Source organism: Eurosta solidaginis, chromosome 1 (assembly GCF_040869045.1).
Source record: "Eurosta solidaginis isolate ZX-2024a chromosome 1, ASM4086904v1, whole genome shotgun sequence".
In the NCBI taxonomy this organism is placed as follows: Eukaryota; Metazoa; Arthropoda; class Insecta; order Diptera; family Tephritidae; genus Eurosta; species Eurosta solidaginis.
In genome coordinates this window covers 186,112,978-186,185,066 of record NC_090319.1, presented here as the reverse complement: position 1 = coordinate 186,185,066, position 72,089 = coordinate 186,112,978, and the positions used below count along the sequence as shown (strand labels likewise).

Below are 72,089 nucleotides of genomic sequence, written 5' to 3'. Positions count from 1 at the left end.
GCATATGTTTTCTCGGAAGCATCACAGAAGCCGTGGATTTCTATGTCGTCTTCTGGGGAAAAGTTTACCCACCGCGGTATCCGTATGTTACCTATTTCGCCATAGAGTTGGGTGAAGTTTTTCCACCGTTCTAATGTAAATGGTGAGACAGGCTCTGTAATGAATGCTTTGGAGAGTTGAGGTAGTTTGAAATTAAATGTTCTTTTACGCTTCGTGGTTTGTATTGAACCTACCTTATACAGAAAGCGTAAATAGAATCTACTACAATTTTCCAATTGGTACACACTAACGGCCCTATTCTGTGCATTTGACAAATTTTCAATAAGTTGACAAATAATCAAGATTTTTATCAACTTGATAAATTTTGTTATTCTGTGCGTAAGTTGACAACTCTAAAAAGCTCTTATGCGTATGCTTTTCCCCACACAGTGGTGAACTAAGTATTGTAAACACAAAACAGCTGTTTAGCGCGAACAATTGTTAAATGGAGTCTGCAGAAACGTAAGTATTTTATTACTTTTCATTATATTTTAGTTATATTGTATTTCTTTTATAGAAAATCAAAGTGCGATCTTGCTACGCGCGAATAATTGGAGCACTACGTGTTTTTTATAGTGCTAACCCTGAAATGGGGTCAGGAAAAAATAACCCCAGGTCACCGCAACAAATGCGCTCTCTATGGGCTCAACTGGCAGAGGAGCTAAACGCCTTAAGAGGACCAACACGTTCTGCAGAAAAATGGAAGGAAGTAAGTTGTAGTGCAAAATTAGTGGTACCATTTTACAAGACGGTTCAATGCTTATAATACGAGAGCGGAAATTAAAAAATATATTTGTGTGAAGAGATATTTACAAGCATACATAAAAAGTATGGCTAATTTTAATTCGTTCAAAAGATATTATCGAAAAACCGAAAACAGACCCGATGGTACCTCCGAAACCGGGGATAGGATCCATATTATTTTTGCGCATAAAACCTTTCTGCGTTGGCGGCCTTCGGCCGCGCTTATAAAAAATAGTGATAGTCTAGTTGCGGGGTTGACTGCTAATACGCGTCAAAAAATATCGAGAGAAGTGTCAAAAGATGCGTATTCATCTCGAGAACAATAATCCGAAGGCGAAAAAGAAACATTTTATCTCTGTCCGGAGATATTTGCAGTTGAATTTGGTGATTTTCATGTGGCTGTTATTGTGTTGTACCCACAAAAAAAAAATAAAAAATAGTGATAGTCTAGTTGCAGGGTTGACTGCTAATACGCGTCAAAAAATATCGAGAGAAGTGTCAAAAGACGCGTATTAATCTCGAGAAGAATAATCCGTGGGTATAAATTGTGGGTACAACACAATAACAACCACATGAAAATCACCAAATTCAACTGCAAATATCTCCGGACAGAGATAATTTTTTTCTTTTCCGCCTTCGGATTATTGTTCTCGAGATTAATACGCGTCTTTTGACACTTCTTTCGATATTTTTTGACGCGTATTAGCAGTCGACCCCTCAACTAGACTTTTACCAAAGTATGGATTACACCCCGGTTTTAGACCGACCTTTTCTAATTTTTGGATTTTTTGGCAATAACTTATATGTAAAATATATATGTATAATATTTTCAATTTCCACTTTCGGATTATTGATACTGGAGTCAAAGCGCGTCTTTTGGTACCAACATCATTTTTGATCAATAATAAGCATTGAACCGTCTTGTAAAATGTAACCAAATTAGTTAATGGCTTTGCGTATAATTTTTTTACATACAGACGCTTGGAGTATGGAAGAGCCAGTTACGTACACGTGCACGACGTATAAAAATGAGCCAAAGGGTTACTGGTGGTGGTCCACAATGCAAATCACTTAATGAGTTCGAAGATCGCGCTTTGGCTACTTTTGGCTTATTAGCGGTTGATGGTGCCGGTTTAGGAATTAGTGGACTGAACTCGCCACCACAAGAACTACCAGCAAGAACATCGTCCATATTCCAGAGTCCGTCACCAGCTGAGAGTCATACACAATCTCCACGCCGTATCCTTGCGATGAGTCCTTTGAATCCGCCAACGGTTTTGCCGCAGCAAAACCATGCATCAGACTTATTTGTAGCAATGTGGAGCCCATCATCGCCGGAGACTAATGCTGAATCAGCAAGTTTCGAACCATCGATGCCTGGTGTGACGCCTCTTGAGCTAGAGACTGAAGTAAGTAATTCATATATGTTAGGGTGGGGCAAAAATATGGTTTTCCTTTTCTTGGATTGGTTTATACATACATATATTTTCTCGAAATTGAACGCTCGACAAAATTTGTTGTAGAGCGTTATACTTTCTGCAATTTTTGAGTAGAAATTTGTTGAATGATCTATCAGTAGTAAGTGTTTGAGCGACTGTCGTAGTCGCCAACAGCCAACCCTTCTATTTAATAGAACTTAGGCTTAAGAAAACCTAAACATGAATTTAAATGAATTTAGCTGAATTTTATATTGAAGTTTTTTACATATGTACCTTTTACGTATAAGTACGCATTCTGAATTATTTGCACGTACAAATACGTAATATCATATATTACGTACATATTTATTAAATTTAAGAATTTGAAATGTTTGTATTTTTACGCTTACACGCGAGCGTATTTCACCTCTCTGGCAACCCCAACAATGGGTTGACAGATGTGACTATGTACGTACATACATACATTTATATTATTGTTTTGACACTTCTTTTTATTTTTACTAATTCGACATCTTTTAACCATCCCGGTTGTGAATTTCCGTTGGCAAAGAAATTTATATTGTAAAAACCCCCTGTGAAATTGAAAGGAATCTGTTTCCACAAGTTAATAAATTATTATTGAACTCGAAAGTGTGTACCCCTTTTTAGAAGGTTACGTGAAGTGCAGAACGAAGAAATTTACTAAAATAAGCTTGCTTATTGAAGCAAGTCAGCCAATATAAGCAGTAAAGTTTAAAGCCATCATTCCGGATCCCTATAAATATAAGCGTTATTGCCGCCGCTTCCGCCACCATATTACTACAGCCGCCGCCACCACATCATACCGTTCCCAACCATCGCTATCATCGAGGCGCCACATCAACAACCCATCACCGGCGCATCCCACTAGGTAAAGCGTTCCTCCCCTAAACAGTGGTCCTTCGACGCCACTAAGGAACCAGCGACAATAAATACCCATTTGCCAAAAAACCGTGAGTATTAAATAACATTTGAATACACCCTAATCACGGAAAAAATACATATAAACAAAGAAAATTAAGGCAAATTTCATTTTCGAGGATTATTATTTCCCGCCAATAATCCTCATTTCCCGCCAAATTTTCTCAAGTTCCCACCAAATTGGCACATACCATTTCGTATATATATATATATATATATATATATACATATAGCAATAACCCCATATTGCAAAACTCAGTACGGTATATGTGCAAAGCAAAATAAGAAAAACTCAGTAGTTAGCTACAGTGGGCACACTTGCTAAAAGCACCCCTTATATTTTAATGCGACAAATCTCTTAATAATTTTAAATTTCCTCATTTTAAATTAAAATATCTCTTGTCGTTAATTAAATATATTGCACAACCTCTGCTAACTTCTGATTTTTCCCAATTTAAATTAATACAAAACGCAAAAAATATTTTCAAATCTCCATACTTGCGTATACATACATACGGATATACAAAAGAAAGAAAACGACATAAGCGGTGAAATAAAATCTCGTGCACAGTGGTACAAGAGTGGTGCAGTGCGTGTAATAGCACGTTTCTCGTATTAAATTTGCACGCTATAAATTCTCAATCACCATTAAGAATTTCGATAAGCTACTAATTTCTCTCTCCTCAAAGCCTCTACAGTCCAACAAATCGAAGCTAAATAAGACTCCTCTAAGTCACACCGAAAACAAAAAAAAAAAAAACGACATTTTTAGATAATCTCATACGTATCAAAATTATAATAATTTACCCCCGAGATACTTTTTAATACGTATATATACATATATCTCACATAATTTTTCCCACGTATATTTAAACCACCCTCATATACATATATTAAATATAGTGCAAACGCAGCACAGTGGTAAAATTTTCTCAGTCTCACCCTCAAATAAATTTAGCTTAAAAACTTTTTTTTGGTTTTGAAAAGTACTCTCTCTTGCTATTTAACGTGAATATTTTAACGTAACTCCCTCACATAGTTAAAAGCAAATACTCTCTCTTCAAAAAAAAAAAAAAAAGTTTTCTCTCTGAAGTTAAATTTTTTGTTGATTCTCAACTCTAAGCGACATAAAACAAAGCTCAAAAATGAGTGACGATGAAACCAAAAAAGGTGGCTCCAAAACTCAAGGAGTTAAAAAATTTTAAATCTCGTCTGCCCACAAAAAATTTACATCCGAAACGGACAATTTTTTGGAATATTGTGCTCGGTTTAGGTCGACGTCGCTCCAAGACAACACGGAGTCCTCACTCAAAATAAAAAACGCCAATATAGACAAATTTTGGAATAGAGTCCAAACCGTCTTCGATAAGATTGTCGAAACCCCAGATCAGGACCTGTCCGAAGATTTTCCAACATCTGCTAATAGCATATACAGGTCCTGTCTCATAGCATACGAAGACACAAAAGCCCAGATCGAAGACCAGCTTCAGTTGCTTAAACAAGCAAATGCCCCCGCTCCCTCTACCGTCACAACAGGTCCACCCGATAACTCCGGTATTTCGCTAAAAATCCCTCCCTGCGATACCGAAATATTTTATGGTGGTTATGAAAAATGGCCCTCATTTCGTGACATGTTCACAGCCGTTTATATTAACCATCCCAAACTCTCCCAAGCGCAAAAATTGTATCACCTCAGATACAAAACCCAAGGAAAGGCAGCTCAAATAGTCAACCAATTTCCCTTGACTGACGACAACTTTGCCTTAGCGTGGGAAGCCCTAAAGGCCCGATACGAGAACAGACGAGTTCTCGTAGATAACCAAATACGGGCCCTGATGAACTTAAAAACTATCACTACCGAAAACAGTGAAGACATTCAAAGGTTGCAATCGTCGGTAAATAATTGCCTTCAAATTCTCGCCACGCAACAAGTCTCCACAGATAACTGGGAACCCATACTTATTTATCTCGTGACCTCTAAACTCCCAGAAAATACAGTCACGTTGTGGGAGCAATCTCTAACCTCAAGAAGAGAACTTCCCAACTGGTCCCAAATGGACCAGTTCCACACAACGCGATACGAAGTGGTAGAAAGAGTTGATCAATGGCGCCCAAGTAAAAGTAAATTCACTCCTCCTCAAACTAGGCCGCCATTTAAACCCCAACAGTCACATGCGTTTCCAAATAAACCGACCTCCCACACCCAGTCCCATATGACAGAGCAGCGAACAATGTACAAGTGCGCTTTGTGTAAAACCTCATCTCACCCCCTTATAAGTTGCTTCAAATTTAAGAAGCTGTCGACCTCTAATCGCAGAAGGTTGGTGAGAGAAAACAATATGTGTTTCAATTGTCTCTCTCAGTCACACATATTGAAAGACTGTTCCAGTACTCAAACTTGCAATCAATGTCAAGATCGGCACAACTCAGTTCTTCACGAAGACTCATCTCAAGTGCCGAAAAGACAACCCTCACGATTGCAAAGGACAGCCTCACAAGCCACCACCACGAATTCCACAGTCTCACCCGGCAATACTCCCGATCAAGCCAATGCTCTGGATGAAAGCCCTTCATGCTCGCAGAAAAGCCAAGTGCAATCGTTTTATTCCGAAAACGATTGTGAAATAATTTTACCCACGGCTATCGTTCCCGTAGAGCATAAAGGAGAAATTTTTAAACTACGAGCTCTTGTGGATCAGGGATCTGAACGAACCTTTATCTCTACCAGAGCCCAAGATAGACTCAAACTCCCATTCAAACCCTCTAGATTTGAAATATCAGGGATGGGCGGCAAGGTAGTTCAGACCTCAAACAAATTGTGCTCTCTGAATTTGGTATCCCCCGATTTCAAAACCAGAATAAGTGCAGAGGCAATAGTATTACCCCGGCTAACTAAAATGCTCCCCTCGCTTAAGCTCACTAGCGAGCTTCAAGCAAAATGGGCACACCTCAACTTCGCAGACTCGAACTGTCACTCCCCCTCGCAAATAGATCTCGTCCTAGGCAGTGATGTAATACCGCAAATCATCCAAAATGGCGTTGAGAAACTTTCCCCCCATCTTCTAGCGCAGAAAACCATTTTTGGATGGATTCTGAGCGGTAGAGCTCCTGTGTTGGTAAACGCTTTCTGCATGCAAGTGTCAGAAGTGTCCAACGAAGATCTTAACTCTTTATTGCGTAAATTCTGGGAATTGGAGGAAGTTCCCACCAAACCCCAAATAATCCCAGAAGACGAGTTTTGCGAAAATTTCTATGCAGGCACAACCTCACGCGATGATAACGGTCGTTATATCGTAAGGCTGCCGTTTAAACCCAGCTTCCCAGAGTCAATCTCATTATCCCACTCTCGGTCTTCAGCTCTAAGCCAGTTTCTTGGAATGGAGAGAAGTCTGCAGAAGAAAGGGGATTTAAAGACTCAATATGATAGTGTTCTAGAAGAATACCTCACCCTCGATCATATGGAGGAAACCGGCTCCTATGAAAAATTTGACGGAGGAAAATGCCTCTCATTTTATCTTCCTCATCACGCAGTTGTCAAACCCGAGAAAAAGACATCAAAGGTGCGGGTCGTGTTTAACGCCTCAAAGAAGTCAGCATCTGGACATGCGCTCAACGACGTTCTGTATACCGGCCCTACCCTCCAGCCCGATCTGATGCTTCTGATTCTCAAGTGGCGTACCTACCAATTTGTTTTTAACGGAGACGTAGAAAAAATGTATCGTCAAATCATAATGCATGAAGACGACAGAGACTATCAGAGAATAGTCTTTCGCTCATCTCCGAGCGACCCCATAAAAGACTATCGTCTGAAAACAGTCACATTTGGTGTGAACTGTGCCTCCTACCTCGCCATACGTACTCTTCACCAACTGGCCAAAGATGTAAAGGAAACTTTCCCCAAAGCCGTCCCTGTTTTGACGAAAGAAACATATGTAGATGACATTCTCTCTGGCAGCCATGAAATTCTCTCTGCTGAAACATCTCTCTCCCAAGTCATCCAAGTGTTAGCGTCAGCAGGATTTCCATTACGGAAAATAACGGCCAATCACCCCAGTATAATAAAAAACATCAAAGAAGAGGACTTGCTAGATACCAATCTTTTGGAATTCGAGAAAGCAAGCAACACCAAAACTCTCGGCATACAGTGGAACGCTCTGACCGACAGGTTTTCGTATACAGTGGACTCAATACCCCTCTCGTCCGCTAATACAAAACGTCAAATTCTCTCCTCGGTCGCAAAACTTTTTGACCCCGCAGGGTGGCTTACGCCGATTATGATTCAGGCCAAGATTTTACTCCAAGAGCTATGGATAGACGGAACTGGCTGGGATGAACCAGTGAAGCCCCTCCGCTTCATTAAATGGGCGCAGTTCGCAAAAAATTTACCCAACATCTCAGAGATAAAGATACCTCGATGGGTTGACTACATGCCGAACCAGCAGGTTGAACTGCATGGTTTCTGCGATGCGTCAGAAAAGGCATATTGCGCCACTATATATCTGCGAACAACCCACGGTGCCACCACTTCGTCCCACCTTCTGGTCGCTAAAGGCAAGGTTGCCCCTCTTCGCACTACCAGTCTTCCAAGACTAGAACTATGTGCAGCTCTACTCCTTGCCCGACTAATCGCCGTCGTACAATCCCATCTCGAGCTCTCTCTTACAAATCTTTACATGTGGTCTGACTCGGAAATTGTGTTAGCATGGCTCGAAAAGCCTCCCCACGCTTGGAAAACTTTCGTATCCAATCGAACAGCTGAAATTATGGATCTCGTCGGAAGCGCCTCCTGGAAGCATGTAGGCAGTCGCGACAATCCAGCAGACATGGGCACTAGAGGATGCAAACCCATGGACTTGGCAAATTCTTCGCTGTGGTGGAATGGCCCTGCGTGGCTGACCCAGCCCCCCGAAGCTTGGCCAAACCCATCTACCCGCAGCATCAACCCGCCTGAAATGCGCCGAGTCGAAGTACTATACTCAGCTGAAGATGACCCCGATGTATTGGATCGATTTTCCTCTTTTCCTCGCGCCCTCAGGGTCATGGCATATGCCTTCAGGTTCATTAATAATCTCAAGGACCGAATTCGAGGCATTAAACCCGCTTACACTCCCTCTCTGTCTCATGAAGATCTCCGCAAAGCGAAAAATAAACTTGTGACGTTAACACAAACCCGATATTTTCCTCGCGAAAGAGCATGCTTGGAAAATGCAAAACCCATTGATCAAAGAAGCTCTCTACTAACCCTCAACCCATACCTCGATGAAAACGGGCTCCTCAGGGTTCATGGTAGACTAGTTCATTCGACGTTGACTTACAATGAAAAACATCCCGTTTTTATCCCAGAAAAATCAAGATTCGCTGTCCTCTATATACAGTACCTCCATGAACTTCTTCTCCATGCCGAAATACGTCTCATGCAGCAATGCCTCAGACAGGATCTCTATATTCCACGACTTAAACCCCTCATAAAGAGATGCATACATCAGTGCAAAACTTGTACCCTTCACAAGCAGCAAATGCGATCGCAAATCATGGCGGCTTTGCCCCCGGAACGATGCACATATGCTCCGCCTTTCACCACTACCGGTGTCGACTTTGCGGGGCCTTTTCAAATAAAAGCCTCCTTGCTAAGGTCTCACACCTTACTGAAAGGCTACGTGGCCGTTTTTGTCTGTTTCGTGACAAAAGCTGTCCACCTTGAGCTGTGCTCGGACCTAACAACAAATGCCTTTCTCGCAGCATTCGCTCGCTTCGTCGGACGTCGTGGATATCCTGCCACAATGATGAGTGACAACGGCAAAACGTTTATTGGAGCTAAAAGAGCGACGGAAAAAGAGTTCGTTGACTTCATGAAAACTGCCTCTCAAGAAGTAATCGCAAAATACTCTCCCCAGGGCATTAATTGGAAATTCATTCCACCCGGAGCTCCCCACATGGGCGGCTTGTGGGAGTCTGCAGTGAAGAGTTTCAAACTGCACTTCAAGAGGACAGCAGGAGCCCACAAGTTCACATTTGAAGAATTTACCACCCTCTTGGTAAGAATTGAAGTCGTATTAAACTCTCGTCCTATCTCACCTTTATCCCAAGATCCCACAGAGTTTACCGCGCTGACCCTCGGCCACTTTCTCCGAGGTAGCCCCCTCCTCGCTATCCCTGAAGTGGATCACGCGGATTTATCTCTTATAAACCGATGGGACAGGGTAAAAAGCTTACATCATCAATTCAGCAAAAGGTGGAAGGAATACTACCTAAAGGATCTCCAGAAAAGGCAGAAGTGGAAAAATCCACAACCCCAACCCAAGGTCGGTGAGTGTGTCTGCATTCACGACGACTCACTTCCCCCGACTGAATGGCGCCTTGGACGTATTGAAAAAGTATATCCCGGACCTGACGGCCATATACGTGTTGTTGACGTTCGTACTCAAACCGGCACCCTCACACGACCACTTGTCAAGCTCTGTTTCCTCCCTCAGATTGAAAGCCCACCCTCTCGGGCATCCCCGGAGAATTCGTAGCTACTCTCAAACCACCTCTGACCACTCTTACCACATCACCGTCTCCAATAGTCGTATTTCGCAACATAATGCCAACTAAAACTCCCTGCCTTAACATTTCTCTCACCTAAAAGGCATTTACAACTATACTTTCAGATTGTCATGAATCGCGAGCAGCAACGGGCACCCCGAAACTCCTTGCGGTCAGCAGTGGTCGCGCGCAGCCCGCCGCTGCAAATCGACTACCGACGATGCCGCGTATGTATGCAAACCCACGCTCTTCGCAATTGCAGAGTCTTCAAGCAACTGAAGCCGCCACAACGATGGATTCTCGCATAAATTCTGCCTAAATTGCTTAGCGCTATCGCACGCCACAGATGAATGCAGCTCACATGATCGCTGCCGAACTTGCGGCTTACGACATCACTCTCTGCTACATCGACGGGATGCAACCCCGAGCATCCCACGTCATACCCAGGCACCCCGGCCTGGTCGCCAAGTAGTACCACCTCAGGTACCCTCGGCCCCCACCGTGCGACCCCGTTCTCGCCCAGCTATCTCTCGGTCTCGTCCAGCTACCGAAGCACAACCGCCAGCATCTACTGCCGCTCGACGCACCGTTCGGTGCACCGCTCAAGGGCTGCAAACTGCCACTTTCAGGGGAAAGGTGTCTGACCTCCTCGTACGAGATGCGCTACGGACTCTTCAAGAGCTGCAAGAGGCTCTAGCCGCTGAACGCGCCTAGGGCGGGGACGATGTTTGAGCGACTGTCGTAGTCGCCAACAGCCAACCCTTCTATTTAATAGAACTTAGGCTTAAGAAAACCTAAACATGAATTTAAATGAATTTAGCTGAATTTTATATTGAAATTTTTTACATATGTACCTTTTACGTATAAGTACGCATTCTGAATTATTTGCACGTACAAATACGTAATATCATATATTACGTACATATTTATTAAATTTAAGAATTTGAAATGTTTGTATTTTTACGCTAACACGCGAGCGTATTTCACCTCTCTGGCAACCCCAACAATGGGTTGACAGATGTGACTATGTACGTACATACATACATTTATATTATTGTTTTGACACTTCTTTATATTTTTACTAATTCGACATCTTTTAACCATCCCGGTTGTGAATTTGCGTTGGCAAAGAAATTTATATTGTAAAAACCCCCTGTGAAATTGAAAGGAATCTGTTTCCACAAGTTAATAAATTATTATTGAACTCGAAAGTGTGTACCCCTTTTTAGAAGGTTACGTGAAGTGCAGAACGACGAAATTTACTAAAATAAGCTTGCTTATTGAAGCAAGTCAGCCAATATAAGCAGTAAAGTTTAAAGCCATCATTCCGGATCCCTATAAATATAAGCGTTATTGCCGCCGCTTCCGCCACCATATTACTACAGCCGCCGCCACCACATCATACCGTTCCCAACCATCGCTATCATCGAGGCGCCACATCAACAACCCATCACCGGCGCATCCCACCAGGTAAAGCGTTCCTCCCCTAAACAGTAAGATATCGACGTGCCATACGAAAACTCACACTCAAAATTCTGTACGAAAACTAACATTTTCGACTTGTGACTGACGAAAACTAGCAATTTTTTTTTTTGTCAGACGAAAACTAACACTTTTAGGCAGTTAGTTTTCTTCAGACATAAAATGAAATTATTAGTTTTGTCAGACACAAAATTTCTTTTGTTAGTTTTCGTATGGCACGTCGATATAATGATGTTCATAGAAGTAAAGGAAAAACTGCTATGGGATTTTTGTCCCGTTAATATTAAAAACTTATATTGGATCAGTGTGCATACTTCCTTTTCCGTATACCAATAAAATAACGAAAATAATTTTTTTGGCCTCCCTAATATATAAATATGTACATACATCGGACACTTTTAAACTGAAATTTTTTCCTTCAAGAATGCTGGAGTTTTGAATGGAAGCTCAGACCGTATGTCTCGCGCAGAACGAAGCAAACTTATAAGTACTCTAATGAGCAATATAAGCAAACGGAATAGTTTTGAAGAACGACGGGAAAGAAGAGAAGAGGAACAGCGTCAGGAGCATCGTGAAACGATTCAAGCTATCACAACTTTAACCAGCTGCTTGACTGAACTAGTCAAAGTTTTAAAACCAAATTAAACTTAAGAATAGAGAAGTTTTACGGACTAGTAATTTTCTTTAATTATAATTGAACCAAAGACTGAATTCCTTATAAAAATATGCTAGTTAGTATAATAATAGTCCGTTGTTGTTGTTGTTGTTGTAGCGATTAGGTTACTCCCCGAAGGCTTTGGGGAGTGTTATCGATGTGATGGTCCTTTGTCGGATACAGATCCGATACGCTCCGGTAACACAGCACCATTAAGGTGCTGGCCCGACCATCTCGGGAACGATTTATATGGCCCCATTGAACCTTCAGGCCATCCCTCCCTCCCCACCCACAAGTTCCATGAGGAGCTTGGGGTCGCCAGAGCCTCGTCTGTTAGTGAAACGGGATTCGCCGCTCGAAGGTGAGGTTGACAATTGGGTTGGAGAAGCTATATGTTGCGCTACACAACCCCTTGAATCCCATAATAGTCCGTAAAACTTCTCTATACACATTTTAAAGTCAGGGACTGCTAATAATATTTTATTTTATTATACAAATTGTTAGTAATAACTAGTTATTTTTCGTTTATTTTATTTTAATTGGAAAACAAATTTCAATCGGAAAATAAAAGTTATGCATATATAACAAATACCCATATTTTAGTGCCTTTACAGTATTGTTTTACCAAGGACTTTTATTTTCCAATCAAAATTTAAAAATTGAAATCATAAAAAAATAGTATGGTAAAATAATGTAAAGTAAAATTAAATGAAATGAAATAAACAAGAAAAACTGTAATATGAAATAAAATAATAAAAATTGTAATCAAATAAGACAGAATAATGAAAAATGAAATAAAATAGTAAAAATTGTAATCAAATAAGATAGTATAATGAAAAAATGAAATAAAATAGTAAAAATTGTAATCAAATAAGATAGAATAATGAAAAATGAAATAAAATAAGAAAAATTATAATCAAATAAGATGGTTAGGTTAGGTTAGGTTGGGGTGGCTGCCCGAGGGCACACTTAGGCCAGTAGTACTAGGCCCGTTGTGATACCACGAAAAACACCGTTACCTCTCCTCTTCGAACCATTTTGAGGACCTGATGAAATCTACCAGGTCCTTGACGTCATGCTCCACAACCTGACTCATAATATCAAGAAATAGAGCTCCCAGAAAGCGCTGCCGTGCTCCGCTTAGCGCTGGGCAGTTGCAAATGAGGTGAACCACCGTTTCCTCCTCCTCATCTTCTTTACAACTCCTACAGCAACGACGATAAGGCGCTCCTAGCCTTTCTGCATGCCTACCTATGAGGCAATGACCCGTTAGTGCCCCTACAAGTGTGGAAATTGTATCCCTTCTTAGGTTGTAAACGTGACGGGACCTTTTACGATCCCATTTAGGCCAGGTTTCTTTCGACGTTCGACATCCCGGTGTTTGTAGCCATCTTTCGTCGGCTTGACGGTAGATGTGCTCTTTTAGCATTAGCTTGCATGTGGACAGGGGCATACCTAAGCGTTCTTGTCCAGGAAGAACCTGCTTGGTTGTACCCTGCCTAGCGAGTTCATCTGCAATACAGTTTCCCTCGATATCCCTATGTCCAGGGACCCATGTGAGGTGTACACGGTTCTGTTGAGCCATCTCTTGAAGAGATCGGCGACAGTTTAGTGCTAGTTCAGAATTGAACGAGTGGGAGCCCAGAGATTTTATGGCAGCTTGGCTGTCGCTGAAGATAAAAATTTCTTTGCCGACAATGTATGTCCCTATCCTAGCTGCGGCTTCCATTATGGCTGCAACTTCTGCCTGAAATACACTGAAGTGGTCGGGTAGTCTGAATGAGAGCTGGAGGTCAAGGTCCCTTGAGTATACTCCACCTCCAACTCTCCCGTTTAGCTTGGAGCCGCCCGTGTATATGGAAATGCTGTTGCCCATAGCAAGGCACTTGTCCGACTCCGTCCAGTCATCTATGCTGGGTATGTTTATCTTAAAGTTGGTTTCCGCAACTGTTGTGGTCGCACAGCGATCCGTGCTAGGAGGGAGAAAACTGTATTTGTTTAGTATACTTGAGTGTCCTGTGGTCCTGTTCTTCCAGCACGACAACCCCTTAGACGCAGGCTGACGTTGCCGCTGCTCGATGACCAGCCAGATCCAGTGGAAAGATGTCAAGAATGACCTGAAGAGCTTCGCTAGGCGTTGTTCTTAGAGCCCCGCTTATGCTTATCATGCTGGATCTGTGGACTTTACCCAACAAGTTTAGGTTTGACGCCTTGCTTAAGGCTGGCCACCATACGACTACCCCATACAGCAATATGGGTCTGATAATCGCGGTATAAATCCATCTGCATATGTTGGGGGTGAGTCCCCGTTTTTTGCCAATGGCTCTTTTACACGTATATAATGCAATGTACGCTTTCTTTTGTCGCTGGATAACGTTGTCCTTCCAGTTCAGCTTTTTGTCTAAAACTACGCCTAAAAATTTGGCTTTATCTGCCAGGCTTAGGCGCACCCTATTTAGTTCAGGTAGGTTCAACGATGGTATTTTGTATCGTTTGGTATATAAGACAAGCTCTACTTTATCGGAGTTGACGCTGAGTCCACATCGGGAAGCCCACAAGGAAACCTCTCGCAATGCTACCTGCATCAAGTCGCACAAAGGAAACTTGCCTCTGTAGATAATCGCTAGGTCATCAGCATATGCCACGACCTTCCCGCTCCCCCAACTAGTATCTCTTAATAGCGAGTTTACCGTTAGGTTCCATAGTAAGGGGAAAAGGACACCACCCTGGGGCGTGCCCCTTGCGACAAATCGTGTTACCTCAACCTTCCCCAGTGAGGAGAGCACTTTCCTTCCCCTGAGCAGTTGATCAATTAGTCCCACTAGGGGTCTATTTACGTCCAGATCAGTTAAAGCAATGTTAACGGCGTCTGGACTTATGTTGTTGAATGCTCCTTCAATGTCTAGGAAGGCCACAAGACAATAATCCTTTTCGAACAAGGATGTTTCTATAGTAGAGACTAGGCTGTGTAGCGCAGTCTCCGTAGATTTACCTTTGGTGTACGCGTGTTGATAGTCCGAAATGAGATTCCTATCAATGCTTGTAGTGAGAAAATCGCTAACTATTCTCTCTAGGGTCTTGAGTACGAAGGATGAAAGACTGATAGGTCTATAGTCCTTCGGCTCGTAATGAGAGGCTTTGCCTGCCTTAGGAATGAATATGACCGTGGCGCTCCTGCATGCACACGGAATATAGTTCATAGCCAAACAAGCGGTATATATGTGCCGCAGCCAGTTGGCTGATACCTCCAAAGAGTAGATAAGTTGAGCGGGTATAATCCCGTCTGGTCCAGCAGCCTTAAAAGGTTTAAAACTTTTGACTGCCCACCTCACTCTCTCCTCAGTGATGGGTGTATTCACAGCTTGGTTTGATGCAGGTACTTCCGGTGCGTTTGTCATATTTCCCGGGAAATGTGTGTCCAGGAGCAACTCTAGAGTTTCCCCTTCTGTGCTGGTCCAGGTACCATTCTCCGCAGAAAGCTAATAGCTGTTTGCGTCTTAGAAAGCACGCACCGTAGCCTGGATGTGTCCACGACACTTTCGACTCCAGTGCAGAAGTTTCTCCATGAAGTTCTCTTCGCTTGTCTCAGGACTTTTTGTAGGTTCTTAGTTTGTCCTTGTATTCTAGCCATTGTGACCCGTTATCAAAGAATTTGGCTTTGTTAAACTGTTCTCTACAGGATTTACGAAGTAGGTCCAGATCATGGGACCACCAGTGAGGTTTACGCTTACCGCGCGGTTTTGGCAATGGACAGGCCTGTTCTAAGGCTTTTGAGAAAGCCGATGTGAAGGTTTCTACCAGACCCTCTAGCTCCATCGTTGATGAGAGGCAGTTCTGGTAGTTCTCTTGCTAACAGCTCATTATGTAGTTCCCAGTTTGTATTACGTGGGTTACGTCTCGCAATGGGCTGATCGACGAAGAACTCTAACATTACTTCAATATAGCGGTGGTCTGAAAAGGAATGTTCCTCAAGAACACGCCATTTTTTAACCCACCCATAAACGCTTTCGCTACAAATAGTGAGGTCAATAACCTCTCTACGGTTTTTAGTAATAAAAGTTGGTTCATTACCTACATTGCAAACTACAAGGTTAGTTGTTAAAAGGTACTCAAAAAGTGACTAACCCCGAGTGTTTATGTCGGAACTACCCCACTGCACGTGGTGGGCGTTTGCGTCTGTCCCAATTAACAGATGGCCTTTGCTTGAGTCCCATCAAATAAGATAGTATAATGAAAAATGAAATAAAATAGTAAAAATTGTAATCAAATAAGACAGAATAATGAAAAATGAAATAAAATAAGAAAAATTGTAATCAAATAAGATAGTATAATGAAAAATGGTAAAAAATAATAAAAGTTGTAATCAAATAAGATAGTATAATGAAAAATGAAATAAAATAATAAAAATTGTAATCAAATAAGATAGAATAATGAAAAATGAAATAAAATAATAAAAGTTGTAATCAAATTTTAAAAAAAATTGTAAAAAATAAGATAAAGTAAATGAGAATTATAACAAAATAAATTTAATATTTTAAAATAAATTAAATAATATATAAAAACTCAAATACCATAAAATAAAATGAATTAAACGAAATAAAATAAAACATAATAAAAAGTTACTAAAGTCAAACTTTATATTCTACATTATTTCACTAAGCTACATATATAACTTTATTTTTATTTTTAGATTTTTAGTTTGTCTGTGAGAGCTATTGAAATTAATTATTTCTGATGTTACATATATGTAATTGTTTTCTTTTGTTTTTATAAATAAAATTTAATATAGAATACATACATATTTATGTACATATAAAAATCTTGTGTGTGTCTATATGATTAGGACTACGGATTGTGATAGGGTAGATATATGAATGAAGATAGAAAAAGGTTAAGATAAAAAGAGAAGGACGATATGAGAAGGTAAAAGGGAACGATTCAAGGTTCGATTCGAGCTCAATGCCAGAACAATAATTTTTTTCAATCATAATTATTCTTATTTTTTAATTTTTCTAAATTTGAAAAATTGTATTTTGTTTTTGGAATAGTAAGTAGAAAATTTTTCAGACAACCTGCCATAGCTGCGCAGATAGATCCATTTCGAAGGGTGCTAAGCCTTCATCATCAGTACGCTTTAGGCATGCTGTGCTAACTATTTAGCTATACAGCGGTGGTTTGTTTGACTGGCAAATTTGCTACTTCTATTCCTTTTTACCAACTTTATTTATTCAGTGTTGCGCCATCTGGTGCAAATCACTGATAATGCTGGATTTTTGTTTATTGTCAATTACTTTGTTTGACATTATTGACAAAAACAATTGGTAAAAGCGAACAAAAAGAAAAAAGGAGAGGTGAAGGGGCAAAATAATAAGGAGCTGAAATGATTAGGGAAGGGGTCAAATTCGATAGATACACGCAAGTAAATTTTTTAAATATAAACGTCCTTTAATGAAGGGCTATGCACGCCCATAAGTTTTTGTTTGTGTGTTATTTAGAGACGTCCAAATTTCTTCTACACTGGAGTAACATTTGCAAACCATGCACCTAAAGCTCTCGGTGATTGTATCCCTACTTTCAAAAATATAGAGTCGAAAAGGACATTTTTAGCTATGAGTAATATTATGCTTTTTATTTGGGAAATGAAATATTTACATGTGCAGTTTTTTAAAGAGTTGATATGTATCCAGACCGTGTTCTCTCTCCCTCGCGGGTGTACTGAGTAGAGTCGTTTGGATCTCTTTCGAATTCATGATCATCTTCAACGATATCTACGTCCTCTGCCATACCAGCTTTTGCCATGATGTTGTGCAATATGACGCAGCTCGTAATAATAGCAGCAGCTGTTTCGTGAGAATAATGTAGCACTCGATGTTTAAGCAACCACCTAAAACGCGACTTCACAACACCAAATCCTCTTTCTATACAATTTCTTCCAGATGCATGTATCTTATTAAACTTCCGTTCTTTCGTGGTACTTGGGTTTGCAACTGGTGTGAGAAGCCATGGTTTCAAAGGGTATCCTTGATCTCCAATGAGCCATGATTCCCTTTGGTTGGAAGTAGAACTGGCGTTATGCTTGCGTATCAAATACTCGCGTAGGTCAGACGTTGCCCATATGCCTGAGTCATGTGTCGCTCCTGGAAAGTTGGCATTTAGAAATGTAAAACGCAAGCGATGATCGCATACCTTAAAATAATTAAATTTAATAAATTGTAAATATTTTTAACAAAAGCATAAAATACCGCTTCAACATTAATGCTGTAGTAGCTTTTCGGTTTAGATATTGGCTTAACGGACGCTCCACATTGTTTGAAGGCGGAGCAACAATGGCAATGTGGGTGCAATCAATTGCACCTATTGTACTTTTTATGCCGAATTTCCGGAAAAACCTTAAATAGTACAAAGATTTTCGTTATAGATTTATCTGAAAAATTTCATTAGCACGCACACCCTGTTTTAACAATATTCTCTTCTTCGACTGTGCGGGGAAACTCGATTTCACTGCCCTTAACTCTCACAATTAGGTTTGCCACAGATTTCAAACTTCTGGAAAACGACGCCTGGCTCATAGGCATAGTGTAATTGTTGCCCACGCATGTTTGGTACGATCCATTAGCAATGAAGTTCAATACCGATAGAACACGGATCGTTATTGGCAAGGAGGTTTGTTGATCATCGTGCGGTTCCAAGTCATCAATAAGGCGACGGCACAAAGAACGGGTCAAACGGAAATGTTGAACGAACAAATTTTCACTTAAGGAAATGGATTGCTGGCATCTCTCAGGGATTTTAAGTACCTCGAGCGATCTCTATTTTCAGCAAATATATAATAACAGCAAAAGTAAAAAGTCTTCTTCCATTTTAATTCAGACACAAACACGCAATAACGTAATTTTTAGCGCAAATTTTAATTGTCAAGAGGGTTTAAGATATTGACAACTTGTCAACTAAAGAGCTTTTTATATTTGACACAGAATAGAAAATACTTGATAAATAATCAAACTTGACAAATAAGCAAGATTGTGAATTTGTCAAGTGCACAGAATAGGCCTGTAAATGTCACTACCATATGGCGGATATGTGTTTTAGACATGAATTAGATTGAGCTGTCAATCAGAATGTGCAGCCTCTTTCTTTTCCAATTGGACCAGCAAGGAGATAGGATGTGTGTTGAAAACGTATTAATTAACATAAAGTTAATGTAAATTTTTTAGTTTCAAATCGCGCTTCAGTATTGAAAAACCATCAATTATTTTAACAACTCAAAAGTTGTAGTGTAAAATAACAGGAAGAAACCATTCCAGTATTTTGCAACTTTACTAATTCAGTCGAAAATGTTTGGAAACAAATTTCAATTGTCTGATGAGATGGAACCACAACCGGCATTGCGGATTTTGCAGCCTCATCTTCAACACCTGCTATGAAAAGCTTGAAAACGACCAGGATAAGTTTTAGAAGGGTTCATATCTATTTTTTATTAAAATAAATCATCGGGTAATTGGAAAAACGTGATTCGATAATCAGATTTTCCTGGCCATGATATACACCTTTGCATACCATAAATTACTATTTCTGCTTAAATAGCATATAGAAGTATTGCGCTCGAGAAACTTATAATAAATGATTTTTATTTGGATAATCTTTCGATTAATACTTACCTTAACAATCAATACTTATCTTAATTAATTTAATATATACCTGAAATCACTGAGAAACATTTGTTTCATATGGATTGGATTAAAAATTAATTTGAGTTAACAAATCAACTCTTACAACAAAAAGTATGTATACCCATAAGTCTATTGCTTAGTTAAAATCGAATGTTAGTTATATACCTTCATACATATACCTTCATATAGACATGTTAAAACGTAAGACTGTGTTACAAACATATATGTATGGAAATCTTTGGTTCACCCAGTTGTTCCCCACTAAACTTCTCAATATTTTTGTTTTCATTTTTTTTGCGCTCTCTTCTGTAAATTCAATTCATAAAAACTTTCATGGTCAAGGTCATATTTAGTCATTTGCAAAGAGATGTGATCTCATTATTTGTCTTTAGGTAATTCTTCTCGAGCTCTGTGAGCATATACCTCCTTCCATATATACATTTAATGTGCGTATATTAGACTGTTTCGAAAAAGCATTAGAGCTACTTTGCGAATTTGAGATCTTTTGGTTTCGTATAAAGCTTATTTTTTTATCATACTTAACCACGTAAAACTCGTTCAGTTATGTTCAGTTATGGAAAAATCATGCGTTACCCTAATAATTAATTGATCGTAAAATTCTACCGTAAACTAGCAACGATTCCAGGTTCGATTCGAGCTCACGCCCGGAAAAATAATTTTTTTCTAATGATAATTATTGTTATTTTTTAATTTTTCTAAATTTGAAAAATTGTATTTTGTTTTTCGAATAGTAAGTAGAAAATTTTTCAGAAAACCTGCCATAGCTGCGCAGATAGATCCATTTCGAAGGGTGCTAAGCCTTCATCATCAGTACGCTTTAGGCACGCTGCGCTAACCATTTAGCTATACAGCGGTGGTTTGTTTGACTGGCAAATTTGCTACTTCTATTCCTTTTACCAACTATATTTATTCAATAAGCCGATAAAAACAAAAACAATTGTTAGTAAACTAGCAACGACGATCATGGCAGGCCTTCTACGCATCATCGATAACAATGTGAGTGCCTTTTATTACTCTTATGTATCGCATTTAAGTTTTCCATGGTTTTGCAATTTAATTTATATACGTGTGACATAAAAGCGAATTGTGGCGGAATCCTGTAAAACGCAACGTTTCATTTTTATATATATACGTGATTCTAAAAAGCCAATTTTGAATTTCAGAACCACAATTTGTATGGTTTAATACGGTGAATAGATATTCTCAGAATTCCATTCGCCTTATTAACGAGGTAATGTAAATTAATTTTTTTAACTTTGAATACTATCCACAGTACGTTTCTTATATATGACCAGTAGTCTTCATATTTAAAGATCGGTGATGAAGCCTTTCAAATTTTTTTTATATATTAAATTATGTTGCTAACTTTTTATTGGACGCTACTGTATCGGAATTTTTCATCAGGTATATACCTCCCTACATAGATCGAAACAGCTGAGCTTCTCTTTAAATTTTTTTGATCTTCCTTTATATATATATATATATATATATATGTGCATAATTTTGCTGCATTTATACATATGGCAACCAAAAGTAGGTCACGGAGCACATATGTGTAATAAGCAATGTTGAGGTAGATCAGGGATTGGTCTACCACTAAAAAAATCATGTTAGTAATTATGTAATCATATCTAATTGAATTTTAGAAAAACACTGTAAATTAAATAAATAAAACTTATTGTTAAGTCGAGGTTTGTTTCTTAGTTTTGAAAGATCCATTTGTATACAGAGAATAACTATATTAGACACTGTTATTATAAATCTACTCAAAAGTTATCTTTGGAATTTTATAATGTCTCGTTTGTATTCATTTCTCAAGACTTTCTTGCAAATTCTTTACCACAAATTAGGTTAAGATTAGTACAATTATAGTAAGAACGTTTTATGTAATAATATTGTAAATTTTGAAAAAAAAAGAAAAAAAAATATATATATATAGATGAAATGTTATTGGATTTAAAATTTAAACAGTAAAAAAAAATGGTGTGCCATATTCGTAACCATTGTTTTCCTGGTAGGAATATGAAGAGGTAAGATGGCCAATGGCGCCTTATAAACTTTTTTTCGCGCAATAAAGGCCATGGCCGGGTGGGTATGGAAGCGCGAGCGCGAGTCCATCGTCGCTGCTCTTAATGTGTAAACAGCCTTAGTTTCTGTGTTTTTCGCTTTCTTTAGTTTCAGTCTTATCCATTCACTCGATCCAAAACTTTTTTTTCTCTTTACCTCTTTAACCGTGGATATAAATTTTTTTGTGATACCTAAAATAAAATAGGGGCTCTGTAATAATAATAATGTAATGACACCGGTCTTGGAGAAGAGGTCGCAAACCACCCCAACCACTGCTTGCTAGCTGCAAAGACAGGCCCCGACAGACCTCGCTCTCGACGATGAACATATGTGAGATGTCCGGTATGAATGCTTCTCGGTTATATCCGGTTCCTTTTCTTCTTTAGGAAGAGCAATCTTGGTGCGTATTTTAAGACCTTTAGTTGTGTTGATTTAACAGCTACTGTTGCAACGCGCGGCTCAAACCTGAGGTCAATGTGTAGAAACATGGGCGTTAGTTAAACAACAATACAATAATAATTGTTTAAGTGAGTTGTGCTCACTTAAATAGCAAATGATATTCCTGTCCTTATTTGACCTTTTGTCACCTAACCCCACCTGTGACTTGCGATAACTTCTCCAGTGACTTGCGTTCACTTCACTAGTTATGACTTGCATTCATACAACCCTGGATGTAGAGTAGGCTGGAGTTGCCATCCAGTGCCTCCAGTCAACATTGTTGGAGTTGCTTTCCAGCAATCTTTTTCTTCCTATAAATACAAGTGCGATGCATTATCTCACTCTCTTTTTTACGTGGAACACTAAACACTTATCATCAACCAGTATCATCTAATTTTATTAAATTTTCATCGGATCACCGACTACGGAGCGAGTACGAACATCATCATCTACGCCACATCCAACTTCAGGAAAAAGAAAAGAAAGTATTCACCCAGAACCGTAAGTTATATCTTTAAATATAAAATCATACGAGGTAGCACTTGCGCTGCATTAATCCCCTAACTCTATCTAACCCTTGCGCGGTCACCACCATACTCCCGTTATATTGGTTCTCTAATCCGACCTAGCGGCCACCGTGGTGTGATGGTAGCGTGCTCCGCCTATCACACCGTATGCCCTGGTTTAGCACCCCGGGCAAAGCAACATCGAAATTTTATAAATAAGGTTTTTCAATTAGAAGAAAATTTTTCTAAGCGGGGTCGCCCGTCGGCAGTGTTTGGCAAGCGCTCCGGGTGTATTTCTGCCATGAAAAACTCTCAGTGAAAACTCATCTGCCTTGCAGATGCCGTTCGGAGTCGGCATAAAACATGTTAGTCCCGTCTGGCCAATTTGTAGGGAAAATGAAGAGGAGCACGACGCAAATTGGAAGAGAAGCTCGGCCTTAGATCTCTTCGGAGGTTATCGCGCCTTACATTTTTTATTTTATAATCCCACTTAGCCCTTGCGCGGTCGCAAGACGGATTAAATCCCGAGTTCCATCCATTTGCGTCAATGCGTTAAACAATAATATAACACCAAAACAACAAAAACATTACAGCTCGTCCCACCCGATGCCTTCTAACCAAATATTCTGCATTAATATTTTTGCCACTATGACTATTAGCGCGAGCCACCCTAATGGGTCGAAAAGCTTGGCGATGGCTGAAAATATTTCTCGCTTAGTTAAATTTTCTGGATCTTCCAGTGGTCCTGCTTTAAAATAAAAGAGATTGGAGTGAGCGTTCCATCTTATGCCCAATGCCTTCACGGTGCTGGTGTTTTCGAACGCCAGAAAGCCTTCGATTAGTCGATCAGTTTTCGGGATGCCTTTTAGAACTGCCTCCGAGTTTGATGTCCATTTACGAAGTGGAAAACCAGCTCACTGAAGAACGTGTCGGATTTCATCCCTTGCCTTAATGGTGATTCTGTTGGATGGGAATTTTCAACATCGTCGGCTAGCTGTAGAAGCATTCTGATGGGCAGGTATGGAGCGCAGTTAACTCCGAACGTTGCCGTCTTTAATTCGTAGTGGCCTATTGCTTCATTAATGTCTTTTCTGAAAACAATCCTCTGAAATTTGGTCTAGTTGGCGTCCATCCAAATTTGCCTATACATTTTTTCTATGTCACTGTTGAAGACATATCGATAGAGTCTCCAATGTAGAATAAGAATTGGGAGATCTGCTTGTAGTACTGGGCCAGGTAGGAGAATGTCGTTTAGACTGGTGCCATTAGCCGTCGGGCTTGAGGCATTGAAAACGACTCGGTATAATCGAAACAGCAGTCGCCTTGTCCGGCCTGATGTCACGTTGTTTAAATTTTTCCAAAATTATTAAATAAATTTTTTTTTGTTTTTTTATCGGCCTATTGATAAATGATTCAAGGTTCGAATTGAGCTCAAGGCCAGAACAATAATTTTTTTCTAATGATACTTGTTGTTATTTTTTAATTTTTCTAAATTTGAAAAATTGTATTTTGTTTTTAGAATAGCTGCGCAGATAGATCCATTTCGAAGGGTGCTAAGCCTTCATCATCAGTACGCTTTAGGCATGCTGCGCTAACTATTTAGCTATACAGCGGTGGTTTGTTTGACTGGCAAATTTGCTACTTCTATTCCTTTTTACCAATTATATTTATTCAGTGTTGCGCTATCTGGTGCAAATCACTGATAATGCTGAATTTTTGTTTATTGTCAATTACTTTGTTTGATATTCCCAAGTGCTCATGCATTATTAACAATTGTTTTTGTTTTTTTATCAGCCTATTGATAAATGATTCAAGGTTCGATTCGAGCTCAAGGCCAGAACAATAATTTTTTTCTAATGATAATTATTGTTATTTTTAAATTTTTCTAAATTGTATTTTCTTTTTGGAATAGTAAGTAGAAAATGTTTCAGACAACCTGCCATAGCTGCGCAGATAGATCCATTTCGAAGGGTGCTAAGCCTTCATCATCAGTACGCTTTAGGCATGCTGCGCTAACCATTTAGCTATACAGCGGTGGTTTGTTTGACTGGCAAATATGCTACTTCTATTCCGTTTTACCAACTATATTTATTCAGTGTTGCGCTAACTGGTGAAAATCACTGATAATGCTGAATTTTTGTTTATTGTCAATTACTTTGTTTGACATTCCCAAGTGCTCATGCATTATTAACAATTGTTTTTGTTTTTTTATCAGCCTATTGATAAATGATTCAAGGTTCGATTCGAGCTCAAGGCCAGAACAATAATTTTTTTCTAATGATAATTATTGTTATTTTTAAATTTTTCTAAATTGTATTTTCTTTTTGGAATAGTAAGTAGAAAATGTTTCAGACAACCTGCCATAGCTGCGCAGATAGATCCATTTCGAAGGGTGCTAAGCCTTCATCATCAGTACGCTTTAGACATGCTGCGCTAACCATTTAGCTATACAGTGGTGGTTTGTTTGACTGGCAAATATGCTACTTCTATTCCTTTTTACCAACTATATTTATTCAGTGTTGCGCTAACTGGTGAAAATCACTGATAATGCTGAATTTTTGTTTATTGTCAATTACTTTGTTTGACATTCCCAAGTGCTCATGGATTATTAACAATTGTTTTTGTTTTTTTATCAGCCTATTGATAAATTATTCAAGGTTCGATTCGAGCTCAAGGCCAGAACAATATTTTTTTTTCTAATGATAATTATTGTTATTTTTTAATTTTTCTAAATTTGAAAAATTGTATTTTGTTTTTGGATAGTAAGTAGAAAATTTTTCAGACAACCTGCCATAGCTGCGCAGATAGATCCATTTCGAAGGGTGCTAAGCCTTCATCATCAGTACGCTTTAGGCATGCTGCGCTAACCATTTAGCTATACAGCGGTGGTTTGTTTGACTGGCATAGTTGCTACTTTTATTCCTTTTTACCAACTATATTTATTCAGTGTTGCGCTATCTGGATTTTTTAATTTTTCTAAATTTGAAAAATTGTATTTTGTTTTTGGAATAGTAAGTAGAAAAAACAAAAACAATTGTTAATAAACCATAAGCACTTGGGAATGTCAAACAAAGTAATTGACAATAAACAAAAATCCAGCATTATCAGTTATTTGCACCAGATAGCGCAACACTTAATAAATATAGTTGGTAAAAAGGAATAGAAGTAGCAAATTTGCCAGTCAAACAAACCACCGCTGTATAGCTAAATGGTTAGCGCAGCATGCCTAAAGCGTACTGATGATGAAGGCTTAGCACCCTTCGAAATGGATCTATCTGCGCAGCTATGGCAGGTTGTCTGAAAAATTTTCTACTTACTATTCCAAAAACAAAATACAATTTTTCGTATTTAGAAAAATTAAAAAATAACAATAATTATCATTAGAAAAAAATTATTGTTCTGGCCTTGAGCTCGAATCGAACCATGAATCATTAACTAAATTATAAAATTAAAAATTGCTGAAATAAATTATCATACATTTAAAGCAATACGGGTAATCCCCGATTAATTCATATAGACAACATTTGGTTAATTCGTTGTAGTTCTATAAATAGAACAAAAACAGCAATAAAAACCAAGTTTCTATGAAACCGCCTTACAAACATGCATAACTTTAACACATAACTACATACGAAGTATATGATGTGTGGAAGATAATATATGCGAAAGAAGGCAATTGGGAAAAACTTTACAACAACTAAGGCATGACGTAGCTGAATGCGTTTGTAACCATTTCAACTATCGTAGGAGTGCGGGTTCGACTCCCACTCCCGTGAGAAAAGGCTTTGAAGAGATTTACAAGGTATAATCGAAACAGCTGTCGCCTTGTCCGTCCTGATGTCACGTTGTTTAAATTTTTCCCAAATTATTAAATAGACTCGGACTTTTGTTTTTATATTTTCTACTTTCCAAAACCAAGTCTGGGAATGCCGGCATAGTCGTTGTGTTGATATGGTAGGATGGCAGATTTCCAGGTAAGAACCGGAGAAGTCAAGCTGAAGCATGGATCCACTGGCCTACGAAGCTCGATGGTGGATGCCTCTTTCACTTGAGCAGATACTGCATTGGTGATGCCTGAAACTTGGGCATGCATTTTCCTTGCTGGTAAATTAATTCTGCGTTTTAGTCTTTCTGTCATGAAAGAGCATTCAGACCATGAATCAGTTAGTGCCCGCGCGGAGAAGTTGGTACCATTATGGCGAATGTGTACGCGAGCAGTTCCTAATAGCACGCCTGTGCTGGAATTAGTATGACAGGATTTTACAATCGCAGAAGAATTTGGTAGCCCCTGCTGTCTTTTTCGCGCCTGGGCCGAAGTTGATGGGATATCATCCGCACCTTTAAATGGGTTGCGCACCGCAGTTTGCTGAAATGCCTCCGCATGCAGGAGCGTGTGGTTACGAGAGAGGAATTTGGCACAGTTGTAGGAACTGGTGCACCTCGTCACTGTGTGTGCTGGGGATAAACAGTTCAGCCGTCCCCCCGTAGATTTGATGAAATTGATTCTCTCCACTGTGGTCAAATCACAGAATCGTGGGCAATTCCGCAACCTGTGTTCAGCCTTGCACATTTTGCAAAAAACTTTTGATGTTGACTTTGATGTAGGTTTTGATATCTTCGTTTGGAAGCCACCAAGCCTTTTTGTGGGGGTTTCGGTTGTATGCCGAGTATTTTGCGGCTTTTGTCCCTTTTAGGCGGTAGTGCCAGTGAAGCTAGACATTGTTTCTAGTATCTGAAACCTATTTGATAGTAACTTCCCACTTATATAAGTCCATTTTATGGTCTATTCTTTGTTCCCATAGAGCCAAAGTACTTTCCGGTAGCTTTGTCGAGCATAAATATGTTAGAATTGCGTCCCAATTCGATGTGTTGATTTTGTGACACTTGAGGGATGATAGACAATTGTTTATATCGCTATATAATTTCTTTAACGCGCTCCCACACTCACCCTCTACCTTCTTTAAATTAAAAAGAATTTGTAATTGCGTGTTGACTAATATACGCTTGTTTTCGCATCTTTCATACAGGTTTTCCAGGCCATATCGAACCCATCATTTAGAGGGCATTTTTTTTACTATTTCTTTGGCCTCGCGCTGTGTCTTGTTGTTCAGGTGGAATAGTTTTTCCACCCCCTGTAGGTTGGAATTATTTATATATGTGGCCGTGAACAGGTCACGAAAGGTTGGCCATGATAAATAATTGCCTTTGAAAATCTCCGTATGACAAGGAGAGTGGCGGATCTTATGCCCGCGAGGTGCGGCTGGGGGTGCTTGCTCAGTGGTAGCTTGACTGGCCCTTTTTTGTACTTTTCTGCTTCAGCAGAAATAGTGGATAAGCACCGCACGTAGGCCATGGCCATGTGTTTTTTCCTGATTGACAGAACGTCATCTCCTGACACCTCTTCCGATCCCATTAGTGAGTCGAAAGAGGACTGTTCCCTCTTCCACAAGGATCTCAACTCCTCTTGCTGTATCGCAAGATTGTGTTAATGTTCCTCCTCTGGAATAAGGCTGTATTCATTTTCAAACTCTGCTATAAACCAACTCTCCTAATCGAATTTATGTATCCATGTTTCTATTTGCGTTTATTAATGAGGGCAGGTATTTAACCAGTGTAGTTTGTTTTTAGTTGCTTGGGAATAGTCGTTTGGAGACCACGATAATTTGGAGAACAGGAAACAATGGGGCAGTGTTTTCTATAAACGCTTTCCTTTATTTGGGTCCGATTTGGGCGACTCTTTTGGTTTTATCAAAATGAATACAACAACAATGTATATTTCTTTGACGCAATCTGTATTTCTGGCGGCCACCGTGGTGTGATGGTAGCGTGCTCCGCCTATCACGCCGTATGCCCTGGGTTCAACTCCCGAGGAAAGCAACATCAAAATTTTAGAAATAAGATTTTTCAATTAGAAGAAAATTTTTCTAAGCGGGGTCGCCCCTCGGCAGTGTCTGGCAAGCGCTCCGATTGTATTTCTGCCATGAAAAGCTCTCAGTGAAAACTCATCTGCCTTGCAGATGCCGTTCGGAGCCGGCATAAAACATGTAGGTCCCGTCCGGCTAATTTGTAGGGAAAAATCAAGAGGAGCACGACGCAAATTGGAAGAGAAGCTCGGCCTTAGATCTCTTCGGAGGTTATCGCGCCTTACATTTATTTATTTATAATCTGTATTTCTTTTTTATATTTGTGGCAATTTATGTAGTTTGATCAGACTTGGCCGATTCGTCTGATTTTCCCTAAAAAGAACGTAGCAATATCTAGTGTATGTTAATGTGACTTTCTCGCCACCCGCACGTGAAATATATGTGTATATTCTTATCTTGGTGATTTATTTATGAGGGGGTGTGGTTTAAGTGGCAAGAGCAAAATGCAAAGTGCCGGATATAGGAGAACGTCCGGAAATAGTGAAAACTACCAGTGCTATTAATTGTGAACTGAAGTATTGTGCGCGTGAGTGGATATATATTTTCTAAATTTGTGCACAACCAATGTAACGCGATTTTAATAAAGTAATTCGTGCTTTAAATGCAAAAGTGGGGTTATGTTACCCTTATATATACCTTATTGTGGTCGCTGGATTCTCCGGATCGACACACGCGGTAGGGGGGCGGTTTCAAAAGCGGTTTTCGTTTGCACAATAAGAAATTAAGGCACTAATCGCACCGATATCCACTGGTAATTTTCACTCTTTACGCGGTTCAGATTTCGGGACACTCGAGGCACTTTTTAAATAAAAATTAACCTCAAAAATTACACCAAAAAAGAAACATAACACTTACGTACCAACTGCGTGAAGTTTGGAGTGATTTGTTTGTTGTCTAATGCGGCTTGTAAATTACCAGGTTGTGTAGTACCAAGATATTCGCTTGAAGGTTATGTAGTACCACCAGAAAACTGTAGAAATATCACCAAGAGTGTATCACCACGATAATTTTGAAGATGAAAAATATCACCAAAAATATATCACCAAAATGTACAAATGCTGGTATCACCAATGAAGTGTATAAGTTGTGTATATCACCAAGACCAAGTTTTGTGTAATGTGGACGACGCGTATCACCAACAGGTTGTAGAATACCACCACGATATTGTATACCAAAGTGTTGAGTGTATGTGGATTGCACCAAGAGTGTACGAAAGATGATTCGTATGAAAATTGTTGGTACACCAAGAAGTGAATGTGATCACCAAAAGATGCATGATATCACCATAATATTTGTTGAGTAACGTGGACTGTATTTTATATCGGCATTGGTTCCTTTTTCGAGAGAAGGACCATGGACAATTGTGGTGTTTCCCAACTCAGCACGGGAGTGGAGGCACCACAATTGTGTTATGATTAGATTGGAAATAAATAAAAGAAAAGGAAAGGCGAGATATCTCTCGTTATAATAGTGATTTTGTTTAAGTGAAAAGTGTAATTAGAACACAATAATTTACCTTGTTTAAAAAATGAAAGATGGCGGGGCTCCTCGGTGGCTGCTGTAGCTGTGGTTCGCTCAACAATCGTGGAAAAGTAGACGGTTGCCTAGTCGAGGACAACCGTTGAACCGCGGCAAAAGTCTCCGACTTTAAGGGGAAGCTTCCCCTCACAGTTGTACCGGCATGTATGTATATGTGTACGGACAACATAACCCTACCTATGTACACATATACATGCATGTGGGCGAACTAGTTGTCGATAATATTTATTTATTATTTAAAGTCGACGACAAACTATGGTCGACTGCATAATATAAAAGATATATAAATATACAACTCAAAAGTTAAAATTTAAGATATATCGAGATTTCAATAATGTTATATTACAAACAAAGATATATTATTGAACATTACACTTTAATTCCGATATCTTATACTGGCGGAATGCATCAGATTCCGCTCAGCATGATTTCGGAATGCAGTGGAATCCAATCTTACTGTTGGAATGCAACAAGATTCCAATCCGCATGTCATGGGAATCCGGCAGTGCTAAGAGTAGTGTAATGAGGATACGCCAACACAAGGCATAAAAAAGTAACACGACCTGTGTTGTTGGAATGCACCGGGTTCCAATCAGCTCGATGCCTGACCCACAAGATTATACTGCCAGAATGCATACGATTCCGGTCAGTGACTCATGAAAAAGCACGTTTTTAACGTTGTTGGAATACACCAGATTCCAATCAGCACAGTACTGTCTTGTTCCTTCTTAATGATACATGTTGATAAATGTTCCCCCATCCTTATACGAGATAGTGCCTGTTTTTTACGGAAGAAATAAATGCCGGCAAATTAAATTTGCTTATATCTCTTAAATTGGATAGGCAAATATTGCATTACGTATAGTGGCAAAAGTACATTCAAGATTGATACAGCTATCTATATAAGTCATTATAGTGCGCGCACCAGATAAGAAGAGGATTATTTTGAGCAAAGTTTCGTCAACAAAGGGGTAAATAAAAAGGAACGTAGTGCCTGAATACTCTAGGGGGAACCGCAAAAACCAAGCGGCTGAGAAGGTCCGCAGAATCAATTTCTCCAATAATGGGCTTATGGATGAATAATACCCCCAATTTTCCAGAGTGGGTAAGTTAATAAGAAGAAGTCTACTTCTGTATGGAGGAAGGTGGAGACTTGAGTTCCAATTAAGGCCGCGCAAGGCGAATATCAGAAATTGCTTTTGAACTGACTCAAGACGCTTTATATGCTTTTGAGAAACAGGGGACCAAACGCATGAGCAATACTCGAGTATTGGATAAACCAGCGATGTGTAAAGAACCTTAGTGAGGTACGGATCATCGAACTTTTCAGCCCATCTTTTAAAAAATGCAAGTACACCCAACGCTTTGTTGACAATAGATGAAATATGCATGCTAAAATTCAGTTTCGGATCAAGAAGAACACCTACATTATTTGCAATATATATACGCTCCAAAGGCGTACCATCTATTACATAAGGTTTCAATGCTGGCTTCACTCAGTGAAATGTCATATGCTTACATAAAGCTACTAAATTTTTTGTGCACCAACATTGGAACCAGTCCAAGTCGGCCTGAAGAAGATCCAAGGAACTCTAATCGGTAGGACAGTAAGTGTAGCAAAGTTTTACATCATCCGCATACATTATAGTATGGGAATATAATATTGTCTGTGGCAAGTCATTAATGAAAAGGGTAAAGAGCAAAGGGCCTAGATGACTTCCCTGGGGTACACCGGAGGAAACTCCGAACGATTCCGGCAGATTGAACTTAAACAGGACCTTTTGTGTCCGGTTAGAAAGATAGCTTCTCAGCCACATTAATAGGTGAAACGGAAAGCCCAGTAAATCAAGCTTATGAATTAGTAACTCATGGTTGACGGTATCAAATGCTTTGCTGAAGTCCATGTAGATGACATCCGTTTGCTTGTTCGCTAAAAATCCTTCCATAACTATAGAGGTGAATACAAGCAAATTTGTAGTGGTTGACCTTTGACGAATTAAACCGTGTTGGCATGGAGATAAAAGACTAGAACACTGATATTGGAGTTGACTGGTAGCAATCTGTTCAAAGACTTTAGGAATGGCTGAAAGTTTAGCAATACCCCTGTAGTTTTCAACTTTTGACATACTACCTTTTTTATGTAGGGGTATAATAAAAGACTGTTTCCAAAGTGGCGGGAATGGCGCAGATCCCAGAGATAGGTCAAATAATTTTAAAATAGGTTCATACATGTTTTCGGCGCAGTACCTAAGCACACAACTAGGAACACCGTCTGGTCCCGGAGAAAAGGTGTGCTTCAAAGATTGAAGACTCTGGAGAACAATATCACTATCAATAGCAGGATTCATAATGGAATTCGAGTTATCCAAGCGATACGGGTATTGACCGTAATGAAAACCGCTGGAGGAATAGGTGTACCTAAAGAACTCTGAAAATGGCTCTGCAACATCGTCATCAGTACAAGCCCTTTTACATCCAAAGGTAAATGAGGAAGGATACCCAGAAGTTTTCCGTTTTGAATTTACGAAACTGTAAAACTTTTTCGGATTTAAAAAAAATTGGGCTTTAAAACAACTCAAGTAATTTTTATAACAAAGCTGATTAAGACGGTGAAATTTAGAACGAGCTATTAGATATTTAGAGAGGTCTGCAGATGCTCTTTCTGCTGACTTCTTGAATCTCTTATAAAGCTAGATTTAATGTTATTAAGTCTGACAAGTTGCCTTGAAAACCAAGGGGGCTTATTCGAACATAGCGTATAGCGAGTAGGAATGCAGGTATCAAAGAAGCCATCAAGCGTACTGTAAAATACAGAGATTGCCGAATCGACATCAGTGCAAGCACAGAGATCCGACCAATCATGGGAAGCCAACAGATCATTGAGCATAATGAAATTCGCTTTGTAGAAGCATCTATATCGGGGACGAGACTGTACTTGAATCCTATGGGGTAGGCTGATATCAAGTGATATCTCTAGCGTAGGGTGAAGAGGGTCGTCTGGAAGGGATAAAGGTGGGATTTTTGTAAGGGCAGTACCCACCGAGCCATTCACAAATACTAAATCCAGCATTTTATTTCCACTATTTGGAACATTGTTAATCTGTAAAAGAGATGAGTCTAACAAGCAATTGAGAAACTCACGTTGAGCAGTGGGAGTTAAAAAGTTTCAATCACTTATATTAACCCAACTAACTGTTGGCAAGTTAAAGTCACCAACAACAACAGTTCGATCGTTATCTCCCAACTGCGAATGCAAATCGCAGATGGCCGAGCTATGACTAGCATAAACATCCATATCCGAACGAGGTGGTATATACGAACAGCAAACAATTACGTTATAGCTACCGAATGAAAGCCTAACTGCTATGAATTCGATATGAGAGATATTGTCCAGCGAAATCAACTCAGATGATAGGTTAGAATCAATAGCAATAAGGACACCTCTCGCCCTGGAGATGCGATCACGCCGATAAACAGCATATTTATTTGAAAAAAACTTCAGAATTGTAATTATCAGGCTGTAGCCAGGTCTCCGTAAAAGCTACAACTTGTGCAGAAAAGTTGAAAGAATTAATGAAGAATGGAACAAGTTTTGATCGTAAACCACGAACATTTTGGTAATTATTGAGAAGACGGGGCAGATCAGCTATTACCTTTGTGTTGTTATTACTGTGTTCGTCATACCGTTTTTTGGCTGTAATAAAACAGGTTCGGCCCTCGCCTTTCTTGTGAACATGTGAAACACAGTATGCTTAGGCCAAAAAGAGGAATCAAGTACCTTATCGATATATGCATCTGAACGAGATATTTTAAATGAGGAGATGTCTCTCTCATACTTAAAGTTAAATTCTTACACATTGATGTTACTAGTGGGTGCAACACCAAGTTTAGAGCAAACTTAATGAGCAATATCATTTTCGGTAAGCGAGGAGTGTAATATGGTGCTATTAGGGTGGCGCAATTTAATAAGAATTTTAAGCTTCGGGGCTAAACAGATCGCGAGGGCGGATTTTGAGGCGGTCTCGCCTTTATCATACACCACTCAGTGTAATATCATACATTTGATCCCGACATCGGCTGCAGGGACAATTTATTAAAACGTCACGGCTTATCTGTCGGGTCAGGCGATGTAAACCTAGAAATCATCAACATCTACATCCCTCCTGCCACCTGCTGCCCCAGTGGATACCGTTCTAATATCAGCACCTTATTCACTGGATATAATCGCATTATCTTAGGCAATTTCAATGCCCATCACGATCTATGGCATTCAAACTTGCAGGCGGACATTAGGGGTGAGATGTTGGCGGATCAAATAGAAGAAACGACGTTCTGAACAATAAACGGAGACGCCCTCACTCGTACGGTAGGAAGCTGTCACAGTTCGTCAGATATATTAATCGTGACCGCAGGACTCGTAAACTGCGTCAACTGGGTGGCGATGGTAACATTGGTATTCGCCCACCTGCCAATACTTATTTCGCTCGAGCGTACCGCCGACTTCATCGTCACCGAAAAAACGCACTTTCATAAACTTAAAAAAAGGAAAGTGGGATGAATACAAATCCTTTACAGACAGCCGCTTTACTGCCCTCCCTATCCCGACTGATGCTCGCCAAGGGGAGCGTGCTTTCCGCAAGGTCATTGAATCCGCTCGGCTCGCTTTATTCCCGCCGGAAGAATTCCCGAAATTCGGCCTCATTTTCCGGCCTAGGCCGCAATTCTAGCGAGAGAACGTGACCTTATAAGACAGCTCGATCCCGGCGACCCCCAAACAAGCGATATAACCAACGCATCAGATTGCTTGTAAAGATCCTATCGAATCCGTCCAAGCACAATGACAAAATTTCAATCGCTTTTGGCGATAAAATGCTGTCGTATGCGAAAAAATACGCGAGCGCCTTTTGCCGACAATATATAATGCATTCTACGGTTGACAAAGATAGACGGAGGGCCAACAGACCCGCACATAAACATAAATTCAGCGCGTCCCCAATTACCATCACCGCCAAAGAGGTTGAGGATGCCATCGGTCATGCTAAACCATCTTAAGCAGTGGGCCCAGACGGCATAGCCATGTCGATGTGTAAAAGCCTAGGAAAAGAGGGTTTCAAATATTTAGCACATGTCTTCAAACTGTCCCTTTCCACTTTTGTCAATCCCGAAAAATTGAAAATGGCCAAGGTGGTCCCGGTACTAACTCTTGAGAAACCAGCTAACATAGGAGATTCATATCGCCCGATATCTCTCCTGTCGCCAGTAGCCAAGACACTTGAAGCCATTTTGCTCCTCTATTTCAAAGCAAATTTGCAACTAACCTGTCATCAGCATGGCTTTAGAAAATTTCATAGCACAACCACTGCGATAAATGCTAATATCACCCGGATAAATTGCGGTTTAAATCAAAACTCCCACCATAGAACAGTACTCGTTGCGCTGGACCTATCAAAAGTTTTTGATACGGTCACCCATGGCACGTTACTGCAAGACCTGGAAGGGTCTACCCTTTCCCAAGTCTTAAAAGGTGGACCGCAAATTATCTGGGTGGTCGGCAGACATCGGTGCAATTTAGAAACGCAACATCAAAACCAAAAAGAATTAAACAAGGGGTGCCACAGGAAATTCTACATATCAAAGCTACCTTCGCCACCAGAAGGAGCTACTATCGTTTCCTACGCCGATGACTGCACAATAATTGCCACAGGCCCAGGCCCACAGATCGATGAGCTTTGCAACAAAATAAACAGCTACCTCCCTGATATATCCAGTTTCCTCACCTCGCGAACACGACATTATCACCGACTAAATCATCGTCGACCTTATTTGCAACATGGGCGTCCCAAATGTCGACGATTTTGAACATTCACGTCATTGGCACTACGCTACCGACTGATTTCACCCTAAAATCTCGGGCCGCAATTATACCGAAAATCTAGAGCCGTAACAAAATCCTCAAATCTCTTGCTGCCAGTACTTGAGGAAAAGATAAAGAAACGCTCATTACCACCTACAAAGCAATTGGCCAGCCGATTGCATGCTACGCGTCCCCGATATGGTCGCCAAGCCTAAAGACTACTCACTGGAAGAAGCTACAGGCCTGCCATAATGCTGCCCTCAGAACCACCACGGGTTGTCTTCTTATGTCCCCAGAATACCATATAAATAATGAGGCGAAAATACTCTCCATTAGGGAGAGAAGTGAAATGCTAACCAAACAGTTCCTGTTGAATACCCAGAAACCTGACATCTGATTGATGGCCAAACACCGCCCAGGGGCTTAAGTAGTCATCTCAGTAAGAATTATGAGGAAAAGCGGCACCTGAGAACACAGCCGTATGAAGCCAAGAAACACAAGCAGGTCATAAGTGAACTCCACAAACAGGCGTCGGACCTCTATGCCAGGAATTGCCCGGTGAATGCTGTACTCAAAGAATACCCCAAACTTGCAGAAGAGGAACGTACACTCACTAGGGAAACGCGAGTTACTTTAGCTCAACTTCGATCTGGATACTGAAACAGGTAAACTCTTACCTATCCAGAATCAACCCCGACATACAAAACATATGTCCTGGTTGTAACGTGTCCCCACATGACACCAACCATCTCTTCAATTGTATTGTGGAACCAACGCGTCTAGCACCCCTCTCATTATGGTCCACCCCTGTTGAAACAGCAAGTTTCCTTAGACTCCCGTTAGAAGATATTGATGACAATTTGTGATCGGTCACACCTATTGGTTGGGGCGAAGTACTGCTACCACAAAAACAGCATCGTTATCGCTTACACCAGATTCAAGATTTTAAAACGAACCTTCATAATAAAAATATATTTTCAAAATTAGATTTAGTTAGATCATATCACAAAATTCCTATGGCTGAAGAAGACATTTATAAAACTGCTATTACAACTCTTTTCGGTGAGTTTGAATTCACGAGAATGCCTTTAGACTTAGAAATTCTGCACAAACTTTTCAAAGATTCATAAATGAGGCAGTTGGTGAGTTAAATTGTGTGTATGCTTACATCCACGACTTACTTATTGCAAGTAAAGACGAATAACTACATTTAAAAGATTTACGTGTTCTTTGTCAACGCTTTACAGAGTACGGTTTAAACATTAAACCAAGTAAATATAATTTTGGTGGACACACTTAGGCCAGGAGTATTAGGCCCGTTGTGATACCACGAAAATACAACATTACCTTTCCTTTTCGAACCATTTTGAGGACCTGATGAAAGCTACCTGGTCCTTGACGTCATGCTCCCCAACCTGGCTCAGATTATCAAGAAATGGAGTACCCAGAAAGCGCTGCTGTGCTCCGCTTAGTGCTGGGCAGTTGTGGATGTGCTCTTTTAGCATTAGCTTGCATGTGGACAGGGGCATACCTAAGCGTTCTTGGCCAGGAAGAACCTGCCTGGTTGTACCCTGCCTGGCGAGTTCATCTGCAATGCAGTGTCCCTCGATGTCCCTATGTCCAGGGACCCATGTGAGGTGTACACGGTGTAACATTACCACAATACAAGATATTTATATTTTAGATGGTAGGATGAACAACATTTTTTTACAAAAAGTTTGATGTCAGCTTTGAAAATGGCACAAACTCAACCTAAAAATAGAGAAAAAGATTGAAGTCCAAAGTGGCATAGAAAATAACTACAGCATAAAATTTAATTTTAAACAATACTTTGTAAAGTAAATACAAAAAAAAAAAAAAATAAATTTCAATTTTAAGAATTATATTTAAAAAGATTTTTTTATGAAAATGAAAAATTTTAAAAACAAATTTTAAACAATAGTTTCTATAATATTAACTAAATAAGGAAAAATAAAATTAACAAAATTCTTCTTAGATCTTTATAATGCCAAATAAATCAGGCAAAAATGGCATAAAGAATACATTTTTTTTTAATATTATGTAAATTGAAAAAAAAAAATGCTAGAAATGTTGCCATTAAAAACTAAATTTTTTATACTATAATAGCGTTAACAAAATAAACAAGTAAAATGGAATACATAGGATAAAGAATAAAATCAAAAATTTTATTAAAAATTAAATTTAGTTAATTTCTCACAAAAGCAGAAAAATAATTATAGGAAAATTTCAACATGACTTGGTGGACTAAGATAGCACAAGGCATTATGATAGCCATAGCTGGCTACGAAGTAGGAAAGGAAAATTCAGAAACAGAGAACAGGATAGTTAAATATGAACCACCAACAGAAATAGGTACAAAAAAACTCGCCAAACGTTCCATATATTTGGTAACAGTTACAATTTGCGCATTCATGCTATTGATCGTCACTATAGCTAACTTAATGAAATTCAAATATAGGCAACAAAAACCCGTTCAAACTCATGTCTAAGGAACTCTATTTTTAGTACCGAACCCAAAGCTGAGGAAGAGCAATAAACACTTCATGTAAATTCCAAAATGTAGCATCGAAAGCATAGGCAGCTTCGAAAGCCCTGCCTAAATTTAATAGCAAATAAAGAATTTGAATGCTTCCGTTGAATGCTCCTGACAAAGATGGTCATGAAGCAATAGGAAATTCTACGACATTGGAAATAAGCAAAACCTAAGAAAGAAAATATACAAACATTTTAAAAACCAGCCCATAACAACAAGCGTGAAGAAAAAGTCACAAAGAGAACCTTAAATATATATGAAACTCTATATAAGTTTGCAATAAAAGACTAGTCGCGCCCATTTTCATCTTAGGATAGACAAACGTTAGCGTAGAAAAATTATCAAGCAACCAGATTGTTGAGGAAGTTATTGACTTAGGACAATATTCGACCAGGCATACAAGAAATGCCGGCAATCCAGGACTTGAAATATTGATAACCAAGTTCTCAAGACCAACTAATTGCACAAACCCAAAAAGGTTGTGCAAGTGACAAATCCCGGTATAAAAATAAAAATAATTCTTCATAAAAGTCATGACGATTCTGTCTTGGTGGCCGCCGCAGAAATCGCATGACACATAAGATCAAAGATATTGCTGGAAAATAGGAAAAGTGTGAAAAATATGAAAAAAAAAATTAAGGATAGAAAAAATTTTTTTTTCGCATCCACTGTACCTTCAGCTTACCCATTAATTTAACTAATACTAGTATAAACTACCTTGTTCTTCCGTCAATCACAGCTCCTAAATTTCTGCATAATTAGTTACATATTCCATATTATAAATTTCCATAAATTAGCTACAGATTTTTTTTACTAAGTTTAATGTAACCCTAATGATATGAAATAACAATGAAAAGATGTTGTTTAATAGAAATAATTAAAAAAATATATATAAGTATGCGATGTTTCATTTAGGAAACCTAGGTTTTAGAGAGATCATAATTTTAGGAAAAATATTTTTACTTTAGCCACAGGTAGAATAGGAAATACTAATAGGAAAACATCTTTTATTCTAAATAGAATAGATTACAGTAATAAAAAATATTTTTACTGCAAACCCTCCTACAAAATAGAAAATAGTAATAGGAAATATTTTTATTTCAACCAACACATATAGATGTAAACCAGTATAAGACATTTGCTAGTAAACCCAAATAATTTGAAAAAAAAAAAACAAAATTCCAAACAATCACACTGTAGAAATTCCAATTTACTCATCAATAAAAATGTAGACACACGAAGAAAAAAAATTCATAAATATAAAGTCATGTTGGCATCAACTTACGGTTACCACATGCCGATTTTTAAGTGAGTCGACGCTCTTAAAGACCGGCTGTGCAAAACACATTTAAAACTCTGATGTGTAAAACCAAATGTCAATAACACTTATTGCAAAACATGATTCATAAGTACCTAACCATACAAATGTACATATATATATTATACTTCGAAAAAAAAAATGTACAAACAAAAGAAAGAAAAAAAAAATGTGCCAACACAAAAAATCACATATGGCAAGCAAATGTAAACGGATATAAAAACAAGTAAACAAACTCTTCACGCTCAATATCAAACTACCGCAAGACAATAAATTACAATAGCAAACTAAAAAGCAATTAAAATTTAGTAAACTCTAAATGGTCATTAAATCACTTTAAGAATCGCATACAATTGTTCTCAAGTGTATGCGATTCTTCTTAAAGGTGGATGATATGGCATTACCACAATACAATATATTTGTACTTATGTACATGCCAGAATAAGTCTAGCTTGAAATGCATAAGAAAATGAATTTCACTTTCGACCACACACAAATTACTCATGGCGACACAATCATAGCGGCATAGTTAAGTTACATTGAACCCAGAGGGGAGCCATATCCATTTACAGTTGCTTAACCCATAAACTTCACACTCACTAGCTCACGTGTTGACTCAGCATAACTGATCGACAGCGTCGGTTTGTCGGTGCGACTGACCAAACACTATTACATAGTTAGGTAATAAGAATATTGTACTGAATAGGTATATAGAAATAGAATGTAGTTATTTTTAGTGTGCAAGTATTGTACAAAAATATTGTAATAGTATTATAAGAAAAATTCCTATAAAAGGCAAATCATTTGTCTGCGCTGAACATTAGCGCCAACAGAATCTATTTTGTTTTAATTTAACTGGCTTACACTATATGGCGATCCTGCCATCACAATAAACAATATTAAATATTACAACGGTTCTGTTGAGCCATCTCTTGAAGAGATCGGCGACAGTTTAGTGCTAGTTCAGAATTGAACGAATAGGAGCCAAGAAGCGTGGCAGCGTGGCTGTCTCTGAAAAAAAATTTCTTTGCCGACGACGTGTGTCCCTATCCTATCTGCGGCTTCCATTATGACTGCAACTTCTGCCTGGAATAATCTGCAGTTGTCGGGTAGTCTGAAGGAGAGCTGGAGGTCAAGGTCCCTTGAGTATACTCCACCTCCAACTCTACCGTTCAGCTTGGAGCCGTCCGTGTATATGGAAATGCTGCTGTCAATAGCAAGGCACTTATCCGAATCCGTCCAGTCATCCCTGCTGGGGTGTTTATCTTAAAGTTGTGCAACTATTGTGGTCGCACAGCAAGCCATGCTAGAAGGAAGAAAACTGTATTTGTTTAGTATACTTGAGTGTCCTGTGGTCTTGTTGTTCCAACACGACAACTCCCTTAGACGCAGGGCTGACGTTGCCGCCGCTCGATAACTAGATAGATCCAATGGCAGGATGTCAAGAATGACCTGAAGGGCTTCGCTAGGCGTTGTTCTTAGAGCCCCGCTTATGCTTATCATGCTGGGTCTGTAGAATTCACCCAACAAGTTTAGGTTTGACGCCTTACTCAAGGCTGGCCACCATAGGACTATCCCATACAGCAGTATGGGTCGGATAATCGCGGTATAAATCCATCTGCATATGTTGGAGGTGAGTCCTCATTTTTTTGCCAATGGGTCTTTTAAACGTATATAATGCAATGTACGCTTTCTTTTGTTGCTGAATGACGTTGTCCTTCCACTTCAGCTTTTTGTCTAAAACTATGCCTAGAAATTTGGCCTTATCTGCCAGGCTTAGGCGCACCCCATTTAGTTCTGGTAGGTTTATCGATGGTATTTGTATCGTTTGGTATATAAGACAAGCTCAACTTTATCGGAATTGACGCTGAGTCAAGTCGCATACAGTTTGAGGGAGCTTGCCTCTGTAGGCAATCGCTGTGTCATCAGCATATGCCATAACCTTCCCGCTCCCCCAACTGGTATCTCTTAATAGCGAGTTTACCGTTATGTTCCATAGTAGAGGGGAAAGGACACCACCCTGGGGCGTGCCCCTTGCGAAAAATCGTGTTATATCAACCTTCTCCAGTGAGGAAAGTACTTCCCTTCCCCTGAGCAGTTAATCAATCAGCCCCACTAGGGGTCTACTTACATCCAGACCAGTTAAAGCAATATTGTTGAATGGTCATTCAATGTCTAGGAAGGCCACAAGACAATAATGCTTTTCGAGCAAGAATGTTTCGATAGCAGAGACTAGGCTGTGTAGCGCAGCCTCCCAAGATTTCCCTGTACGCGTGTTGATAGCCCGAAATGAGGTTCCTATCAATGTTGATAGTGAGAAAATCGCTTATTACTCTCTCTAGGGTCTTGAGTGCGTAGGATGAAAGACTGATAGGTCTGTAGTCCTTCGGCTCGTAGTGAGAGGCTTTGCCTGCCTTAGGAATGAATATGGCCTTGACTCTCCTCCATGCACACGGAATGCAGTTTAGAGGCAAAAAAGCGGTATACATGGGCCGCAGCCAGTTGGCTGATAACTGCAGAGAGTAGATAACTTGAGCGTTGACAATCCCGTCTGGTCCAGCAGCCTTAAAAGGTTTAAAACTTTTAACTGCCCATCTAACCCGTTCCTCAGTGATGGGTATATTCACAGCTTGGTATGCTGCATGTACTTCCGGTGCGTTGGTCATGTTTCCCGGGAAATGCGTGTCCCGGAGCAGCTCTAGGGATTCCCCCTCTGTGCTGGTCCAAGTACCATTTGGTCTCAGCAGAAAGCTAATAGCTGCTTGCGTCTTAAAAAGCACGCACCGTAGCCTTGATGTGTCAGTGACACTTTCGACTCCAGTGCAGAAATTTCTCCTCGAAGTTCTATTCGCTGTCTCAGGACTTTTTGGGAGGTCCTAAAGTTGCCCTTGTATTCTAGCCATTGTGACTCATCATCGAGGAACTTGCTTTGTTAAAGTGTTCTCTACAGGATTTACGAAGTAGGTCCAGATCATGGGACCACCAGTGAGGTTTACACTTGCCGCGTGGTTTTGGCATTGGACAAGCCTGTTCTAGGGCATTTGAGAATGCCGATGTAAAGGTTTCTACCAGACCCTCTACCTCCTCCGTTGATGAGAGGCTTTGTGAGGGAGTGCTGATAGTTCTCTCGCTAAAAACTTATTATTTAGTTCCCAGTTTGTATTACGTGGGTTACGTCTCGCAATGGGCTGATCAACGAAGAACTCTAACAGTGCTTCAATAAACGGGTGGTCTGAGAAGGAATAATCCTCAAGAACACGCCATTTTTTAACCCACCCGTAAACGCTTTCGCTACAAATAGTGAGGTCAATAACCTCTTTACCGTTTTTAGTAATAAAAGTTGGTTCATTACCTACATTGCAAACTACTATGTTAGTTGTTGAAAGGTAATCAAAAAGTGACTCACCACGAGTGTTTATGTCGGAACTTTCCCACTGTACGTGTTGCGCGTTTGCGTCTGTCCCGATGAGCAGATGGCCTTTGCTTAAGTCGGCAACCAGATCCTTTACCGTCTTTTGCGGAGGAGGTTCCTCTGCGTCGTACGGCATATACGCGGCGGTTAGCGTTAATTGGTTGCCTCCGCTTGCCAAGCAGACCGCTGTAACGTCACCATTGCTATAGTTCGGTAAGAGAAAGATGATTAGCTCAGACTTTATTAAAATACAGATTCTAACTTTACCTTCATCTGCAGCTGGGATGAGCTTAAACCCAATGGCCCCGAATCCGAAAATCCTTGAGTTATTCACCCTGGGTTCTTGGATAAGGACTACGTCGACGTCGTCTTTAGAAAGGTGACTAATGAGGGCAGCCGAGGCTGCCTTACATTTGTGCAGGTTTATCTGCGGCAACCTCAGCATGAGCTTACTCAGACTCCCCTGCCTCTAGCACCGTGACGATGTGATCATCCCCGTCGCTATCCAGCAGAGCATCCTCCATCGAAAAATTGCACAGAGCCCCTGCGCAATTTGACGTGGCGTCGGAGATCTCCGCTGCCACTTCGGGGCCTCAATGTCCGTGTTCAAAGAGGCACTCGAAAGGGATGCGCGCTGTGCGTCGCCACGGTATACAAGAATTACGACCTCGCCGAGGCCGTAAAACACTCTTCCTTTGCTCTGTCTAAGGGGCTGGAGAGCTTCCTTGTTCAGGGCCAAAACGACGTGTCTCCTAGATCCTACAGCGTCCTCGACCTGAATGACACTACAGTCCTGCGTTGGGAGAGCTGGGTTCAAATAGCTGCAGCATCATGAGAATTCTCTCAGGTTCTGCTGGAACCCATGCCCTAGCCCTTGGCCGAGCCGGAATGCCCTTCCAGTCGACGACCTCAATAATCGTCCCGGGATAGACTTGTCCCAGCTTTGGGGCTGCTGCCCAGTACAGCGCAACAGACTTTGCGTCTTCGCAAGAGATGACATTGATCTGGCTCTGGTACCATCCTGCGTCAGAGCCTCGCGGCGGACTACCCGGAGACTCCATCAGCAGGTCGAGAACGGCGTTACCGATTTCATTCCGGACGTACGGCCACTGGTATTTAGGGGTTGCACCACGGTCATTCCCTCGGGCCAGGATTCCTATAAGGATCCGGCCCTTCGCTACCTCGGCATGGCTGGGTTTAGCTACCGGAGTGTGACTCTGGTGCCTTTTCGGCGGGGGTTTGATATCCTCGTCGGATCTTTGACGCTTGTACGGGGTTGCGCTTTCAACTTTTGTTCCAAGAGAGCTCCGAAAATTCGGTAGCAGAGCTCGCGCCCTACCCATCGAATTCCTGGCGTTCTCTGACAGCGTTTCCAGCGGAACGCCCTCATACCTTGGCAGGACCATTGCAGCTCTTCTTTTGTTCCTGTGGAACGATCCCCTGTGGGACTCTTCTTGAAAAGGGGTCCGACCCGTAGTTGCCCTCGCGGTCGTAACGCCGGATGATGTCTTGTTTATGGCTCCTTTCTTCTTTGGCTCAGTGTGACCAGATCGTGGGACCCCTGTCACAGCCGTGGGGAGAACAGACGCCGTACGGTGTCCGAAGGGCGCCTAGTATCAGCAGGCGCGTCACTGTTCGCCGTTGCCAGCGCAACTACCTTCGCCGCCATACTGGTGCTTGTCGCCGTCAGATCACCTAAGACCGTATTTAATGAGGTTGCCTTCTTGTCTTCCATGGGGAGCCGACCGGTCGTTTCCAACGCAGTCGTTGCCCCGGTAGAAATAGAAGTTGCGGCTCTGTCGGCCAGGTCGGGAGACCCCTGCCACAGCCATAGTTTTGGTGTACCAAGTATCGATTTTTTAGGACAAAACATTTCTGGAACAGGTATTCGACCTTCTGATGAAAAGGTATCAGCTATTCGCAATTTCGAACGCCCAAAATCAGATAGATATTAATATTTGGTCGAAAGAGTATCTTAACTGTCAAAAATCCAAGGTTTATCGTCACCCTAACTCTCCTTTTAGCATAATTCCAAATCCAAAGATCAGATTTGAACACATCCATTTAGATATAGTTGGACCTTTGCTAGTTTCTTTAGAACATCGCTTTATTTTGACAATTATTGATAGGTTTACTGCTGGCCAGAGGCATATGATTTAAAAGATATGTCAGCAACTACAGTTGCAAACAAATTTTTCAGAGAATTTATTTCTCGCTTCGGAGTTCCGTTGAAAGTTAGTACTGATCAATGTAGTCAGTTTACATCAAAATTATTTTCAGAGTTAACTAAATTACTTGGTAGTCATCAAATAACAACATCTGCGTATCACCCTCAGAGCAATGATATTGTTGAGAGATTTCATAGACAACTAAAAGCTACTATTATGGCTAGGGATGGAATAAATATGATGAATTACCTGTCATACTTCTTGGTTTAAGATCAATTTACAAAGAAGATATTTCGGCTACACGAGCGGAAATGGTTTTTGGCAAAAATTTACGTTTGCCGGGGAAACTTGTTGTGCCTCCTCAACTGAAATTTTAAGTGCGTGAACATTTTCGAAATATTAGATCAAATTTAAGTCACCATAAAGTTTCTGATACTGGAATTTTATCATTGTGGATAAAATAAGTGTGATGACTTCTGCATACACGTCACAATTACAAATATAATGGATCACCTGATTTTGAGTTGACTATCGCTGTCTCACTCTGTATATCTTTCTATCATCCGCTGAAGATAACCGACTCTATGCGCTGCCATATTGAACACCCTGTCAAAACGCTGCCAAAATGCTAAAAAAAGCCATTTTGAACTTCCTGTCAGACAGATGACGGATAAGATATAACACTTGTTTTATCCATAATGCTTGAAATCAATAATAATATTAAAACTATTCCAATTGGCAGCTTAAAACCGGCAATAATCGAAACAACAGACATAAAGAATTCGCATAAAGAGAGAGTTACGTTCAATTGGTTTAATGTTAAATTTTCTTGAAGGGGGAGTAATGTATGGTTCCTTTTAATACATTATAAATTTTAATACATTATATTTTTTAACCTTATATACTTTGTAATTTCATTAGTTTCTTATATAATTTGATTTTCATTATCTTTATTTTCAATAATCAAAAATTTAAAATATTGTATACGCATACATTTAGGCGTATTACTTAATTAAATAAAAGTTTTTATATATCTAAATATAAAATTGGATTCAATCACCACAGTGACCGTTTCCCATCGTAATTTTTTGTCAGTCACTGGACTCCCTTTGAAAGGACTTTCCTCAGTTTCTCCGTTTCGTTGGAGCATTCTATGTCGGCACAGAAATTTTTCCATAAAACCCCATTTAACATGTTGACTTCACGTTTAAACAGATATTTTTATTCGTCCCAGCATTCCTCGATTTTTCTCTTTTTCCTGACTCAATTCCTAATTCCACTGTGGCGTCTCTGTTTTCCCCTTAAAACTTCTCAGAGGACAAGCTTTTTTGTACACAGTTGTGAGTGCTTTTAAAAGTGTTCCCTTCTCCACCATCTTTAGGGGGATTAATTGCAAGCTGATAAATGCATGGTCTGAGAAGGATGGTCTGCAAAAGGCCCCTCCATTCATATCCCGATTTATTCTGCTCTGAGCTCAATGTGATACAAAGCATATTGCTTGACGTAGGCCATATCCCCCTGGTGACCACCTATAGACTACTCTGTAGAATATAACAAAATAGAGACAATCCTCTATGATAAATATCGTCCCCTATCCATACGCTGTGATGCGCATTCACACCCGCGTCTATAACAAGCCGTCCTCTGCACCCTTATTGATCGAAAAGACTTTTCAGCCCCTCTGGTGGGGATTCCAGTAATGAGCCATGCTAGGTCTTCGGTGCTGAAGTAAGATAACGTTCAAGATTATAGGTGTTTCCTTACCCTAACTTTAGTTCTTTTCAGCCTTTGCGTAATCTATGGTGATTTCACGAGAGCTGAGTCCAGAAACCTATCCTCGAGATGAAAGCCATGGCTCTTGTATGAGTGCCACATGAAACGAATCTTTCTCAGGGTCAGGAGAAGCTCGCTCGATGCCACTTTACTGTGTTGGAGGTTTAACTGTAAGACTCGCAGTGCCATTGAGCTGTTTGTCCTTCTCCAAAATATCCGCCACTTTATCTTTTATGCATTTATCTTCAATATTACAACCAAATCGAGCCCAAAGCTTCGTTAACGTTTTAAGTCTTACGGTTATCGGGAAGTTCCTTAAAGCGCGAAAGAAAGTTTCAAAGCGCGGACGATTTTTTGAATAGTCGCGACCACTGGACCACCTAGCGTAAATTCTTTCCCCACATGTTGCATTGTCGTTGGGTTCTGAAGTATGTTCTTATTTTCAGGGGAAGTTACACAAATACTGGGATCTATGTTTTAGCGGACTTTCAAAATATCTCGATCCCCACCCCATCTTTTATCCTAAATATTAAAACCTCATAGAGCACAAAGCTATATTTGAACTGGGTTATTGGGAAGTTCCTTAAAACTCGAAATCAAAATTTCCGACCTTGGAAGATTTTTTGAATCTGCGATTCCTGGACCACCTACCGGAAGTTTTTAGCCTTAATGTTACATTATCATGGGGTTCTGAAATATGTTCTTAGTTTCAAGAATCGATCTAAACAGGAAATTACTGAAATAGCGGTCGCAAGTTCCATATGTTGTAAATGGACTTTTTAATATTCCTAAATATCTCGATCCCTGTCCCATTTAGAACACTTTTTTATTCTAAGTCTTACCACTAAGTAAAGTCCAAAAATGTGTTCAAAGTTTCAGGTCACTGGGTTATAGGGAAGTTTTTAGAATTCCAAAGCAAAATTTTCAAGCTCGAATATTATTTTTAGAATTTTCGCAATTTGGACCACTTAGCAAAAAAATTTTTCCCTCACATTGCACTGTTATCGGGCTCTGAAGTATGTTTTTAGTTTCAAGAATATAGCTCTACGTCAAGCTACTTAAATAGCAGTCGAAAGATTCCACATTTTGTAAGTGGGCCTTCTAAATTACTCTAAATATACCGATCCCTGTCCCACCTAGAAAACGTTTTTATCCAAAGTATTCCAACATAATAGAGCCCAAACCGTCGCTCAAAGTTTCAGATCTCTCAGTTGTCGGGAAGTCCCTCAAAAATCGGAAGCAATATTTCCAAGTTAGGATCGTTTAATTGTCACCGGATTCCGATGTGTGTTTCAAGTTTCATCATAGAGTCTTCTCTCCGGGAAGTTACGCAAAAATGGATTGCAAGATTCTTCAATTTTATATGAAAATTGACGGAAAACATCCAACGAAACTAATATAAGGTTAGGTTAGGTTTAACTAGCTGGTCCATATAGACCTCACAGAGACTGAATGTGTCCATAGTGTTACCTGAATACGTTTGACGACCAAACGGAAGAGCCCCAATCAGGTGCCAGGACTTATGTATAGAATAACTCCGTCCTCTTGGAAAATACCAGACATTCCTATTTATTTTATTTATTTATTTATTTATTTATTTAGTTATTACAACGTACCCCTAGTTTGAAAAATATTTATTAAATCACATTGTAGAACTTGTCTTATAGGTAAGGTTTTACAGTGTTCATATACCCTGCTTTTAAATACATCAATTTCTTCGCAATTTTTTATTTCATTAGGCAATTCATTAAGGTTTTTAAATCCTTTATGGAAAAGCTTTTTTTTGTCCACTTCTGTTCTATAGAGTGGCAGTTTAAAATCATTTTTCCTACGGGTATGTAGCGCCAGCCTTTTACCACACGGGTATAAACGAGAGGCAACATGTATCCATGGTAAACGCAGCAGTATTGTTGTAGGTGGCAGAAACAAAAGACGTTAGCAACAGCCACAATGTTGCAGAAGGCTTAGCAACATTACGGAAAATACACGTATGATTTACATCTAAATGCTAGTTAGTGTGAGTGTGTGGGTGTATTAGTGTGTACGTATGAACACGGGAAATCCGACTGGTAGTTTGTATATGTACTTGTGAAAATTTTCCGTTTTTACGTAACGTTCTATGCCCCTGCAGTAGGTATAAAATGGAGTGAGACAAGGCAACGGGCCAAAGTTTCAATAAATCTGTGCAAGTTCTGAGTGTAGTGATATCATAATACCCAGTGGTGCAAATGAAAAAAATTAAAATTCAAAGTAAAGTGCGCGTATAAAATCACGTTAAAGTGCGGGCGAAGTCCTAAAATAGAAAATTTAAATAAAATTATACAGAGCAGCCCCAGGAGCGTGAGGGGAATCCTCCCCAGATACTGTTACGGCTATAGGCCCGATAAAAAAGTAAGTGGTATCCGTGCTCTTAGTTGCTTGGTGTTTCCCTTGGCTTACGAACAGGGGACATGGATTGTCCAGGCCCCCAACGTTAAAGCAAGGCAAATGAAACCCGCAACTGCTTTAACCCTTGCTGCTAGACAGGCTTATGTCGATGCAGGCAATGGAAGTCCAAGCAGACAACGAAAAAAAAAAGTTGTGTATGTGTGTGCCCGCGTATAGTAGAGGCGGATATACATTTATATAAACCTAATTAGGACCTTCTTTTTTGTATATTTTTGTTTTAGTTCACATCCCATCCATGAGGAAGGAAGTACCACTCACCTTACACAACACCAACAATAGAACGACTCACTGGTATGTACCGCACATACCCACTGTCACCCCGCACAACACATAACAACAACACCAGGTAATATGATACCACAGTAGAGGGAGTACCCCATAGGAGACACAACTTTTTTAAAGCCAGTGACGGCAACAACAACAACACCAGGTAATACGATACAACCGTAGAGCAAATACCTCATAAGAGGCACAACTCTCTTAGGCCGCTGGCAACAACAACACTCATTTCGCCAGACTCACATCAGGAAGCGGAAATTTTGAACTAGAGGCACCAACCCCGGGAGACGGTGCAGTCCAAAAATCACCGAAGAAATCGGCTTATTTTATAAGTTTTTTATTTTTATAAATGTATATAATATTTGAAACCTGTAAAGAAGTTTCAATTTATACGTACGAAAATAGAAGTTTTTGGAAAGGTATAGGTAGCAGAGGGAGAAGGGGTGAAGAAAGGCACCTAGGCTTTTAGTTTTCTTTTAATTATTTTTTTTTCTTTTTAAATATTGAAACTTTTCTTTTGATTTCGCTTTTCGATTTGGTTTTTTTGTTGCAGACATATAGGTAAAAGTGCGAAGTAAATCCTTTTGAAGTGATTTTCACTTTGATTTTGGCTTTTTTTTTGCACTCGCTGGAGTTAAATTTTGTTAGCTGACCAGATCATGTGAAAACGACTTCATAGCTTAAAAGGACATTAAATGTAAAGCTTCTCAAGGCCAAAATAATGACATATCAATTTTAAAAATCGGACTTCAAATAACCAAGTTGTTATGGAAACGCATTTTCGATGGAAGCAGTAAGGAAGGCGGTCGGCATGATGTGGTGGTGCACAGTGGCTAGTCATTGTCGGCTGGGGCGGGTCCTTGCCAACCTTACTGTTCCTGTGCCATAAACAGAAAAAAAGTCATATCATGCCTATCAAAACTAAAAGCTGTCAAATTCAAAAAAACCCACAGAAGCGCAGAGACGACTCAAAACGCTTATAAATTCAAACTAAAACAACATCCGGCCGAACCGGATGTCACGGACAGACCGTTAAACGTTCAAAATTTAAATTCAAAAAAAACTAAACGCAACGGAAATTACCGAACCGGACATGACCGGTTACTAACTCTAAAATCAAAAATCAAAAAAAAAAACTGCTGAAAAATAAAAATACAAATTAAAGGGCCGAATATATCTTAGGGCGCCGCGGGTGGTGTTGCGACGCCCGGTGCTTGTCCCACCCTCAAAACCATGGCCACCGACGCACCTAAATTTCGGTGGCCCCTTACCTGTATTACCTATCAATTAACAAATAGTCAGTAAGTTGTTAAAGACATACTAGATAATTCTAAAAAAAAACGTAACGATCACAACAGACATTTGTTACTTGGTACTTATACCATTTACGTAACTTATGCCCTTGTATTAACTAATGATAATAATATTATGTATATAATTTAGTCTTATTAAATTCAAATGTGTAAAAATTTTGTCTATAATTTACATTTATCAAAATTGAATTAGTGATACGCTTGCGTGTGTTAAAGCATTACATAATGTAATATACTAGTTCAAAGATTTATCATAAATTCATTAAATTGAATAGAAAGAAAGTTGAATTGTTTACAGCCGTGGGTACGAAAATAGCAATGAAAACTAATACCAAAGCTTCCGGTTATTATCTCCCCTTATTTATTTTCGTTGGAAGTTCGACAGTGTTCAAAGAAAAACTTCATTTAATTTCAGAAAAGGAAAATCTTCAAACCATGTCGAAGCCATTACCGAAAATCTAATGATTGGACAAAAAAATTTACGAAAATCTCGCAGTCTTACTTGGAAAAGTCACAAGTTTCTGAGTTTGGCCAATTCAACTCTTCGAAGGATTTCAAAACGAACATTGCTTCCCCTTCTTTTTATACTCAGTTGAGCAGAGCTCACAGAGTATATTAAGTTTGATTGGATAACGGTTGGTTGTACATATATAAAGGAATCGAGATAGATATAGGCTTCCATATATCAAATTAATCAGGATCGAAAAAAAATTTGATTGAGCCATGTCCGTCCGTCCGTCCGTTAACACGATAACTTGAGTAAATTTCGAGGTATCTTGATGAAATTTGGTATGTAGATTCCTGAGCACTCATCTCATATCGCTATTTAAAATGAACGATATCGGACTATAACCACGCTCAATTTTTCGATATCGAAAATTTCTAAAAACCAAAAGTGCGATAATTCATTACAAAAGACAGATAAAGCGACGAAACTTGGTAGATGAGTTGAACATATGACGCAGAATAGAAAATTGGTTAAATTTTGGACAATGGGCATGGCACCGCCCACTTTTAAAAGAAGGTAATTTAGAAGTTTTGCAAGCTGTAATTTGGCAGTCGTTGAAGATATCATGATGAACTTTGGCAGGAACGTTACTGCTATTACTATATGTACGCTTAATAAAAATTATCAAAATCGGAGAAGGACCACGCCTACATTTAAAAAAAAAAATTTTTTTAAAGTAAAATTTTAACAAAAAATTTAATATCTTTACAGTATATAAGTAAATTATGTCAACATTCAACTCCAGTAATGATATGGTGCAACAAAATACAAAAATAAAAGAAAATTTCAAAATGGGCGGCCTTTTTCATTTAATTTGTCTAGGATACTTTTAACGCCATAATTCGAACAAAAATTAACCAATCCTTTTGAAATTTGGTAGGGGCATAGATTTTATGACGTTAACTGCTTTCTGTGAAAATGGGCGAAATCCGTTCATGCCACGCCCAGTTTTTATACACAGTCGTCCGTCTGTCCTTCCGCATGGCCGTTAACACGATAACTTGAGCAAAAATCGGCATATCTTTAATGAACTTAATTCACGTGCTTACTTGAACTCACTTTATCTTGGTATGAAAAATGAACGAAATCCGACTATGACCACGTCCACTTTTTCGATATCGAAAATTACGAAAAATGAAAAAAATGCCATAATTCTATACCAAATACGAAAAAAGGGATGAAACATGGTAAGGCAATTGGATTGTTTTATTGACGCGAAATATAACTTTAGAAAAAACTTTATAAAATGGTTGTGACACCTACCATATTAAGTAGAAGAAAGTGAAAAAGTTCTGCAGGGCGAAATAAAAAACCCTTAAAATCTTGGCAGGTACTAAATATATAAATAAATTAGCGGTATCCAACAGATGATGTTCTGGGTCACCCTGGTCCACATTTTGGTCGATATCTGGAAAATGCCTTCACATATACAACTACCACCACTCCCTTTTAAAACTCTCATTAATACCTTTAATTTGATACCCATATCGTACAAACTTATTCTAGAGTCACCCCTGGTCCACCTTTATGGCGATATCTCGAAAAGGTGTCCACCTATAGAACTAAGTCCCACGCCCTTTTAAAATACTCATTAACACCTTTCATTTGATACCCATATTGTACAAACAAATTCTAGGGTCACCCCTGGTCCACCTTTATGGCGATATCTCGAAACGGCGTCCACCTATGGAACTAAGGATTACTCCCGTTGTACTTCGTACAAACGCATTCTAGAGTCACCCCTGGTCCACCTTTATGGCGATATCTCGAAAAGGCGACCACCTATACAACAACCATCACTCCCTTTTAAAACCCTCATTAATACCTTTAATTTGATACCCATATCGTACAAACACATTCTAGAGTCACCCCTGGTCCACCTTTATGGCGATATTTCGAAACGGCATCCACCTATAGAACGAAGGCCCACTCCCTTTTAAAAATACTCATTAACACCTTTCATTTGATACCCATATCGTACAAACAAAGTCTAGAGTCACCCCTGGTCCACCTTTATTGCGATACCTCGAAAAGGCGTACACCTATAGAACTAAGGCCCACTCCCTTTTAAAATACTCATTAACACCTTTCTTTTGATACCCATATTGTACAAACAAATTCTAGGGCCACCCCTGGTCCACCTTTATGGCGATATCTCGAAACGGCGTCCACCTATGGAACTAAGGATTACTCCCTTTTAAAATACTCATTAACACCTTTCTTTTGATACCCATATTGTACAAACAAATTCTCGGGTCACCTCTGGTCCACCTTTATGGCGATATCTCGAAACGGCGTCCACCTATGGAACTAAGGATTACTCCCTTTTAAAATACTCATTAACACCTTTCATTTGATACCCATATCGTACAAACGCATTCTAGAGTCACCCCTGGTCCACCTTTATGGCGATATCTCGAAAAGGCGACCACCTATACAACAACCATCACTCCCTTTTAATACCCTCATTAATACCTTTAATTTGATACCCATATCGTACAAACACATTCTAGAGTCACCCCTGGTCCACCTTTATGGCGATATTTCGAAACGGCATCCACCTATTGAACTAAGGCCCACTCCCTTTTAAAATACTCATTAACACCATTCGTTTGATGCCCATATTGAACAAACAAATTCTAGGGTCACCCCTGGTCCAGCTTTATGGCGATATCTCGAAACGGCGTCCACCTATGGAACTAAGGATTACTCCCTTTTAAAATACTCATTAACACCTTTCATTTGATACCCATATCGTACAAACGCATTCTAGAGTCACCCCTGGTCCACCTTTATGGCGATATCTCGAAAAGGCGACCACCTATACAACAACCATCACTCCCTTTTAAAACCCTCATTAATACCTTTAATTTGATACCCATATCGTACAAACACATTCTAGAGTCACCCCTGGTCCACCTTTATGGCGATATTTCGAAACGGCATCCACCTATTGAACTAAGGCCCACTCCCTTTTAAAATACTCATTAACACCATTCGTTTGATACCCATATGGTACAAACGCATTCTAGAGTCACCCCTGGTCCACCTTTATGGCGATATCTCGAAAAGGCGACCACCTGTACAACAACCACCACTCCCTTTTAAAACCCTCATTAATACCTATAATTTGATACCCATATCGTACAAACACATTCTAGAGTCACCCCTGGCCCACATTTGTGGCGATATCTCGAAACGGCGTCCACCTATGGAACTAAGTATTACTCCCTTTTAAAATACTCATTAACACCTTTCATTTGATACCCATATCGTACAAACGCATTCTAGAGTCAACCCTGATCCATCTTTATGGCTATATCCCTAAATGGCGTCCACCTATAGAACTATGGCCCACTCCCTCATAAAATACTCTTTAATGCCTTTCATTTGATACACATGTCATACAAACATATTCCAGGGTTTCCCTCGGTTCATTTTCCTACATGGTTATTTTCCCTTATGTTGTCACCATAGCTCTCAACTGAGTATGTAATGTTCGGTTACACCCGAACTTAACCTTCCTTACTTGTTTTCTTCTAACAAAACTTCAACCATCCGCAAAACTCGACGGTCCAAAAAAAAGGTGTATGGAAACCAACGTAAAACTTCGAAACTTTCTTAAAACAATCCTCGGAATGGAGAGAAAAATATCGACCCATTTGAAATTGTTTAACCGGGCTTTATAAAACTCTCTGAGTATTACTTAGAGTTTCTTTAACTAATTATATCTAAGTTTATACATGGCTGGTACTTACATAGCCGCCAGAGTACGTACCGTGGGCCTCTGCCGGCGTGGTTACTGGTGATGTTGTTATTGCTGGTGAAGTTGTCGCTGTTGTTGGTTATGGTGCGCGGTCTTGGGCGCGCTGTGTTGGTACTGTTGGTGGCTGTTCCGCTCGGTCTAGCCGTACTGGTGGTGGCTGTTGTTGTTGCTGGCGTTGTATCATATGCTGCTACGTATGAAGTTTGTGGTTGTTTTGGGGTACCTTGCCGTAAAACCCGGATGCCTGTCTTACCAAACGACCGTCACAAATGAAGTAGCCATATGTATTGCTAAATTTGCGTACAATTTCAAACGTCTTGCCGAATGAGGGCAACTTATTGAAATCGGGTTGCGATGCGTGTGTCAAGGCCAATGATACTACTACTTCACACAATTTAGTTATTCCAGTTATATTTGTTATTTGCCCAATCGGCTGCGGTGTTGATTTAAGAGTCTTCTGTTGAGGAAAGCAGTGGTCGACGGAAAAAACAGATATTCGATATAACAGCTGATCTAGTTAGTGGGCTTTCTAATTGATCACCTAGCAATTTCGCTTGTGCTTGTACTATTATAAAATTGTTATTTGAATTCGGACTTGTCGATGCCGTCGTATCAGCAAGATTCGTTAAATGTTTCTTAAATGTCCTTTTTGGTCCGCAAGAAATTGCAAAAACGGAAGATTTCAAACTGTTTAATACTAGTTAAAAGCTTCGCCACAATTAGAAAGCGTAAAAATATTCACAAAAATTATTTTGCTAGTGTGCTGACCGGGTAGTTGGTCGATAAGTATGTGGGACTCAGTTAAACGGCAAGCAGCGTGCAATTAATAGGAGCACAGGAAGAAATCAGAAAATAAAGAACGACATAAGAAAGTTTAAATTATGCAAAAAAATTGTGGGGAGAAGTGGCAAAATCGTGTTTAGCTTTGCCATCTGAGCATTTTGTGTGATTTCTTTGTTTTGCGTTTATGCCTGCTACTGGGATTTTGTCTTTGTAAACCGGCTGCTTGTACAGATGTTCTTATTACTTTTTACAAGTCAGTATTGGTGGTTTTTCACTGCTGTCGGCTTTGTGTGTTGCTGCCTTTTTTTCTGGTGAATGTAGCTTTTCTCTTTATATATATTTTAATGTTTCTTTGTCTGCGTTGTCGTAGAGCAAAGAAATATGCATATTTTCAGACTTTGCTTGTCTATCCCCTGGTTTTGTTTAACCACCTGCTTCCCATCTTTCCATCTGGCAAACGGTTGCGGCTGGGTGGTGGCGGCAACTGCACTTAAACTCTCACTAAAAAAAAATTGTTGCAAATTTTTCTGCTCAATTTTTTTTTGTTTCCCAAATTTTTTCCACCTCTTGGGTTTTTTTTCCGCCGGAAACTCGTGGCAATTTTTTCGCTAGTGATCGCCGATCTTTTCTTTCTTGTTTTCGATACTTTTGCATCGCAACTTTTTGGTCCCATCACTAGTCACTAGGTGTGTTCGCACGAAAACGCTTCCAAGTGGACCGTAACCGTAGACCATTACAGCAGCCCATAACAAAGTTACAACGAAAAAACATTTTCGGCTGTATTTCGAAGGATCAAAAAAATTTTAAAAAATTTTTCCGAAACCCTCTCAACATAATCTTCAAATTTAGGGGCGAACATTGGCAACTTTTTTTTTTGACCCAGTCTAAACACCATATTAAAAATCTTTCAAAAGTTTTCAATACTTGTAGGTCTTTAAATCTCAAGCTTGACCCAAATAAATGCAACTATTTACATTTATAGGTCACAAATGCTCAGCCAAAGGTTTGTTGCCAGACGACTGCAAAATAAACGCAATCAAAAAGTATACAAAACCGACTGATAAAGACGTGGTACGACGATTCGTCGCGTTTGCAAACTATTACAGAAAGTTTATACCAAATTTTGCGTCTCTGGCAGCGCCTCTAAATGGATTAAATAGGAAAAGAGTTGAATTCGTTTGGGATGTTGATCGATTTCGTAAGATTTTTTCTTACATCTTTCTACTTCATTTTCGCTATTTTTTGTGTTTACCACTATTTTGTTGTGGGTTTTCTTTGCCTTTGCTACTAGCCCATATACATATTATTTAATGGCAAATTTTTTTTTTTGTTTTTTTTTTTTGCCAAAGCACATGATTTAGGCTTAACTATTTTTGGGCCCGTTTTAGGGATCTTAGCCTTAATAATTGCTAGGGCATAATTTAACCCCTATTTAGAAAAAAAAACCAGAAACACCAAAAACACCAGAAACAAATATTTGTTTACCAAGCAAGAAATACCTTTGGTAAGGGTAGTTGCAAACTTCGGATCATCCGATTTCGCTGGTTCAAGCCGCATATTAGATATACACACCGCCCGTGTTTTGGCCGCATCTATCTTCTTTATTTTTGCAGTTTTTTTTTTACTAAAATTTTTAATTCCGATATTTTTTTGTAAGACGACAGGTTACTGCTATGTACATATAATTGCGACCACATGGTGTCAAGGCTCACCAGTTAATACCCCAAAGTTAGTGATAGGTGATAGAGCGTAGTGATCACGCTCACTTTATGTATGTATGTATATTGGCATATGTGTTTGGAGTTACTTTTTTTTAGTAACAGGTGCTCAAGAACGACGGTACTTGAGCGACGGAGGGACCAGGTGAGTGCAGATACACAACATAAAAACATATATGCGCTTATGTATGCACATAGATTAAGCTATGCGCTCCCAATTCCATGAATTTTGAATAATAAGTGGTGAGAGAAAAAAAATATATATGCATTCATTATAGCTGAGAAATAACAATATTGTGACGAATATTAGTGACACTAAGTGATACTCACATCCCTAGTCTGATGCTAAGTAAATGAAGTCACAACAACAATAAAGCAGATAGTCACTTTTATCTACATAAACGAATCAATCATTATGTCTACACATATGTATGTGCACGCAACGGAGAAATAACGCACAACCACCTGCATATATCTGAGATACTACCGAAGGTATGCAATGAGAGAAGTTATAAAATCGTGCATATGTAGTTACAGCTGAGAAATTTTATAGCTGATGGCCAACTAGTAGATTTTGGAAATGGAAGCGCCTATAAGATGCGACGAGTAAATCAGAGAGTATAAAGGGCAGCAACAGTAGAAGCGCGACAATCATTTTTGATTTAAGACGCATCTGGCGAGCAATAGTAGTATTATTGTGAAGAACTTTAATAAAAGCCATTTTGCATTATTGAATAGTGGAGCTATTTATTCAACAGTTCAGTGATTCGAACGTTAGCAGGGGATTGCAAATAAGAGGAATTGCAGTAAGTTCGTTACAATTGGTGTCAGAAGAGGAATTTTTGAACAAATTCCAGAGTTGCAGAGCACAATAAGGACATGGCGAATTTAAGTGAATTAAGGATTCAGCAACTGAAAAAGGAGTTGGAGAACCATCGGTTGAATACAACCGGCAATAAGATCGAACTTCAAGCACGGCTACGAGAGGTATTGGAGTTGGAAGGAATTAATGTAGACGAGTGTGTCTTTTATCCTGATGTGAAAGAGCCAGCAACTAAAATGGAGGAGAAGATACAGACTCCGAATCCATTGGCAACTCTTGACACTAACGCAATACTAGCAGTGTTGAAACAAATGTCGTCACAAATATCAAGCGGAATGTCATCTCAACTGGAAGAACAGAAGACTTATATGGCATCACAACTGGATGAACAGAACACAATTATTGCATCTCAACTGGAATCACAGGAGAACCGTATAACATCGAAGATTGAAGCATAAGAGGCACGGATATCCGAAATGTCGGCACAAATATCAGCGCAGATTTCTATACAACTGGAAGAGCAAGAAGGACGTATTTCTTTGAAGATGGGGGCGCAAGACACAAAAATTTTGCAACATGAGAACAAAATCGATGTCCAGATTGAAACATTGCGAGGTCATATACAGGAGTTGCAACTAAATCGCCCAGTTGTTTCAGCAAGCACTACGAAGGTAAAAACTCCATCTTTTGACGGCTCTGTTCCTTCCCAGGTGTTTAAGATTCAGTTTGAGAAGACCGCAGCAGTGAACAACTGGAGTGCTGAAGATAAAGTTGCTGCACTATTCGTGGCATTGAAAGGATCTGCTGCTGAAATCCTACAGACTATTCCCGAGGGCGAGCGGAACAACTAAGAAACATTGATGAGCGCTCTGGAGAGGCGACACGGAAGCGAACACAGGAAGCAGATATACCAAATAGAGTTGCAAAACCGTTACCAAAAAGCTAATGAGACTTTGCAGGAGTTTGCTTCGGATGTCGAAAGGTTGGCTCATCTTGCAAATGCGGACGCACCCGTGCAATACACTGAAAGGGTAAAGATTCAGAGCTTTATAAATGGCATACGGGACGTCGAAACATACGCAAACCCAAAGCCAACATTCGCAGAAACGGCATCACATGCTCTGATTCAGGAAACAGCGTTGCTTCTGTGTAAGCCAGTTTTCAAAGCACGCCGTGTGGAAGTAGAAAGGCCAGAGTGGGTAGACGCAATATTGAAGGCACTGAAAGGATCGCAAAAGTGGAGTGGAAGAGTTATAAAATGCTTCAAATGCGGGAAACCCGGTCACATTGCCCGTCATTGCGATCTTGATCCTAGTGGTTTCAACAGCATGGGTGGTCTTAATAACAGAGATGGAAGGGATGAGCAAGAGCAAGTGATCGAGGGATTCAAGGGGTTGTGTAGCGCAATATATAGCTTCTCCAACCCAATTGTCAACCTCACCTTCGAGCGGCGAATCCCGTTTCACTAACAGACGAGGCTCTGGCGACCCCAAGCTCCTCATGGAACTTGGGGGTGGGGAGGGAGGGATGGCCTGAAGGTTCAATGTGGCCATATAAATCGTTCCCGAGATGGTCGGGCCAGCACCTTAATGGTGCTGTGTTACCGGAGCGTATCGGATCTGTATCCGACAAAGGACCATCACATCGATAACACTCCCCAAAGCCTTCGGGGAGTAACCTAATCGCTACAACAACAACAACAACATGTAGTGATCGAGAGCTAGCTCCAGCTATTGAATGTTCTATGATATCTGTGCCGCAAATTGGTAGAAAATTGAGCAGTCTTACCGTCAGAGGGAATGTGGATGGCAAAGAACGTGTACTGACTGTAGATACGGGCGCATCTCATTCCTTAATTCGATCTGACTTGGTCAACAGGAGAGTAAAACCGTTACCTGGAGCAACGCTGCGTACGGTCACTGGCGAGTATAATCAAGTCCAGAGAGAAGTGAAGTCTTAATTATAAGGGCCACAGTTCTACACAAATTCGTTGAGGCGAAGATCGTTGATGAAGTCATATTGGGAATGGACTTCTTGGTTGACCATGACATCAGGGCCGACATGCGGAGAAGGATTATGCGTTATAAGAACCAGGATGTGCCACTTAACTTCAGTTTGTAAAAAGGGTTCTGCAGTAATCGAGTACTGGTGAAGAAGAGTCGACAAAGACCACGAAAGTCAAAGGGAAAGGTTGATGGAACGAATGGGCCAAACAAAGCAAAATCAAAGATACCTGCGAGAGAAACACTGGCATTGACAAACCCTAATGGAGGCTCTAAAACGTCTAAAAGAATTTTCCAGAAAGGATGCAAAGGTGGTTTCGAGCCAGCACGTACTACTGTTGTGAAACGTCAAGACGATACTGATGATGCAAAGTCAATCCCTCAAGATCAAGCTCTGCGAAATAGTTCTTCATTGATCAAACAACAGAGTGCGCGGGAACGATCCAGGATAATGAGTAGTAAGATGAAACGCAGGTACGATGAGAACAATAATTCGGAAGGTTCTTGGAGGGAGTTTTGGTACTGTTATACAACCCTCACCGGCGGAAAGGTGTTCCATCCAAATTTCGGGGCAGTTGGGAAGGCCCGTACAAAATTGTGAAGAAGATCAGTGATACCATTTACCGCACAAAAACCATTGGGAAACCACGAAGTAGAAGAATGATACATTTGGAGATGCTATCGGCATCTAGATCGAGAGATTTGTCTGATCGGGATGATCAGGCTTAGGTGGAGGGCAGTGTGACGAATATTAGTGACACTAAGTGATACTCACATCCCTAGTCTGATGCTAAGTAAACGAAGTCATAACAACAATGAAGCAGACAGTCACTTGTATCTACATAAACAAATCAATCATTATGTCTACACATATGTACGTACACGCAGCGGAGAAGCAACGCACAACCACATGCATATATCTGAGATACTGCCGAAACTATGCAATGAGAGAAGCTATAAAATCGTGCATCTGTAGTTACAGCTGAGAAATTTTATAGCTGATCGCTAACTAGTAGATTCTGGAAATGGAAGCGCCTAGAAGATGCGAACGAGGAAATCAGAGAGTATAAAAGGCAGCAACAGTAGAGGCCCGACAATCAGTTTGGATTTAAAACCCATCTGGCGAGCAATATTAGTGTTATTGTGAAGAACTTTAATAAAGGCCATTTTGCATTATTCAACAGTTCAGTGATTCGAACGTTAGCAGAAGATTGCAAATAAGAGGAATTGCAGTAAATTCATTACAATATGATAGAAACATACACTAACATAAGCTCACAAGAAAAGCGATCTCGTTTGTTTAGTTTATTAGGTTTCTTAAAATTTGTTGGCTTCGAGTTATTCAGAAGTAGTTCCTCATTAAATTGTGGAGAAACTGTATCGCTAAGGTTTGGCTCAATTACACCTTCCATCATTCTGATACTTTCCGATGTATGCTCGAAGGTACATAATCTGAATCGTTGTAATCAGTTTCATGAAATATATCTTCTTCTGAGTGGTCGCTTTCAATGCTCCTAAATTCGGAAGTATTTAGACGTTGTCGCAACATAGAAATGTTATTAGTATCGAATAGCCATTATATGATGAAGCTGTTTCATTAGGGAGTTCATTCAATACTTCACCATCCACGAAGCTAAACGGATGAACTATTTTTTTATTTTGCACACTTTGACTAGGGCATATATTGGACGTCACTTTTATTTTTTGGGCTAAAGCCACTAATTTTTTAGCTCTACCCATTTTTTTCAATAAAACTTGTTTTATTTTCGAAAAGCAACTTAAATTTGCTTTTATAAGTTTAGCTAAAGCACTTCTCTGCAAATAAGATTTGACTTTTTACACTGTTTTTCGCAATAAATAACCTGTATTGATGCAAGATATTCTGTCACAATTTCATTTGGCAACTGAATGATTGACAAATCAGCTTGTTCAAATTAAGAAAGCAGTTTTTTTTTAAGCATGCATTTGACAAAAGAACTTCAATCGAAACAAGTTGTTTTGTCAAATTAAAATTGTTGAAGTTACTCAAACGATAAACAGAGACAAGTTTTTTGAAAAATTTCCGTTATGATTTTTACGTTGGAAATTCCAACTTAATCGAGACAAGCTCTTTTGTCACACGTAATTGTGAAAAACTACAAAAGAAGTTATTTTGAAGGCCGTTATAACTTTTGAACTAACGGTCCTAGGAATATGGCTATAAGACAGAAATATGCGCCTTGAAATTTCATATATATGATAAAAATCTTGGAGAATTGTCTTATTTCGAGAGAATTTGTTCTGTCAAATGTCCACAGATATGTAATTATACCATTTCATGAATACAATGATTAATTTCTTTTATTTATAAAGTGCATATATTGTCACTACTCGTTAGTAGTTCTTCCTTTTTATTTCTTTTCTTCACGTGCACCGCGCCCGACTACCCCGAGTCCTCATTGCCTCGCAAATATTTGGTCCTTGCGCGCCGAGGAAATTTAAATTTCAAGAGACGACACGTACCTGTTTAATTTGTACATAAAAAAGAATCAGCGTTGTATTATTAAAGCTCCAGATATTATTTACCAAAGTCAGCATTAAAATCATCAAAACCAGAGAGGTAACTAAAACGAGACAAGATAGCAACTCGTTATCACACACACACACACACATACAGTCCATTAGTATCAAAATCTCATCATCATCCAAATACAAATCATCACAGTATACAGTTCGTACGAATCAAATCAGCATACGATATCACGTCATCATATTAACATAACATCACATACAGTCCACTAATATCAACAGCACATCATAATTTTCTCTTCAAGTCTCTTCAAGTTCACATACAACATCCCAACATCAAAATCATCACATCGCAGAATACAGTCCTTAATATCGAGCTCACATAATCAAACACAGGCCATCACATCAACACATCGCTGCCCAACGATCAACTTGAAAAACTTATAGCCTCATTCTGTTTGGCGAACGATACGCTCAACGAACGATACCTGCTTGGACGATATCGTGTGCTCATGGTATTCTGAATCTTACGTTGCCGTTTATCGTGTAGCTTTACGTCGTTCGTCAACTACAAGATATCAATGTTTTGTGTTTTCGCACGTCCAAAAAGTTTACAAAATAAGTAAAATAAAAATATGTATTTAATTAGCGAGCTTTGCGCATATTGCTTTATACAATGGTTTTTGTTATATATGTATTAGAGAAAAATTGTAAGTTTACAAACGCGATGGTTACTAGGACATGTTTCTGAATTTCACTTCTTCATCAGCTAGCTTTTCGGGAGCTGAGCGTTGAACTCGAATCTCCAACATTCATATCAGTGCAAAACCAGATGTTGTTGTTGTTGTAGCAGTGCTTCGCCCCACCTAACAGCCGCGACCGATCACAAATCAATATACTCTAACGGGAGTCCAAGGAAACATGCTGTTTCAACAGGGGTGGACCATAAGGAAAGGGGTGTTAGAGGCGTTGGTTCCACATTACAATTAGAGAAATGGTTGGTGTCATGTGGGGACACATTGCAAGCGGGGCATACATTTTGTATGTCGGGGTTGTTCTGGATAGGTAAGAGTTTAACCTGTTACAGTATCCAGAACGAAGTTGAGCAAGAGTGACACGCGTTTCCCTGGGGAGTATGCGTTCCTCTTCCGCGAGTTTTGGATACTTTTCTGTGAGTACTGGATTCACCGGGCAATTCCCAGCATAAAGGTCCGACGCCTGTTTGTGGAGTTCACCAAGGACCTGCTTGTGTTTTTTCGCTTCACACGGCTGGGTTCTCAGGTGCCGTATTTCCTCAAAATACTTACGGAAATGACTCCTTAAGCCCCTAGGCGGTGCTGGCTCATCAATCAGATGTCTGTTGGGATGCTGAGGTTTCTGGGTATTCAACAGGAACTGTTTGGTCAGCATCTAATTTCTCTCCCTGATGGGGAGTATTCTCGCCTAATTATGCAGATGGTGTTCTGGGGACATAAGAAGACAGCCCGTGGCGATTCTGAGAGCAGTATTTTGGCAGGCCTGTAGCTTCTTCCAGTGGGTAATTTTTAGGCCTGGCGACCATATGGGTGACGCGTAGCACGTAATCGGCTGGCTAATTGCTTTGTATGTAGTCATGAGCGTTTCTTTATCTTTTCCCTAAGTACTGCCAGCGAGGGATTTGAGGATTTTGTTGCGGCTCTGAATTCTCGGAACAATTGCGGCTGCGTGCTCACCAAAATGTAGATCCTGATCAAACGTCACACCCAAGATTTTGGGGTGTAGGACAGTGTAACGAACTTCTCCTCACACTGCTGCTTAAACTAGAAAAACCTACGAAGGTGCGTTCGGATTGAAGCGGGGTGGCAGACCTAGCTCTGCTTCAGCTTAACTCAGGGAAAATGGGAGTGGGTTTGCTTCATCCTTGCGCAGCGAAGTCGTACAAAAAGATTTAAATTGTATGCCGATAACCAAACAAAATCAAAACCAAAACGAAACCAGCGAAATGCAAACTGCAGCCAAACAAACAAACAAAAAAAATCTAAAACAAAAACAGCCTGCGATTAACTGTCTTGAAAATCTGGGTTCATGGAGTAGTTTGCGAAAGCAAATGCCGAGGGGAGAAAAAAAAAGGTGGAAAAATCCCCCCTGTCTATACCCACCCAACCTGTTAACCTGGGAGAGATATTCGTTTAGGTTAACCCTATTTATACTTACGTCCTTTCAGCTTATAATATACCTACATTTCGTCATCGACCAAGAAAAGATTAGTCGTTCATTTCAATATTCAAGTTTTTACATTTTATTCAATCCAAATCTAAACTAAAGTTTAAGTCCTACGCCTACATCAGAATACTTAGAAAATTAGCATCCGCTTTGTGAATGTTTAGGAATTTAATTTCAGCAATTCGCAAGTATCAAAAAAAAAAAACCACTATTAGCCTAAAATTTAATATTCGCAATTTTTCTTTTTCGAATTCAACGCTATAAAAAAAAACGATAGTACACCAAAATGTCTCCTTTAAATGGAAATATAGGTCTAAGTAATTTTAGTTAATTGTGCAAAAAAAACTACATCAAAATCAAATTTTAAAAAGAATCAAGCAACATTATTTTCGAAAGCCTGTATGTATGTCGATCGAACATTTTATCTCGGTATGTAAGTCATAAACCTTACTACGTTTACGTAACATCATTATGTTCGTTCCAAATACATATTTTGGCAATTTTTCTTAGTTGCAAGATTAGGATAGATTACTTACTTGCATTCAGCTATTCCATCGATGCGACGGTGGGCCCAGCGACGACGACGTTGTAGATGATGCCTTCAAAGAAATAACAAGTGAACTAGGTTGCACAAGAACAACTAGTTCGGAATCATTAAAAAGGTAAACAGGGTCGAGCAGGTTCGACTAGTACTATCGGAACAACTTATATGTGATTTCTTTTCATAATTACGTCGGTCAACAAGTTACCTTTTTCAAACACACACACTCATAGGCATGCCCAAAAGCACACAAGGCAATAAGCCTCGAACACTTTGCAATGAAATATTGCGAATATTTTACATTGCTCTTTTCCTTCTGAATTCTAACATTTAAACATTTTGAAACTTCAATACAATTCTTTTTGTTTTGTTTTTTATATTTTAGGTATATTTTACTAGATATAGTTATTTAGTTGTCTCTACATTTCTATTTTAAATTTTTTTTTCTATTAAAGTATTTACTTATTTATTTTTATTTAGCTAACATTTGTGCTTGCACTGCGTATTGTTTCCTTCATGATTATATTTAGAACTCAATAAAACATAATAGGATTAAGGGCTTCTTAAGATTGTTTTGTACTTGATATATATATATATATATATTAATTCTTATTTTGAAAAATAAGTTATACTTTCTAACTTTGTATTCAACCATTCATTCGAAAGAAATTTATACTCCGATTACACAAGTTTACAAATTCAGGTCAACTTTTGGATCTGAGAAGATAAGAGCGATTCTTAACTATATTTGATATGCTGAATTCGAATCTGCATTCAGTTTTTCAAGATTGATTCTAGTTTCCGAGATCTCGCATGATAGCACCATTGTGCTGTTATAGCAGCTTTTAAATCGTGGCACTGCTTGATAAGTAACAGCCTAAAAGCTGCTCTTCTCCACAACGGGAATAACAAACCATCTATTCCGATTGCTCATGCAGTACAAACGAAGGAATGCTACGAAACAATGCGGAAGATCCTGTGCTTCATCAAATACAATGATCATAAATGGAAAATATGTGGTGATCTAAAGGAATAAACATTAATTCCAATTAAATCGAAAACACTTATTTTTTATATTATTTCAACAGGTTAATGGCATCTTAACTGGGATGTAATCTGGATTCCCCAAATTTTGTTGTTTCTTATGCTTGTGGGATAGCCGCCAACTGAACATCATTATGTGAGGAAAGAATGGCAAAGTCGTACTCAATATGAGCCTGGACAGCAAAACGTCTCCGCTGAACCACTTGTAAATCCACAAGACATTTTCCTGCCACCTCTTCACATTAAACTTGGTCTTATAAAGAACTTCGTCAAAGCATTAAACCGTGAAGGACCGGCTTTTCAGTACTTAGTCAAATTGTTTCCTAAATTGTCATATGCAAAAATCAAAGAAGGAATATTTGTCGGACCTGATATTAGAAAACTAATGGCTGATAAAGAATTTACAAAATGTTTAACGCCCGATGAAGCAGCCGCATGGGCATCTTTTCAAAATACCGTTCACCACTTTCTTGGTAATCACAAATCCCCTAATTTTGAGGAAATTATTGGCGATATGTTGGAAAATTATCGCAAGATTGGAGCTCGGATGTCTCTAAAGATGCATTTTCTGCATTCCCATCTCGATTTTTTTCCCGAAAACTTGGGTGATACGAGCGACGAACAGGGAGAGCGGTTACACCAAGATCTAGCCAACATTGAAAGACGATACCAAGGATTTTGGGATGAAGGCATGATGAGCGACTATTGTTGGACTCTAATACGCGAAACAGATACTAAACAATACAAAAGGCAAAGTTCCACCAATCTTCATTTCTGATTTGTTACTTTTAAGTTAATAAAATGAATATTATTTGACAAAAATCCTAAAAAATGAATTTATTGACTATATTAAAAACTAGAATCAATCTTAAAAAACGGAATGCAGATTCGGATTCAGCGTCATAAATTGACTTAAAAACCACTTTTAGTTGCCCAGATACAAAACCGTGTATACTTGTGTTAACTAAAGCGATTCATGTCTTTCGTACTGCTTATTTTTCTGAATACCTTGACCGATTGCAAGACTTCAGAAATTGCACTTAGCAACATTTTGCAAAATTTTAAATTTCAACAAAGATTTTCGATTTATAATTAAAGAAATCAAAATAAGTGTTTCACCACTGCAACACTGGCACTATGGATTTCGGGATCTTCACGGTAGGCCTCAGGAACATGGTTTTGGGAATACGACGTTAAGCGCGGATCTCTACAGTTGTCTACGCCTTTAAGAAAATTCGCCTATGTTGGCACTCTAAGTCACTTCACCTTCGTTTTGCATATTTATGGTTTTAACTGATGCACTTATTATTTTATTTTAGTGCAACGTAAAATCGTTTGAAGTTTTTGTTAGTTTATACTAACTTAGTGCAAACAGACATAATATTTCACCTTTTAACTTTTATTAATAAATCGTTTTTAAATATTTTCACGCCAAGATATCAAAGACGTTTTCATTTCAAGTGCCGGCAAAATACTGACTTTTCCTCCTCAAGTCAACATCAAGCTCAGCTCCAAAAAGTCTTGCTAACCTTGAACTAATGTTGAACTAGGACTAGCGGTATTTACTGCTATTGTTCCAGCTTAGTGCAATGTTAATCCATAAACAATTAGTAGGCATAGAAGAATTTGAAATAATAGTCGGCATAGGTGACTTCCCGATCACGCTACTTAAATATGCTTTCTGTGCTCTAATTACCAAAAAAAAAAACTACTTATATGTATTCATTGCCAAAAGGTTTATTATTAGCGAATTAGGTATTTTGTGAATTAGGTATTTAGGAATTAAGTATGAAATATGTATTCCTAAATTAAGTAAGTATGAATTCCTAAATTAAATAAGTATGAATTAGGTATTTATTACTAGCGCAAACATTAATTAGACATTCACGAACTAATTAAATATGAATTAAGTATTCTCGAATTACGTGAGTATGACTAAGGTTTAGATGACTTCCGCAAGGTTAATTAAGTATTCCCGAATTAGGTAAAATAAAAAAAAAAAGCATTTCCACAATAGGAATGAGCTATTTCGATATATATACGGAATGAATATGAATTAATTTGGTGATTACAAGCTAAGTATGCGCCAATTGGGTTTTAACGAATTAAGTAAGTGGTTAACTAGGTATGTATGACTGTTGTCTTTTCGTATTAAATATTCACGAATTAAGTAGGTATCCAATAACTATTAACAAATTACAGTTTGCGAACTAACTTCTGATGACTTACCTATTGACGAATTAAGTAAACTTGAATTATGTAATTTAGAATTAAATGCCTTCAATCAAATCCCGACGAAAAAAAACTATAGTATTTTAAGCCGAACTAAAGTGACCGACTGCAAAATGTAGCGCCACAAGTACTTTAACAACATTTTTTTTTCTTTGTTCTCCAAAAATCGCCTGATTATCCCGCTATGGTTTATGCGAAAAGTATGTAGGTATTTAAGGTAACGCCTACAATAATTCTTCTATTGTGCCATATCACCTTATGTAGAAGAAAATTCGATACTCGAATAGCCCTGTAGGGTATATTTGACATGAGCGCTACAACAGTCGGTAGCGTAGTGCCATCGACGTGGATGTTCATAATGGTCGACATTTGGGACGTCCATGTTGAAAATAAGGTCGCGGAAGATTTAGTCGGTGATAGTGCAGGTTTCGAGAGGCGAACAAATTGGAGAGATCAGGGAGTTAGCCGTTTATTCTATTGCATAGCTCATCGATATGTGGGCCTGGGCTTGTGGCCATTATTATGCAGTCATCGGCATAGGAAACGATTGTGACTCCTCCCGGTGGCGAATGTAGCTTAGATATGTAGAAATTAAACAAAAGTGGGGACAGCACACCACCCTGTGGCACCCCTTGTTTAATTCTTCTTGGTTTTAATATTTCGTTTCTAAATTGCACCGATGCCTGCCGACCACCCAGATAATTTGCGTTCAACCTTTTAAGACATTGGGGAAGGGTAGACCCTTCCAGGTCTTGCAGCAACGAGCCATGGTTGACCGTATCAAAAGCTTTTGATATGTCTAGCGCTACGAGTACTGTTCTATGGTGGGGGTTTTGATTTAAACCGCAATTTATCTGGGCGCTAATGACATTTAGCGCAGTGGTAGTGCTATGGAGTTTTCTGACGCCATGCTGATGACAGGCTAGCTGCAAATTTGCTTGGAAATAGGGGAGCAAAATAGCTTCAAGCGTCTTTGCTACTGGCGATGGGAGAGATATCGGACGATACGACTCTCCTATGTTAGCTGGTTTCCCAGGCTTTAGTAGCGGGACCACCTTGGCCATTTTCCATTTTTCGGGTATGAAAAAGGTGGAAAGAGGCAGGTTGAAGACATGCGCTAAATATTTGAAACCCTCTTTCCCTAGGCTTTTAAGCATCGGCATGGCTATGCCGTCTGGGCCCACTGCTTTGGATGGTTTAGCGTGACCAATGGCGTCCTCAACCTCTTTAGCGGTGATGGTGATTGGTGACGCGCTGAATTTGTGTTTATGTGCGTGTCTGTTGGCCCTCCGTCTATCTTTGTCGACCGTAGAATGCATTATATATTGTCGGCAGAAAACGCTAGCGCATTTTTTCGCATCCCACAGCACTTTATCGCCAAAGGCGATGGAAACTTTGCCTTTGTGTTTAGACGGATTCGATAGGGACTTTACGGTGGACCAAAGTTTACCCACACCGGTAGAGAGGTTACAATCTCTTAGGTACTCCTCCGATTTCGCCCGCTTGTGTTCATCCGCAAGCAATCTGATGCGTTGGTTTATATCCCTTATCTGGGGGTCGCCTGGATCAAGCTGCCTTATAAGGTCACGTTCTCTCTCTAAATTTGCGGCCTCCGCCGGGAAGTGGGCCGAATTTCGGGAATTCTCCCGGCGGGAATGAAACGTGCCGAGGCGGATTCAATGACCTTGCGGAAGGCTCGCTCCCCTTGGCGGGCATCAGTCGGGATAGGGAGGGCAGCAAAGAGGTTGTCTGTAAAAGATTTATATTCGTCCCATTTTCCTTTTTTTGAAGTATATGAAAATGCGTTTTTCTGTGACGATGAAATCGGCGGTACGCTCGAGCGAAATAAGTATGGGCAGGTGGTCGGATGCCAATGTTACCATCGGCTGCCAGTTAACGCAGTTAACGCGTTCTGCGCTCACGATTGAGATATCTGGCGAACTGTGACAGCTTCCTACCATACGTGTGGGGGCGTCTCCGTTTATTGTGCAGAACGTCGTTTCTTCTATTTGACCCGCCAACATCTCACACCTACTGTCCGCCCGCAAATATGAATGCCACAGATCGTGATGGACATTGAAATCGCCTAAGATAATGCGATTGTTGCCAGTGAGTAAGGCGCTGATATTAGGGCGGTATCCACTGGGGCAACAGGTGGCAAGATGGATGTAGATGTTGATGATTTCCAGGTTTGCATCGCCTGACCGGACAGATAGGCCTTGACGTTCTAAGACGTTGTCCCTGCGGTCGATGCCAGGATCAAATATATAATATTGCACAGAGTGGTGTATGATAAACGCGAGGCCGCCTCCATTTCCGCTCTCGCGATCTTTTCTGTGGACATTATACCCAGAGCAAGTCTGCAATGCAGATCTCGCTGTGAGTTTAGTCTCTTGAATCGCAGCAATGCGGATGTTATGCCGCTTCATGAAATCGACTATCTCCGTAATCTTCCCAGTTAGTTCATTACAGTTTAACTGCAGAATTCTGAAGTGCATAAGGGGAGACGTCGCCACTCTGGGGGTAAGTGACGGGTGACTACGCCTGGGTTGAGGAAGGCTAGGACGCAATTGCTGTTGTGGCCCTGGGACTGGGCGTCCTTGGGCAAGCATTGGGGTACCCGGATGATTTGGGTTTGCAACCCGGCAGCATGGCGCGATGAAACTCGTTGGGGGTTGCCGCCGCGTAGACCAGAACATCTAGGAAAGTGGCACCACCCAAGGCAGGAGCGGCATTGGGCGGATGTCGCAAACTTATATATTCTGTGCTGGAAAACGGTTCAAACGGAGGTAGGGGCTAAGAGTCTGTTTCCCTGACCTACACGATTGCTGCCGGAAAAGAGGGGGGGGGGGGG

General features: G+C 39.7%; 1 pseudogene; it reads right to left on the bottom strand.

Moving 5' to 3' along the window:
* Positions 1–17,487: 17,487 nt before the first annotated feature.
* LOC137239174 (putative nuclease HARBI1) lies at positions 17,488–42,380 on the bottom strand (annotated as a pseudogene).
* Between the last annotated feature and the right edge of the window lie 29,709 nt (positions 42,381–72,089).